This window comes from Ciconia boyciana, chromosome 5, assembly GCF_034638445.1.
Source record: "Ciconia boyciana chromosome 5, ASM3463844v1, whole genome shotgun sequence".
Classification (NCBI taxonomy): domain Eukaryota; kingdom Metazoa; phylum Chordata; class Aves; order Ciconiiformes; family Ciconiidae; genus Ciconia; species Ciconia boyciana.
The window spans coordinates 30,282,928-30,354,744 of record NC_132938.1 but is presented as its reverse complement, the minus strand read 5'-3'; the positions used below and the strand labels follow the sequence as shown (position 1 = coordinate 30,354,744).

At 40.8% G+C, this 71,817-nt stretch overlaps 3 protein-coding genes across 8 annotated transcripts; 2 read left to right on the top strand and 1 right to left on the bottom strand.

Annotated features, from left to right (window-relative positions):
- Positions 1-14,661: 14,661 nt before the first annotated feature.
- On the top strand, positions 14,662-55,678 carry SGCB (sarcoglycan beta). 5 transcript variants are annotated; one of them, XM_072862076.1, is made up of 6 exons: positions 14,662-14,744; positions 48,996-49,205; positions 50,121-50,306; positions 50,419-50,610; positions 51,804-51,935; positions 52,801-55,678. In XM_072862076.1, the coding sequence occupies exons 1-6, from the start codon at positions 14,694-14,696 to the stop codon at positions 53,002-53,004; spliced, it is 975 nt and encodes a 324-aa protein (XP_072718177.1). In that variant the 5' UTR covers positions 14,662-14,693; the 3' UTR covers positions 53,005-55,678. The 5 variants fall into 5 exon arrangements, with proteins under 5 accessions (XP_072718177.1, XP_072718176.1, XP_072718180.1 ...); XM_072862075.1 differs by lacking the exon at positions 14,662-14,744 and adding an exon at positions 20,217-20,362; XM_072862079.1 differs by lacking the exon at positions 14,662-14,744 and adding an exon at positions 46,454-46,625.
- On the bottom strand, positions 22,248-46,428 carry SPATA18 (spermatogenesis associated 18). 2 transcript variants are annotated; one of them, XM_072862073.1, is made up of 13 exons: positions 46,201-46,427; positions 43,803-43,908; positions 43,576-43,691; positions 41,932-42,050; positions 37,925-38,020; positions 33,231-33,365; positions 32,332-32,569; positions 31,156-31,314; positions 30,739-30,914; positions 28,711-28,834; positions 28,293-28,361; positions 27,423-27,468; positions 22,248-26,949 (listed from the first exon to the last, which is right to left on the bottom strand). In XM_072862073.1, exons 1-13 carry the CDS (start codon positions 46,285-46,287, stop codon positions 26,942-26,944), a joined length of 1,479 nt encoding a protein of 492 aa, XP_072718174.1. In that variant the 5' UTR covers positions 46,288-46,427; the 3' UTR covers positions 22,248-26,941. The 2 variants fall into 2 exon arrangements, with proteins under 2 accessions (XP_072718174.1, XP_072718175.1); XM_072862074.1 differs by lacking the exons at positions 22,248-26,949; positions 37,925-38,020 and having other exon boundaries at positions 27,406-27,468; positions 46,201-46,428.
- Positions 55,679-55,857: 179 nt separating the features above from the next.
- Positions 55,858-65,080, top strand: LRRC66 (leucine rich repeat containing 66). Its single transcript, XM_072862085.1, has 4 exons — positions 55,858-56,699; positions 59,373-59,542; positions 60,095-60,425; positions 61,848-65,080. The coding sequence occupies exons 1-4, from the start codon at positions 56,204-56,206 to the stop codon at positions 64,553-64,555; spliced, it is 3,705 nt and encodes a 1,234-aa protein (XP_072718186.1). The 5' UTR covers positions 55,858-56,203; the 3' UTR covers positions 64,556-65,080.
- The last annotated feature ends 6,737 nt before the right edge of the window (positions 65,081-71,817 follow it).

The following is a 71,817-nucleotide window of genomic DNA, read 5'->3' as shown; positions in this document are numbered from 1 at the left end:
TTTTCCAGCAAACCACTCACTATAGTCCTGTGAAAAAAAGGTATGAAATAATCTGTCTATGTTAGTATTACATTATTTATGCTTCATTCCAGCTATCTCCTTGTTTCCTGTGGACAACATGTTGATTTATTCATGCTGTCAGGCAACGTCTTCTGACTATGTTTCCAGTAAAAAAACTGAAAGGGAGATTTAGCCGCCTACTCCCCAGATGTGCAGTGGCTCCAGCTCTATGGCATCTGTGTAAACATCAGCAATAAACTTCTGACTTTGAGATTAAATATGGGGAGGTTTTCCTTTTACCCCATGTTCAGGTGCCTTGCATTGAAATATTTTAAAGGCATCTTTGGCATTTTTTGTTATGAAAGAATTTTGCACGCTATTCATCAAGGAAGTATGTCCCAGGAATCCAGCTACCACCGGGAGACATCAAACCATACAACATCCCCATTAGAGGTCAAAGCCATGATGTTCCCACCAAGGAATATGCCAAGGAAGAGCACAGCTCTGAGCCGCTCAGGTATTAAACAGGGCTGCAGATGCCTGGTTGTGCTGTGGAGGTGTCACTGGTATCTCATAAGTGAGGATGCTGTAAGAGGGGTTATCCTAAGATAGTTAAATATTGGCAAGTTAAGTATGTTAATTAACTAATGGTAATTATTTAAATGTAAGAGGAAAAAAAAAAACACCAAAAAACCCCAAAATAAAATATCATCAACTTGATGCTTATCACCCTAGTGATTAATTCCCTGAAATCAGTGATCTGTTTTAGTATTTTACAGGAGTCAAAGCGATGCTTCTGTTTAGCAATATACTCCAGAAATGGCCTAGAGGAAGGGCACCAGTGGAGCGTAGCTGCCTTCAGTGGGAAGTGCATCATCTGGAAAGCTTCTTTTCACATGAAACAGGTTCAGGTCATTACCCTAATGACATTTTTTTGGTCTACTCACTCAGCTTGTACAAAACATGCCGTCGTACTTGGGCCCACAACTTGCTGAGGGGTAGAGGAAGGGCTGTCAGAACAAAAGCGATCAGAGCTTGTATGGGGCAGCCAGCAGGGCTGGATGGGGGCAGAACAGCCTGGTTCACGCTGACCCCATAATTTTCTTAATTGTAGCTTACTGCAGTAGCAGATTTTGACCTGCAGTACTCCGCCAGGGAAGGGCCCTCTGTTACCTCCCATATCACTCACTTTTGTCCCGCTTTACAACTGCCAGAAAAGGGGGCTCTGGCTGGGGGCTACACTGGTTTTCCTGATACTTGAGTGCTTGACTTCTCAAACATGGCAATATTTTAATATATTTTAATATAAGAGCTGGAGCAGTTTCTCATTAAAACCCACTGAAATTGCCCCTCTTCAATGATGAGTTTAATCTTTGAATTATTAATACCCACCAGTGAAAGGCAGGAGATTGATGTTACTGCCCTGAATTGGTAATGTTGCTGGAAGAAGAAAGTGCTACATTAACAGACAACAGACAGACCAAGGGCTGTAGACTTAGCTTGTGTGGTTGGTTTTTCAGTTCAGTAACAGCTGATTTCAATCACTTCTAAACAAATTTCTGAAGTATTTTGTACAACCAGCTAATGTCTCTATAAATATCTTCTGTTTAACTATGGACAAATTATCTCCCAGCTTGAAAAGCTAACCAGGGTTTGTTGGGGGGGTTGTTTCCTTCATCTGCCTATGACAAATAATTATCAATAAGAGACAAAATGTTGCTTTGGAGCTCACCCAGCTGAATCCCACCATGTGTACTGTGTAGCTATACAATACAAAACCACATGGTCCTGTACAGTTTTGTAACTCTGGAAAACTCTAGCAGCTTTACAGTTAAACCGCCTGTCTTGCCAGGGGTTATTTTCTGAGTCAAACCTCAAAACCCAAGAGTGCCCCAAACCTCAAGTTAAAAAGAGGGGAGTCTTTTGACCCTACTTCACTTTAGAGTGGAGTCCAAGATCCCGTGCAATGCACAGTCTCCTTGGGCCAGATCACATCCTTGGCCGGCAGACTGTCCTGCAGAAGGAGCTGCTCCCCATCTGTATCCTGTCAAAGCCTGTTGGGAATTACACAGGATAATGCACTTCTGTGTTAATCTCAGCTCTGTGGAACAGCCCAGAGAGCCCCTGGGCTGAAGCACAGGCTCCTGGGAGCACTGGACATGCTTGTCCCTTAGCTGTCCTCTGCCTGTCCGAGTGCCCGTCCCGCATGGCACCCCAGCACCAGGCAAGCTGCATGCAGGAGTTTTCCCCTCAAAGCACATGGCAGGCAAGCCAAGGAAGACAGGGATCTAGGGCTTACCTGGCTGATGCTGGGCAAGGCTCAGAGCCCAGCTTGGTGGCAAACAGCCACGGCCAGGGGCCTGTCCCCTTTCACAGCCTGAAACCTGCTGTTTGTAGCGTCCCTCAGGAAGATTCCCACTGGGAAAGGGAAGATGATGTAACACAGGCAACATCCTCCTGCGACCGCTTTACATTTAGCCTTGTCCCTCTCTCTCCCCTCCTGTGGTGTCAGACAAAACAACATAGGTTGGACTTTCCGACTCAAACACGCATTTCCTGACACATTTTGCTGTAAGTGGGACCTTTAAAACTATTTTCATAAAAGCTGATTTGGCTTTAAGTGTTGTTGCGTGTTTTATTTGAGAGAAAGCCATGTCTTCGTCCTAAGAACTTCTGGTAAACAAAAACCTCCTTATAAGTCCTGATGGGAACTACTGTAAGGATGCTGGTGCATTGCACGTACCAGCCAAGATAAAGCGAGCCTATACAACCGCAGCTCTGAACAAATGACCCACATCACAGCTTTCATTTCCATTGGGAACTGTGGCTCTACCGTAGAACATGGCTCCTGACAAAGGAATTCATCATTTAAAAACCCCACTGTTGAGGCTAAAGTATGAGATAAAATGAAAGCATTTATATTTCTGTCTTTCCTAAATTCAAAATACATGGTGTTTTGAAAGTGCCATATCCAAATATAAAGGAATTGTCGAAATCTCAATTTATGCTATGGTTAAACCCAGCTTTGGAACATCTGCCTGTTAATGGCCGTATCATTATGAGCAGATGCTGCCTTCAAAAAATTAGACAACACAGGGGGAGGAGATATTTCTCTTTCTCTCTCTCCTGTGTGTTTATGTTTATACACACATACACAGCAATCAAGAGCAATTGCATTTGAAGAAAAATACGGAGCTATGCCACAGCACCCTGGCAAAATAAACATATAAGGCTACAGACATCCATTACACAAGGGCACTATGGCATAATTCATAACTTTATCACCATGCAATTCCCCTTACTGACAGTCCTAATAAGTTCCAAAGAGCTTGGCCTTTGCTATATCCTGCAGCTGAAAAAGCTTGGCAAGAAATAACTCAGCAGAAAACTTCAATTTTCCCCTACATATACCTTATTTTAAAAGAAAGAAAGAAAGAAAGAAAAAGAAAACTTTGACATAGTATCCAGGTCAAAGATTTTAGAAAGAAAGAAAAATAGCATAGCAGTAGTGAAACGTACATTTTGCTGTTGTCCGCTGGCAATCAGAGAGAGGTAGCAAAAATACAGTCTGTGTATGTATCACCTTCTGTTTTCCTTCTTTTAAAGAGGAGTAACTAAGACAATCATCCTAGTAAGACAACAAAGAACAAACATACCTGAATCTCCTTCTTTTCAAGCAGAAAATTGTTGTATACTTGAAAGCTGCTGTGCACCATCAGTAACTAGAATTTTGCTAATATTATCATTATCAAAGAGTTACCTGAGGAATGCAGTGACTGCCAAGCAGCCAGGAGCACATCTGGGGTATGTCTAAATAGAAAGTCCAAAAAACACATACCTTGATGCTCTGTGTCCAGAAGAAAACCTTCTTACTATTACTGTTCACTAACCAACCCTTTAATGAAAGGTGCAGTTAGACAGTTCACCTATTAGGTCATCACCAGGCTGTGATCTGCAGTGACACATAGCACCCAAGCAGTATTTACATCACCACAAATACTCAGAGGCACTGATAACAACTGCCAGCACCACCTGCAAGAAAACTGAGTTTGGATTTTGATATTCTTTCTCAGATTTGGTACGATGGGAAAGGAGACTGTTTACACCAGAAGGAGAAAACCTGCCCAGACAGGATCTCAAAATCACTTTCAAATGAGACAAAGAAATGATTGCTATTGCTGGCAAGAGGCAAACTCACTCACACTTCATTCGTGTGGCTGCACTCTCTTCTGCAGGACCAGGGTTTCCTGTGAGAAGTAAGTGGGTAAGGGAATGGCTAAATACAGTCCAGGAGGTTGCTGGTTTTATCAATTTGATCTTGTGAATTATATGCCTCCATCCTTTACTAATGAACCTGTTGTCTCCAAATGATGCAGATCTGCTTTTTTCAATGTAATCTGATTTAATATTATTACTGTATGTTCTGCTATGCCACCATTAGACAAGGCATTCGATTTCCAAAAAAGCCACTTCCTCAAGTGTACACAGAACTTGAATACTCATCATTAATACAAGTGCATAGGCAAAATTATTTATTTTTCATTCAAAGGCTATTTAAAGATTGACTCAATTATTTTCTGTATAAAAATACATAGTATGAGCCTTTTTCTTTCCTCTCACGGAAAGGAAGGGCACAAATCAGTGTGGTCCTCTGTGTAGCCAGGTGCACATGCAAGTGGAATATTCTCCTGTGCACACAATTTTATGGATATCCTACCCAGCCAACATTTTGCAAATTAAACCTTTGATATATTGAGTGCCACTCTTTCAACATTCCTGGAAAATGGCTTTTCTTTTGTTAAACAAGGCTTTTTGCACTCCATGAGCCTGCATGGTACAAAATTCAGTGTACAGCTGTAAAAATGTCTTCTGCTCTCTGTACTGCCCTGGTCTCTCAAGTGGTGGGAAGGCACCAGAAGCCAGGCTGCAAATCAGTCCCTGGTGAGACCCTTCAAATGTTGACCAAATTCATGCATAACTGGCAACTGCAATTCTAATAAGGTTGCATTTTATTCCAATCCAATGCAACAACCACCATCAAAACTCCTAAAAGTTTATGCAATAAAAGAGTAATATGATTGCCTCTGTCTGAGTCTTCTTTCCTGTCCAGAGTGAAAAGTAGTCTTGCTAAAAAGCCATTCAGAGGGTTCCAATTATTTCATCTTCTACACAGAGAGGTAAAAAAAACCTACCAAAGTCTGATGTTTTTCAGTCAGCTATTACTATGACTTTGTCTGTTTATAACAGCAACAAAAAGAAACAGAAATTCCTGTTTCCAAGAGTCACCATGACACCTATAAAACTGGACAGACTGAAAGATTAAAATGAAAGCCTAAAATACGATGCAGTACAAATGGTCCATCCAAAAAGACTTTAAAGGTGGTTTCAGAAAATGTCAACACATCCACATTTTAAAAAAATGATGAAAAGTCTAAGTATCTAAAAGCATTTGATTTATACTGCGTGGGTGTTCTTATGCCAAAACTGGATATTACTCATAAAAAAAGAATAAAAGACACTTCCATACTTTTAAAGCAAGATAATGTTTTATCTATAGTCATCCACCTTTCTAAAAGCAAGTCATACTGTAATGCATTGCACTGAGAGACACCAAACCTGGAAAACATATCAAATGGTTACAACATATTAAAAAAAAAGATTCTGTGATAATGCTCTGCAGAAAGCAGTGAAAAATAATTACTTCAGAGAAAATACCTGGCCCATACAGTTAATGACATTTGTCTGTGTGCTGGCTTTGTATAAAGTAAGAAGCACATACAAAAAAAGAACACCCTCCAAAATTTCTCAGTTAAACAGACCCTGAATCAAAACTGCCGTTCTCAACACTCTAAAAGAGTGTCCAGGGAAAAAAACATCCCAGTCTAATTTATACAGATGAAGTTGTTCTTCACCTTCCACTCAGTGCAAGTCACTAGAAAAACAAAAGAACCAAAATGAATGTTATCAGTTGTACATACACCCAAAACACCCTATGGCAATAGAATGTGACCACATAGGCAATGCTGCAACTCCATGTCTTGGTCCTGTTACCGCTCTCCGTGGGAGACGTCCTCCTGCATCCTGTGCCAGATGGACCTCAAATACCACCAAATCCCAACAGCCCAATGGATGTGTTCTGCACAACGGTAATGAACAGGCGCTGGTTTTGAAAGTCAGACAAGACAACTTTTCTCTAGGATCAGACATTTCCTTCCAAATCACTGGGAGACAGCAGAGGGGGGATCTCAAACCCCCTTCAGACAAGCACAATGTTTGAAGGAGTCTCAGCCCAAAAGCTGAAATCCTTCCTCTAGACAAATTGCAACAGGTAGTTGCAAATAATGTGGGGGTTTTAGGCAAAAGCAATCATCATCAACCCTAAATCACTAAGGCAATACAGCAAGTGCTAAACTGGGGCTTCAGCATGGAATAGCTGATCTTTATTGAAAGGCAAAAGGTTTAAGGAAACCAGGTGGGCCATACTATACAAGCCGTGGCCAGTGCTGGCTGTCTTCTAACAGGTAAGAGTTTCAGTCACGCAACAGTTTAACAGAGAAAATGGAAACACTGAAAGCTAACTTAGAAAACCTCACAATCCAAAGCTGCTTGAAGTCTCTCCAGCTTCACACAAACTTAACATCTTTGTCAGAAGGAGAGGGAGAGCTAAACAGCCCCATGCCTGCTGGATGGGCACAGGATTTTACCACTCCTCCAGCTTGGCCCAGTCCTGCAGATTTTCTTTCCCTTCCTCCTTGTTTTGAGCAGAATGCCTTCTCCTTTGCCGCACGTCACCATCTGGTCCAGCCCAAAGGTACATCCCTGCTTTATCAGTTCAGCACCTCTTTTCACATTTCACTTGAAAATGCACATGCTAGATAAGGAGAAATTTCTTCCAGATGTCAGGAACTGAACAGGAACACATCCTTGTACAGAGAGAGGTGATATTATGTGATGGGAACAGTGTGGGATAGTTAGAAAAAAGTCTTCTTTTAAAGGTCAGTGTTTAACTCTCCATCAAGACATTTTAAGTATTTAATGTCTCCGCAGTATTCCCTACCCTAACTATGCCATCCAGAATTTGTCTAAATAAAGGAAGTCTTGGCAATATTTCAGAAGTATGGTCTATGTATTGAAGAATGACAAACTGCAAAGATGATAAAGACAAATCTCCCTTTAATCCAGCGTGGTCCTAGAGTTTGTCCTGTCCAGCTCAAAGGGAGCACCTTCCCCCCAGCAGCTTCCTCTAAGGGACCTGGGTGCACCTCACCTCAAGAGACATCAACCCAGCGTTCCACCTGTGGGTAGAGGAGCAAAGAGGCATCCTCCGTGTTGTAGCTACAAACTCCACGTTACACATGTGGGGCATTTTCTAGATGCAAGGCACATTTGCTCGGCTCCTCGCCACTACAACTTTCCTCGTACAATGGGAACAAACAAATGTACCCCTTGTTCCAAAATCCAAGTGCAGTAAATGCACATGATTGAATGACTGCTGCTATGGTAGTGGTTTATGACTTACTACATTTAGCCTGGTTCTTTGTAGCTGCGTGAATATATATTAGTCTGCTTCGTATGAGAGTAAGTCTGGTTTTGATTAGGCTTGTAGAGAGTTTTCAGAAAGCCAGACTCAAGCAAATAAGCCCCTGTAGGTTCATTTGGAAAAGCCCATAAAATGTCTGCTGTTCATTTAAATTAGGCTCAGAAAGAAACACAAACCTGAAAGCTGCCAGTGTTTATATATTTGATTAAGAATTTTTTTCTTGGGGGGCAGAGGAGGATGGGAGAGGAGTTATTCTGGGAATGAGCCTAGTCAGAGAGCAGCCTTGGGCCCAGAGCCTCATTCCTGCACACAAAGCAAAGGAAAAACAGGCTTATGCAGGCACCCTGAGCTATAGTATAGCCAGAATAAATCCCTCCCTTGAACCAAAGCCCAGCAGTGGAGGAGCAGCACAGCTACTCTGCAGTCACTTCTGAAACCATTAGGTTGTGGCAGTGACTAAAGCAAGTTCTGGGAATACTTTCTTATACATGGCTTGCTTAATTGCAGTTTTTCTACACATCTCTGAGCCTCAGTTGAGGAAATCTGCCTGAGCTTGCAACCCAGACAGCAAGGCAAGATGGCTCGTGGCACCTGAGCTCCTCCAGGGCTCGCTCAGGTCTTCCCATGGGGCTAACATCCCCGGAGCATGATCCCTGTCCTACACACAGATGCCCCTACATGCAGTGGTGTTTCTGCCTGCTTGGAATGGATATACAAACCGGTCCCTTCAGCTTGTGCTATGCCTTTTTTTTCCTTAAGTACCCACTGGTTTATATATCCATGCTTTAGCTGTCAGGGCCTCTCCCATGAGCTGGGAGTGAGGTCATTGATCTGTCATCTTCAAGTCTCACTCCTTGCTGTCTGAAACACTACTTACAGTTGGTTTTACTTAGGAGGTATTGCCTGAACCCCCTGCCTCTGCTGTTTCTGAGACAGGCAGGCTGGCTGCTCCCTGCCCCTCTCCCTTTCATGCATGCACATGTGCATCCTCAGCTCTCCCACACCCCTGGCTCACGCGTTCTCCATATGAAGATAATAGGCTCAAAACTTCCCTTCTTTGCCTGCCTCTGCCTCATCTGGGTCCCACAGGCTCCAGCATGTCCCCTCCCCATGTGCGGATCCTCTAGAGCCTTCCTCGAGGTGCTTGCCTGCGTGCCTCCCCCCGCAGCCCCGTCTCTCAGGTTTTGGGGGCACATCTCTCACTGTCAGGCTGCCATAAATCCAGTGGCACCTCCCAAAGCTCCCAGCTGCATGGTTTTTCCCAGGGGATACACCTGCCCCCTGCACACATGCACACGCATGGGTCTTGTCTGCTGCTCCTTCTCGGTGTTTTCTCAATGTGCTTTTGGCCTCCCGAGCTGGGACGGAGGATGGACATAGCCTCTGAGGTCCCCAGGCCAAACCCCAGGGTGCAGAGCCTCCCCCAGGACCTCCGCCAGCTGCCTGTCCCCAGCTCTCCGGGAGTTAAGCACGCCCCGTCCCCGCACTGAGGGCACACGAGCATCCCGGGCTTGAGGCTGCCACTTCAGGGGGCAGAAAGGACAGATTTCCTCAGGATTTTGGCATCATGACTGCTAATTATTTAACAGGCTAAGAAATAAGGAGCTCTAAACAAAACTTGGAGGTCCTGCATGCCTGTGTCTTTGACCACTCCAGATCAGCATTTAACTCCCCAGTGGGGAAATTGGTACCTTGGGCGGCGGAGGGGAAGAATCTCTCTTTCTTTTTCTCTTTATTTCTGTCTGGCCATCCACCCAAATGCTTACAGAGATGTTGTAGCTGCTGCATCTAAGCAACCAGAACAAAGTCCCTTGATGCCCACTGCAGGGTCCTTGGGACAGTCTGGGAGTCTCTGAGTATTGAAATTTTCTATTAATTATTATTATTGTTGCTAGCAGGAAGGTGGGAAAGCACTGGCCTGCTCAGCAGGGCAAGCAACTGGCGCTGCCCTCATTTTCATCAGAACCTCTTCCTTCCTACCGAACCAGGGTCAGGCTGCGTTTGGCTGAACCCTCATGTGCTAATTGCAGGAAGCGGTTAATAGGCACAAAGAATTATCTGTATCTTATCTAGTGCTGGCATTTTATTAATTGTTCCAAAAGACTGAGGCTTTTCAGACTTTCGTTTTAATTAGAAGGAACAGTTGCCAAAAGCAATTTATCTCAGGCAACTTTCACCATTCGTTGAAGTCTTCATTTATCTGATATTGTTACAAGGCCGGGTTAAAAAAAAAAATGCAGATGATAAGAACAGCCCATCTATTCAGGTTCTGAGAAGTCTCCTAGATAGCAGCTGGGGGCAAAAGCCCTTGTGAGAGCCTCCTGTCCTTGGCTCAGCCGAGTCTCCCGAGCAGCTTTGTTCCCTGCATGCACTCTGTGCTTCAGGGAGATAAGAGGAGGCTACCTTTACGTGTGTTCAAAAATAGGGGAAAAGTGTACGATTACCTGCAGGAACGCTTAAAGACCCACTTGTGTTTCATGGGTGATTTAGGGAGGTTTTCTGTGTAGCAGCAATCTGCCTTTTGATCATATTCCCTCTAATCCTCCCTCCCTGCCTTTATTTCTCATAGGAATTCGTGCATGTGAACACTCATCCAGCTGCCCGGGTTGTTTTTATTTACACTAGATGACAGAGCTGTTCAAACTGCACAATACCCGGGCACAGATAGCGACTGATGCCATGCAATGGGAAGGCGGATGGGTCCACAGCCATCTCAGGGGACAAGGGGAGCACCTTGCACCGACCAGGGATACCGGGAAGGCTGCGTCTGCTGTGCAGACATGTCGCCTGTGCAATCCAGTCCTGCTGCACTGGCGGAGGTAAGAAACCATCCCTGCCCTGAAGATTTTAGTCCGCAAGAGGCAAGGAGCTGTACAGTAGATGAAATGTGGAGGAAGAACCATGAGGACAACAACCATATCCTGTGGGTGCACAGAGACTTAGGTACATTAACAGGACATTTCAGTGACAAAGGCAGCCCTGTACATGTTGTCTGCTTGGCTATTACTGGTTGTATAGTTCAGACACAAAGTGATGGCACCGAATCATTCTTAGCCTGGGGAAAGTCCCATCCAACCAAGAGAACAGACTTCAAAGCTCTGGGTGCCCTGGGACGGAGAGGGAAACAGCACAAATCTATGAGCATTGCAGAAAATACTTTCACAGACGTATTTTGTCTGTGACATACATGTATTGTGGAGATCGCTGTGATGTCCCTCAGCAAATTTAAGAGATGGACAAATATGACTGAGAGAAAAAACATTTCTCAAGAAACGAGAGCCATGTCATTGATCAATCAAAAGGTCAGGAGTTAGACGACTTATAAAGTATTTCAATTTTATTTTAAGCTCTTGCTGCAAACCATCGGGTACACAAATTACATTATTTTCATGAGGAATTCCTAGTATTTCATTCTGTTAATACTGACAGAGAACTTCTGTCTGTTGAATGGTACCCTATATTTCCACAAGTTTATAGGGACGTTCTTAGCATTTATTTCTTCTTTTGGCAAAGTGGATATAAATAGAGATAAATAAGATATTTTCCTTTGTAACATCAAGCTGCAGGCAGTTTCTTTTATTGCCACTAAAACTCTGTAAGGTTGATTGGTAAACTCTACTCAGGCAACTTAATGCAAGGCATCACCCTGCAGTAGTTTTTAGTGATAGAGGAGCACACCATGATGCATTATGGCACCCACAGACACCACTGTCACAGTATGCGTGCAAATGCATGTCCAAAGTTCAGAATTTCTAAAATAACTGTGCCACCCACATGAAAGGCATTTAGAGATATAAAATCAAGTGCCCACAAAAAAGTGTGTGGATGAATTGACGTTCTAGGGGGAAAAGACTCATCAATTTGAACCAACTGAGGATAATAAAGCTTATTAATTGATCACAGATATTAAGCCAACTCCCACAGAGATGCTACAATGGTGCAATGAATGATAAACGTATGACACAAGCTCTTGTCAGGCCTTCTCCTGAATACAGTGCACCATTTCTAGTCATCTGTGCTCAAGAAAGTTGGATTGGAACAGAAATATACCCAGGGCCACCCAAACAGGATAATCAAGGGAATGAAGAGCCTCTCTCTTCAGAGGTGGAAAGATTTGGGTTTTTAGCCTAGAGAAACAAAAACTAAGAGAAGACATGACCGCTTTCATCAGTAAGGCAAATACCAAAGGAGGGAACAAGGACTTCTGCAGATAAAGAATGATACTGGCAGAAGAACAAAGAGATATAGCCTGGAAGTTAATAAATTTGGCCTGGGAATCAGAAGAAAATTTCCAAGCATCAGAGAAGTGAAATTCTGGAACAATGCTGCAATAAGAGATAGAGCATGGTGCAAAACAGGCTTGTTTTTAAAACAGCAGTTAATAAGATTAAGAACACGATTACCCAAAGTGGTTGCTGTGACAGCAGGGCTCCTTCCAGCTCTACCCTGATGGTTCAGGAGATGTGACTGACCCTGTCTTTGATTAGAAAATCAACAGAAGGTGCAGCTAAAGGAAGGGAGTATGTTTCTGATTCAAAGACTTTGCAGAATTATTAGGAAAACACCTCTTTCAGTCATAGACAAAGGGAAAAGCAGAGCAACTTGCCAGGCAGCCATCACAACTGAACAATCTCTCAAAATATAACAGTTTTGCAAGCTGACATTTTCTTGAACTAGATAAGAACTAGAATTAATAAAAAAATTGACAAATGTTAAAAGTAGTTAATTTTCAACGTGATCCTCAGTTTGTTTGTTTGTTCGTTTGTTTTTAAAGTAAAAGTTCCTTGAGAAGATCAGTCAGAATATGACCAGGTAAATACCATTCACTTTAGAGAGCCACATTAATTTTGAAAAATTGACCCCAAAAAACCCTAAACCCAAATCAGTTTCTCCAATAATGGACTGGTAGTGATGTTCACCTCATCAGCCATATGTCAGGCTTTTTCACATCCTTATCAGGCAGCAACCTTTAACAGCTCAATCAGCAAGCTAATTCACCGTTTGACATCTGTTGATACTGCTCGGATCTGTAACATTTATACATTTAGTTGCAACCGTCTCTTTGGCAATCAGCCTTTAAAACGGCAGTTGAAGCCAAAACCTGCTTTTTCTGTGTATAAGGCAATAGTGCCATCTCGTGGGAAATACTCTGCTTCGTGCCTTCTGGTGGGCAAAGCAGCTAGGAGCCTTTCTTCACACAAACATCTCCTCAAGAAAAATAGATGTAATTTTTTTTTTTTTTTTAAGTTGGCTCCATCGGGTTAGCATGTAAACTTTCATCTAAAATGCCCACTAGCTTTTTCTGCACGCTGTGGAAAGGTTTTGTAAGGTTTTTGCTCTGCTCCAAGCTGCTCTCCTACAAACCCTGGCCTCAGCACCCTGTTTGGGTACAGCCCAGGAGAGCCCAGGTCCTGTGCCCTGCTAGAAGGGTCCCATGGGCAGCAGGGAGAGCACCCAGCCCAGCTCCGACTCTGCCCGCAGGCACAGTGATGCTGGGCTGCATCAGCCAGCGAGACCAGCCTCCCCGGGCAAGCACGTGCCATGAGTCCTCAGGTCCTCCGCACACGTGCTACACACGCAGAGTTGCCACTCACGTCTCATCCCTGCTTCTCCTATCAACATTTTCAGTCCTTTTTATCTGATTTTGTGCCTCTTTACCTTTTTAATTACTTTTTCCTGCAGTCTCTGCAGAGCCAAAACACAAACAGCACTTCACACACCAGAGAGCACTGGAAACCTTTTTACATTTAAGGTGTCGTCCGTCTTACAGAGGGAAAACAACAAGGATTCACCTGTTTCTTCCACAAGCGGTGGAAGAAGTGTGCCAGGAACAAGGCCCTTTCTTCCAGCGAGCTCCATATGCATGGCTCCTTGGTGAAGAAGGGAACTGATTAACCCAAATCGGCTTCCTTTTACACAAAGCAGGTGTTAAACAGAAACCAGCTGCCTGCTTCAGACTCCAGCCTTATCTGCAAGGCTTCTCCTCCTGCTGCCACCCTGGTCTGCCATGACTCCTCAAAGGCTTTAAGGGCTCTCCCGCCAAAACTACAGCAGGCTGTAACCCCATCTGGGCTCCAGTCAACCTACCTCTTTGTAAGCAAATAAGGGTAAATCCCAGCACGGTTTTTTTTCTAGATCCGTGATAAAGGTGGTGAGTTTTAGAGCCATGAGAGAGATATTAACCAGAAATGGGAATTAAATAGGATTCTGTATTCATGCCATGTTTCCTTTTGCAGCCTGCACTCAGTGCATGAAGACACGCTTAAGAATGAATCTCAGGCTGGTACTTCCATGATGCTGTCGGTTCAGCATTACCAATGAAGCCAAGCGTCAGGAAAAAAGGTAAAAGATTACCTTTATTTATAATTTGTACACTCTTGCCAGTGTTATAAAATTGGTATTTGTATTTTATAATACCAGTATTATAAACTGATAAGAAACTGTCATACCTATCTATCTGTTTCATCTTCTGTTGCGTTAAAAGTTACTGTCACGTTACAAATAGGAGTCTGAGGAGTGGCTGGGGGGGAACCCTCCCGTTGAGTCACGAGGTTCAGACAGGACCCCCTTGCTTTCTAAACTCCTTCTCAGACAGGAGCCTAGGTGCGGCTAAGTCCAGTCTTAGTCTCAGACTTGGTCAACGGTTTATTTTCTAAGGACGGTATATGTAGCCACCCATCAGAGTCAGCATTTGCCTGTCAGAGCCCTCTCAGGGCCTTTCACTGAAACAGCTTTGCAAAGTTGATTAAGGCGACAGCGTTAAAGTAATTTGGCAGCGTTGTAAGTCCGGTCGCGTTCAGTGTACTGAACTATCACGATTACGGATGCACAAATAACGCGATACACCTCCAGTCTAGTCGCATTCCATGAACTACCACGGCCACACTTAAAGAGTCTGCTCGTGTTCAAGGAGAACTATCACGGCTAGATTAATGAAGAGTGCAGTTTGCTAAAGCAACAGATACACGGGTTCTTTTGGATTACTGGGGATAAATTCACTGTCTGCAAAGCACATGCAAATACCAAGACTATGAGTAACACCGCTGGCTACAAACGCGTTAAAAGATATAAAGCAACTCCATAGAGGTTCCTAAGTTTCCCGGGGAGGCACTTGGTATAACCAAGTGTTTGAATCTTACCCAAAGGCGTCCTGATGCGGGGGAAGAGAGGCTCAGCCCATCGACTGATCCCAGAAGTCAGAGTGGTACGTGATGGTATCTTCCCTAACATTCTCTTTCTCTTAAGCTATTTTATACTATTTTTTTACCTTTCAGGTGGAGCTTGAGTGACTCTAGTCATACATACCTTTGTTATGATTGGTATAAAATTTTCTTGCTTCGCTTTTAAAGGTACAAACTAGAAAAATTCAGAGCGCAAGCTCAGTGAGGGGTGGTTGCACCTTGGAGGCGGGTAGCTTTTGGGATGGAGGTGTGTTTTGGTATTATAATGATGTTATAATGAGCAAAGTTCACCAAAAGGACAGCATTTTGTCAAAAACATGACAGGCTGTTGGCCCAGGGTAGCAAATATGCAGCTTATCGGTTCCGTGGTACCTTCAAGTTCCCATATTATCACAGAGCCTGGCCGCGGTATCTCCACACCGCTCCAGCCTCCGGGCAGTTCCCCTTAGAGCCAACACACCAAGTTCCCCTGGCATTACTGACATCTAAGGTTGCAGGCCTAGGGAGCTTCCGTGGAATGGATTCCTTGCATGTCAGCTGCACTCCACCTGGGATGCTTCTTCAATGCTGTGCCTTACCTAAAAGTGTGAATAACTAAGTCACCTCCAGCAATTATTCCACATAATCCACCCCCTGACTACAGTCACTCAAGCTTCACAATATTTGGAATGCATTGGGTGTATCACATATGTTCTCGTGGTGAGGATTATCGAGTACATATACATCTTGTGGGGATATTAGATGAGACAAACACTTCATTACAATCCAAAATTTAACATACAGTGCGATGGTTAGAATGAAGCAGAACACAGTAAGCATTAGCAGAACAACAACTGGATGCAGCATCTTATTGAGAGTTCTGGTTGCAGTCGGTGACCATCCAAGAAGTGTTTCCCACCAATGGTGTCCTCCATCCCGCTTCCCTCATTCTAAGACGTGATGTATCTCTTCCGTGTCATGGTGGACAGTGACTAATGTCTTATGTCCATTATTTGGGACACGTTCCAGCAGTTGACACAGGTTATCGTGTTGTAGTAGTTTCCCACCAATGTAAGATTCATTCCAATAGGGGCAGGTAATAAGTCTTGATAAAGTGTATAGTTAGTTTGCAGCAGTTGGTGAGTTGTGACAGGAGTTGAAGTCGCATCCCATAATTTTGGTAAAATTACAAATGCAAATATTTGAGTGATTACTTATATCTACAGTAATGTTATCTACAAATATAAAATCACAAAAGGTTCTCATGCAAACTCATCCTTTTCCAATATATACAAGTACAGTTTCAGGGGCTTCATGTGGTTGTATTTCAAAATGACAAACATTTTGTTCAGTGTCAAGACAAATGTCTTGGGCTTTGATGGTGTTACTCTCACAAATAAATCCTTGTTGTTTCCATACAATGCATGCATTAGCATCAATAGTTTGCCATTTGTTCCCATTTTGTTGGGCCCATACTCTATGTTCTAATGGATAGAGTATAGCTCCATTGTGATTCAACCCCAACGCAATGCTTGGGTTTATGGTGTATACCGAAGCATTGTGTATTGTTAAGACAAAAGCTGTGGCTTTGCTGTCAGTAGGGTTGTAGGTGAAATTAACTGGATACCACCAGGATTGGAATTCTTTCTCAAATTCAGTTGCATTATCCCAAATTACCTTTCAAATTTCAGTGGGCAGGGTGCCTTCCCCACCTTCCCATATAATTGCAGCTACTATAGATTGCGTCCACAGTTGAGCTTGGATACAACTAAGAGCTAAAGAAACATTGTTTTGGGTCGCACCAAGTGCATCCACAATCAACTGGTGGTCTTTCTCATTTACCTCTCCCCACTGAGGCAATATATCCGATAAGAGCCATTGGTTATCTCCCAGAGCTGAAAGAGAAGATTGTAAAGGGTGTTTCAAGGCATTTAAGTCACTGGTTACTGTGGCTAATTTATTAGCAAGTACTTCAGCATCTATGCTGTTTAAGACTCCCAGTCCCGTTCCTAAGACACCAGTCACATCTCTCTTTGAACGGATGAGAGTCCGTTTATGTAACCATGCTGACCATCCTGTGTAAGATGTACTCAGGAACAGTGAGCAGGTAGGTTTAATTGCAGATATATTAGTCTGCATTGCTAATTCCACCTGTTTGAGGGAGTATGATGGATTAAACAGCACTTGTTGCTGACCTGTATTTTTAATTATGTAAGGGCTTGTGTTGAAGATGAAAGGAGTTAGACTAATGGGAGGCCAAGTCAATACATTTTCAGACATTTGTGGGGGCAGAGGTTCCTTATCCTTTGCAGCCGGTGCAGATGTTGCTGTATCAATCACAAATTCAAATAGTAATTTGGTACCTCTGTAACCCGCAAAGACAGTACACAGTTACAGGTTTGGTAAAGGTAAGATTGTACAAGCAATCTGAATTTGGTTCAGTTATTTTGTAACACTCGGCCTTATAATTTTCCGCTCTGGAAGAGTTAGTATAAACTCTTTTAATTTCAGTCAGCCTATGGTAAGTAGACCCATTAGTTATTCAGCAGCTAATTTGTATTGTCTGTCCTGGAATGGCTTGAAGTTTAGCCATCCGAAGAGAGTCATTCCAACTCCATTCATCTCTTGAGTATACTTCATTTCCATGCATAACTAGAGTGGAGAGATTTAAGTTCCCTTTGTTTTGTAGTGTTCCAATGCTTGCACTATATCGTGACAATGCATGGTCCCAAGGGTCATTGTGAGATACCACGGTGAAAATGGGTCCATTCCTAACTCCATATTGCAGTGTGTCAAATGGAGTGGGTGAGGTTAGGTCAGGTGGTGTAGTTGGATCAGGTTCAATCATATCTATTTTGAACGGGAATGACAGCCCTGTACAGTGTTGCTTTGACAGCCCTGGCCCTGTACAGTGTTCTTGCCACACACAAGCCACAATAGTGGGTGCCACCAGAGTAAAGTTATACCAACAATCCCATTCATCAGTGACACAAGACTTTGTTGCTATTGGATTTCTGGAAATGCTGGATATTGTCATGCATGTGACCTTTTCATGGGTTGATCCATTGATCATTCTACACCCTACCTGGATTTCTTCTCCTGCTTTTCCCTTCAGGAGTGGAAGCCATCTGTTATCCCAGCTCCACTGGTGCCTTGAGAACACCTCGGCTCCATGCACAACTACAGTAGCTAAATTTTGCTTTGATGGCACGTATTCCCATAATTCCATTGTATTTAATGTGGGCTTGGGACCACGGCCATTCTGGATCTTTCTGGTTACACATCAAAGGGAGTTGTCTGCATTTTGCAGGCATCTACTTCAATCAGAGTCTTCTTCTTTCAGGATTCCTGTGAACACAAAAAGGAAACAAACGTGCTCGGTTGTATTTAACCGGCAGGGTTAAAAAGAGGGTGAGATCCACCGGGTGTTAATCCGGTGCGCTTTTCCTGAGCAATCTTTGGCTTCCCAGGTGTAGAGGTTCTTTTAATGATGCCTCTTTCTTCCAATTCCCTTACCACCCCATCAATCCCCACAAGCACTGCTGCTGGCAACGGATATTGCTGAACATTAATGATTTTAGAGGGGAATAAGGGTATAGATGTTTGTAACAGACTCAGTTTCACTATGCCTGATTCCTTTTTATTGCTTGCAAAACTCCACACAGTTCCATCTGGGAGGTTCCACATTTGCCCACGCAGTATGTCAAATCCTAGAATGTTAGTATATGCAGCACCAACTAATACCTCTACCCTGGTTAATCTTCGTTCCTCTGGCAACCAGAGTGAAATTTTTGTGGTAGCGCATTCCTTTTCCACACTGTCAATTCCTGTGAATTTAACCCTGTGTCGGCCAGGTCTTATGCCCAGGGTTTGTGCTGTTTCATGAGTAATTACTGACATTCGGGCCCCGGTGTCAATGAGAAAGTTTACCAATATTTTTCAGGGTCCAACGGGAATGGAAATGATAGGGTCAGAGTATCCATCAGAGAGCCATTGCATTGCTAATACCTGCCGAGCAGGGTGGCTCACTGCCCTCCCCGGGGGTGGAAGTTTTTTTGCTGAGATCCCACCTCGCCAATTAGGCCTGGTGCAGAAGGTGCACTTTCTTTATGGGTTGGGGGTTTTCCAGCTAGGCAATTATCCCCAGCTGGGTTATTCTTTATACCCAGAGACTGGACCAATGTACGGAGATCCTCCGTAGAGACGCTGCGCAAGATTTGTTGGGGTACACCCAGATCTAGGGCCTTACGCCACAACGCACCCCGTTCCTTATTAGGTTCGAACCTCCCATTGAATTTAGGGTTTGTACTACGCATTAATCTACGAATCTGCTTAACTGGAGCAGAAGGTTGCATTTTATCTAGCAGCTGATTAACCCTTTCCAGCAATTGTTTAAGATTATTATTCTCACTCACAAGTTTATTATTCTCACTCACACGTTTATTATTCTCATGCACAAGTTTGTTATTCTCACGCATCAGTTTGTTATTCTCACGTACAAGTTTATTACTCTCACTCACAAGTTTATCACTCTCACTCACAAGTCTATCATTCTCACTCACAAGGTTATCAACTCGGGTTCTCAGTGATTTTCCTGTCTCCCTCTCAAAGGCCAATGATGACTTCAACACCTCCTTTTCCGATATTAAAGTTGTATATTCTACATCAGAAACTAGTTTGGGAGCGGGGGTTTCCTTAGCTTCTTGCTGAGCACAAGATAAACAGGCTCCTAACACCGCACAAATTACACCTTTACCTTTTTTCACTCCAAGCTTTTGCACAGCCTGACACTGCTCAATACATTCTACCACTTTCTCTTCATCCTTCCAAAATTTTTGAGCCCACTCCTTCCCAGCCTGGGAAGAGGCACATTTGTATTTTTGCAGCAGTTTATCCATGGTAATCCTGCTGAATATGCCAATTTTCCTGTTGCATTAAAAGTTACTGTCGCATTACAAATAGGAGTCTGAGGAGTGGCTGGGGGCGGAACCCTCCCGTTGAGTCACGAGGTTCAGACAGGACCCCCTTGCTTTCTGAACTCCTTCTCAGAGAGGAGCCTAGGTGCGGCTAAGTCCAGTCTTAGTCTCAGACTTGGTCAACGGTTTATTTTCTAAGGACGGTATATGTAGCCACCCATCAGAGTCAGCATTTGCCTGTCAGAGCCCTCTCAGGGCCTTTCACTGAAACAGCTTTGCAAAGTTGATTAAGGCGACAGCGTTAAAGTAATTTGGCAGCGTTGTAAGTCCGGTCGCGTTCAGTGTACTGAACTATCACGATTACGGATGCACAAATAACGCGATACACCTCCAGTCTAGTCGCATTCCATGAACTACCACGGCCACACTTAAAGAGTCTGCTCGTGTTCAAGGAGAACTATCACGGCTAGATTAATGAAGAGTGCAGTTTGCTAAAGCAACAGATACACGGGTTCTTTTGGATTACTGGGGATAAATTCACTGTCTGCAAAGCACATGCAAATACCAAGACTATGAGTAACACCGCTGGCTACAAACGCGTTAAAAGATATAAAGCAACTCCATAGAGGTTCCTAAGTTTCCCGGGGAGGCACTTGGTATAACCAAGTGTTTGAATCTTACCCAAAGGCGTCCTGATGGGGGGGAAGAGAGGCTCAGCCCATCGACTGATCCCAGAAGTCAGAGTGGTACGTGATGGTATCTTCCCTAACATTCTCTTTCTCTTAAGCTATTTTATACTATTTTTTTACCTTTCAGGTGGAGCTTGAGTGACTCTAGTCATACATACCTTTGTTATGATTGGTATAAAATTTTCTTGCTTCACTTTTAAAGGTATAAACTAGAAAAATTCAGAGCGCAAGCTCAGTGAGGGGTGGTTGCACCTTGGAGGCGGGTAGCTTTTGGGATGGAGGTGTGTTTTGGTATTATAATGATGTTATAATGAGCAAAGTTCACCAAAAGGACAGCATTTTGTCAAAAACATGACAGGCTGTTGGCCCAGGGTAGCAAATATGCAGCTTATCGGTTCCGTGGTACCTTCAAGTTCCCATATTATCACAGAGCCTGGCCGCGGTATCTCCACACCGCTCCACCCTCCGGGCAGTTCCCCTTAGAGCCAACACACCAAGTTCCCCTGGCGTTACTGACATCTAAGGTTGCAGGCCTAGGGAGCTTCTGTGGAATGGATTCCTTGCATGTCAGCTGCACTCCACCTGGGAAGCTTCTTCAATGCTGTGCCTTACCTAAAAGTGTGAATAACTAAGTCACCTCCAGCAATTATTCCACATCTTCCTGTTTTGATTTCCCTGGACTGTAGTGTAGTGTAAGACAAACATGCATGTCCGAGCTTAAAATTCCTGTGATGGACAATCTATTACAACTCCTGATAAACTGTGCCAGGCCAGTTACAGCAGCATCAACGGAAAAGACCGCAAGCTTACAGAGAACAGATGTCACCTTGAGGTTTAACATCAGATGTTAATTTGCAATAACAGCAATTGAGATCTGGTTTAAGCTAAATTCAGAGCAGGTCAGGTGCTGTTAGTGTAAGATACAAAGAGCTTAGGCTTGGTATTTTATTAATTCTTTAACAAAATAACCAATTCACAATGCAGTTGTGAGGTAATAGTTTAAAACATGCTGTTTATTCAGACTAATTGAAATGGACACATTACTTAGATTGTAGGTAGTCATCCCTGAAATTCCAGTCTGGGTGAGAAAGACTTAATGGTACTAACTGGTATTAATCTACTGAAATTGGTTAAATTCAAAATTTCATATGCATTTCACTGATTTAATAGCTGAAGAATTTGAAGGCAGTACTTCATTTAAAGCACAAGCTCTTCACGTCGAGCAATACACCATACACTGATTGGAAATGAAAATACTCATTGTATTTACATATTAAAAGACTGGCACAGCTCCATCTGTGTCTGGTTTTAGTTGGGTAGATTCCTGCCCAAATTACACTGGCATGTAGAAATAACCAAGTTTCATTTTCTGAGCAAAGGTGTGATGTCCAGGGTAAAGTTGAAAGCCATGGCAACGTGCCTTGGGGAGGACTTTGCACTGAACCAGGTAATACTTCACGTGCCCTCACCTAAGCAACTCAGCTCAGCTGAATAGTAATCATTCACTTACTCGCAGCATGTAAAGTGCTTTTAAAGAATAAGACATTCATTTTCTGATTGATACATAAAACCACAAAGCATACATAATGGTTCAGGGAAAATTAAGTCTGTTACCACATGCACTCAATGCAGTATTACAATATGAACAAGTTACCCTGAAAGCAGTCATAAAAGTTTCGCCCTGGGAAACAGAGGAAAAAAATTGATGAAATAGCCCCTCAGCTTGTCTTAATCTTACATTTGTGTCAAAAGAGATTCTGATAAATCTTTGTTGTAAGCTAGTTAACATGAAAACTGCATATTGTAATATTTTTTAAAATTTAGTATAGTCATTTTATACAATAAACTTTGTGTGATTTTCCTAAACTGCAACATTTTGCCTTATTTTTTTCATTAACTAAGTACCTGAGAACCACACCTTACCAGAAGGTAGACAAAACTTGGAAAAATACTTGTCATTTTTTTATTAACTAAAACAATTGAGCTGTTAAAAGTGCAAACTGTATAAAAGATCATAGGGCAAAATAGTTTCTGTGAATAGAAGATGATGCTTCCAAATAATAGGTGTTTGTCTTGTCCATGCTGTTTTGAGGGTGCATGCATCATCAACACAGAGACAGGTTTTCACTGAAGGTCATGAATGCAGTTTATAAAGGTTAAGTGTTATATCTGCTTTATGTGATTTGATGTAAAAGGCTGAATGGCTCTGAAAAGGCTCTTTGCTACTGCAAAGAGAAGGAATTAGCCTGAAGTGATCTCTTTTTATAAAATTTTTATTTTAAAACAAGGAACTTTGAACACAGGCCAAAGCCCTTTAGGAAAAACCAATTTCACAGGAAGCAATACTAACAATGGTAAACACCATCCTTATACTGACATTTTACTTTCAAACAGGTAACATTACTTTGAGAACTGTGTTTTTGCAGGGCAGAAGTGTTGCCTTCTCAAAGCCATAAGAAAGTATAAACACACCACCCACTTTATTTGTGGTTTTTGTCTGTTAACAGTAAAATGACACCAAGTGCTCTATGTTTGTGCTCCATTTACCAAGTGAAAGGTAAAGCTTCCACATAAACAACATTGTATATCAGCAAGAGCCTGACAGATACATGTGTTTTAAACTATCAAAAACCTGTTTCCAACTTTTCAACCATAAAATGAAATGTACATTTCTTTAGTATACTTGATTAGTATGCTGCATGACTAAAAGAAATACAGTACTGAAACTTAAAACATTCAATCTGAACACATGCTAATATAGCCGCAAGCCATAACAAATGCATTTTCATTTCTTCAATACAAAGCTTGACTATTTAATGCTACAGTAAGAAAATCATTGTGTAGTTAACACCAATCCAAAATGGCTGACAAAGGTTATATAAAGCTGAAAGTATTTAATTCTGATGGCACTTTTACAGGATGACAAACTTTTGCAGTACATACATGCAATACAAAAGTAAAGTTAAAAGGCTCAAATCCTGGAGGATGTACAGGCATATGTTTTCCAGGGAGCATTTTGATAATTTTTGGCCTTCACATTTACTTTTTTCAGGCTGTAGAGTATTTTTGCTTTAACTTACCGCTCATCGCCCCAGCCTCCTACAAGTCTGAATCAGCACCGCAACTCACTGCCAACCAGATTAGATGGAAGGATTCCACCAACCTTCTGCTCCCAACCTTCTTTCTCCTATCAGGATGGTGGGAGAATCTATCTAAGATAATTTCTGAATTTAAATCTTCATTGTGCAGTAGCAAATTTAGCTGAGCCATTTACCATCAGTATCTGCTAGCTCTGCATGAGTCTCTATTTTATGTTATTGGGATGCAAACATTGAAGAAGGAAGACTGAAGATATTTTTATGACATTGTATTTTCCCAGAAATAGGTGATAAAACATCCACATGTTTAGACTGACTCTGGGACAGCCTTTGAATTGAGACAAACATAATCAGCCTTCAAAGAGCTGACATGCAGGAGAAATTCTCCAGCAATCTCAAAATCCCTCACAAACACGTGCTGTTCTACATTAACATCTTGGCCCAAAGGTGGTGCTTTTCTACATCCCATGCAGTCCCACTTCCATCAGTCCATCTGCAAAGAGTTTAAATTAGCTCAAAATCTGTAGCCTTCTTTTTCCTGGTATTAACACATTAATTGTGATCATACTGTTCTAAAACTATCTTGTAATAGAAGCCTTACTGCCTTTTTTTTTTTTTTGTCACCTATTAGAATCCACTCTTACTGTTTCTACTTTGCTGTATTTACAAGTGTGGCATTACCCAGCCTTGTGATTTAAAGAGAAAAAAAGAAAATTAAAAAAAAAAATCTTACTTAAGATTTTAAAACTCTTATTAAAATATCAAGTCATCAATTTGACATTCATGATCCGTTCTTTCATAGGGTCTTAAAAGCAATTACAGAAGTCCCTTTTTATAAGTTATTTTGCATTTGCTGGTTAATTCCATACAATCTTTATTGGTATGCATTCTCTGCGCTGTTGTCACGTGGATAAAAAGAAGCACAGGAGCTGTTAGTGTCTAACCTGACACCAAAAGCAATCTTCTATCTGACCTATAGATTTAATTGGCTATAAATAAGCTGCGCAGGCAACCAGTACAAAACAGTATATTCCTATAAAAGACTATGGGCTGCAAAGTACAACTGAGTAGAGTTAGGTTTGTTTAACTAAGTGTTATCATGCTGTGGACTGACTTCCTATTTTGCTGAAAATGGTTTGCTCTGCTCTGCAACATTACGCAAAAAACAAACAAAACAAACAAAAAACCTAAAAAAACCCTAGAGCTGCTTTCTCACTACCAAAACAAGTCATTGGCTGTCATGTCATTAATTTTCTCTTTTACTTTGAGACTAACTAGTTCTCTAGGTACCTGCTGGGGGAGCAAGATGAGATGGTCCACCAAGCACTGAGAATTTGTCTTTTATGGCATTTTTAGATCTTTGGGAATACTAGTTCATAGTGGCATCACAGGTGTGTGCAAGTCTGGAACTACCCTGCCTCTCATGCTTGTCAAGAAAAACATACTTTCTTGATGTAGTCTTAGTTTTCTCACAGTTGGCATGGAAACTTACTTCAAGTCAAAAGAATAACACAGAAATGTCTTGGTAATTAAATGCAGAAGACAAACATACAATACCTAATTTTTAAAAACCCTACTTCTCCTTAGCCCTTGGTAATTACAAGATTTCTCAAAATTCTTCATTTTTCTGCTCAAAATCATGCTCAGGATATCTAATTATCTTCTGTTGCCACACAAGTTGCAGGTGCTCAGTTTTTCCAGAACTGTCGTGGTTTTAATCATGAGATCAGTGCAGAAATATGCAGGTTTACTTCAAGCCCAGATCCATAGCTGTGAGCAACAATCAGGCTCTTAGAGGAAACATATTGCTTTGCACTTTCTCTTGTGACTTTCTTAGACAACAAGAAAGTACACCACATAATGTGCATGTGCCTTTGTGTCCCCTTAGTTCATTCAGAGTGGCTCTGTGAATGACACCCTATGTACAGGACCTCATTTTGCTCTCATTGGTTACTAATGGGCCTAATTCCAATGAAAATACATCTGTATAACTAGAGTCACAGCTGACCTGTGGCTCATGGGGACCAATGCTGAAGTCTGCCTGAAATCTGATCCTGTGCCAAAGAGCCTTGTGCCAAAGTTGTAAGCCACACAAGAAGTAGAGAGAAAGAGCATGGATGTGTAAATCTGCATAAGATCCCTGGAAAGGGATCACAAAATTTGCTCCTGTAACTTAATTTTAATTACTAAATAGTTTCAGAACTAATAAAAATATTTTTGCTCATGTTATTACATTAGTACTAATAAAATGTCATGTTCCAGGGGATAGGGTGATTAAAAGAGGAGGCAGAAAGGAGTTTTTTCCTTCTTCTGATTGTTTATATTCCAAAATTGTGGAGAATAATTTGGGAAAAGCACCACACACCTTTGAAGCATCAGATATTGACTGGAATGAGACAGTGGAGTTGGTGAATTACACATCAGCTCCATTATGACAAATCCTATGTTTCTATGCAAAAGCACAAGGCCCCAAGCAGTCACTTGTGTGGCTTGTATTTAAGGCTGGCCCTACAGATGAGGTTCTGAGAGACAGACAGTATCAGTTCTCTCGAAAACAAAAATGCTGATATTAAAATAAACATTCACAAGGGGAACAAACTATTTAAAGTGCCAGAATAAAATCTCTTCAGGTCTCTAATTTTTAAACTTAAAATGTAATAAACACCCACAGTAGGAGATAACTGGACAGGTTTTTTTCACTGTGTTCACAGGAATTACTAATGTATCAGTCTGGTACGAAAGCCCATTAAAAGTGATACCAAATACACCACCTCAAGCAAATATTTCAAGCCTACAAATAGTCAGTGGCACACTTTCAAAATACTTTAAGTTCCAAACTACAAATTTTTATGATATTCATTTCTAAGTAACAATGAATTTAACAAGGACTATTACTGCCTTGCTAAAGCACACACCTGTGCTTTCATAAGTAAATCTCAATAAAGTTCTGGAGATTGCTGGAGTATTGGTAGTTTATGACTGTTCTGTGCAAATTTTGCATTGTAGTTAGAAAATTCGGTTTACTGCAAGGACGTATTTCAGAGGATGCTGTGTGAGACTGGCACATCCTAAGATTATTGCCATTTTCTAAAATTGTAAATAAGCACCAGTTAATGAAATTGTTTTCAAGTAACAGCTAACCTCAACATTCTGCAACATTCACCATTTAGGTTATATTGAACATCCTATCAAGATAAACTGCATTATTTGTTATCTGTGGGAAACATTCTAGATGCAATAATTCTATCTCCATCTGCAGGATTACAGCATGGGTTCCTCGGTGCTCTACAAATTTTGCCAAATGAGTATGATCCCATATTGCATGCACTTTTTTTTTGTTTTTAAATCAGAAGGGTTGAATTAGTTTCTAAAATTATAAATAAGCCTTCTATAATTCTAAAAACCACACTAAACACAAGCTCCATTTGGAGTGACAATTGCCATTCACATTATTGCGAGATTTGAGGTATTCTTGCAGAGAAAAGGCACCAGTGAAGTTTTTGGATCCGGATGTACTGAATCACAGGAACATGTTCAGTTAACGCCCTATTGAAGAAAAAGACAGATTTCAGTACAACTTTTTTTTTCTAAATCTCTAAATTTGCTTGACTTCAAGATGGGCACACATTCATACTGTTTGAAATCCCTCACTTCACCATCACCACTTAGCTATCTCTTTGGATTTTGAAAGGCATGGAGCTATCAGGCATGCAGCTAACTGTCTCTCCTGTGTGGAAGAGAACAAGTTTTACTTACCATAGAATTGGCCACAATAAAGGCAACCAGCAGAGAGAACTCATGAAAGTGCTCTGAGTAGTGAAAAGCAAGCTCTCTTCCAAGTCAGAAATTTCAGCCTTTTTTCATACACAGAAAAGAAAGGGGCTACCCACTTTATAAATAAGACTTCGACAAGTATTTTAGAGTCCAGACCTTCAGCATGTTATTTTGTCTCTTTGCTCAGTCATTCAAGGGCTTAATGTGAAAACCATGAGTCATTATGAACTAATATGCCCACTTACTTGGGCTTCCGCTCCTCAGTGGTGAAGGACTGCGGCTTCGAGACAACTGCAAGACAAACAGAAAAGGAAACTCAGGTGTGCTAAAGAACTGTATTCAAGAAAGGCACCTGGGGATCCATCAACAGTCAGAAAATCTGCACACGTTACTCCATCTGGGCAGCTCCACTGCTACAAAGTCAAATTCAACAACTTTCTGGTTTCTCTTTCACACCCTGCACATACACAAAAAAGTGAGTCTTACCTGAAACCTCTCACATTTTCAATATTCACATTTTAAGTTGAGGGCACCTATGTCAATTTAATAAGAAGGGCTAACAATTAGAAAAATACACATCATTTTTACAGAAATAATTAGAAATACTGTGTAACTATACCATATGCAGAACTCTGCTAAGGTTTCACATATCTTCTTAGTACCATCTCAGTTCTTCCCCTCCTGCCCACCCTACACTGATTTTCTGCTCCTTTGAGGCATTAGAGGGTAAAATTTAGATTACTAATTCCAGGAGGCAGGCACCGTGTTCTGTATATGTACTGCAAGATGACTAAAACACATCAAGATGATGCAATTAGTTATTCAGAAGGGTACTGAAGCAAGGGCGAGTAGGGGGAAAGCAATCTGAGATCCACAGTTGATACTTCTGAGAATTCAACTATGATCTACTTCTCATACAGTATCTCCACTGATAATTATACCAGGCAATAACTACCTGTCAGTTCAGTTTCACCTCATTCCAGACCCAGCAAAGGCATTTATTCCCAATGTTAGAATGTACATGTGGCACATCAGCATTTTTTAAAACGTTGCCTACATTCTGAGTTTAAAATACTTGATGCTGTTTATACTATAAGCATTCAGCTGAGGCTTACATGATGAGATAGAAGAGGACTGGTGCTACGGCTGCGGCTTCTGCTTCTACTTCTGCTTCTGTGAGACCACTACAAGAGAAGAGTTTGACAAACCTCTTCTGAGAGAGGGCATTTAATAAAGACAGACTCGGCAAGCAGACTTGCCATGCTGGAGAAAAGGTTTGAGGACAGAGTAAACATAGTAAACATTCACCTTAGAAGAGGCTCTGCCAACAATCATACATCTGCATAATGAATACATTAAAGCAAAGAGACCTATTAATCCTAAATACAGGATGAGGCACTAAAACCTAACTGATATTTGATATACACAACTCCAGCCATATAGGGAACAATCAAGAACTTATCTTTTTAAATTTTAAAACAGTGCTTAAATCCAATTACTTCCCTTAACATGTTCCTTCACAGAAGTACGTACCAGAGCTCCTCTTTTTGTGACTGCCTCTCCCTTTACAATTACAACATCATTTTCCATCAGAGCAGGCCATACATGATAGGCCACCAGAGCAGCTGTGAAATCAGAATCAAAACTACGATGGTATCTGTTGAAACACGAAGTACAAGAAATGTCTGTATATAAGTGCCAAAAGATAAATACGATGCTTCAAGTCAATACTGATAAAAAGCAGAATACTAGTTACAGCTCATAAACATCTTTCTTGACAATATTTCCGTATCACAAAAATAAGTATTCTTTAAGTGAACCTGTAAAAGAAATGCATTTTTAAGACAGATTTAGCAGAATATGCTGTCTACTTATTTGGAGAGACACTTCAATAAAGCCGTCTCACACTTCAGAAGGCACTATTCTTGCATAAGCCCCACACAAGCCAAGCTCCTTGGGTCCACTGACAGATTAAATCTCCTGAGCAGCATTTTGGCAGGCATAGTCATCCCATCTTCCTGAAATAGCTTGCTAAAACAAGACCCCTATAAAGGATATTACAGAAATACTCTCTCTCAACTATGAAGTTACATCCTAGTATCTTATGAGACATAAGAGGCAATTTTATTAGTAAGATCCTCAGATACTGATAATGAAAGAGTGACTTTTTAGCTAAGAAAAATTATTTTGAAGGCGTGTATTAACATACTAGATATATATTACCTCCCTAAGTCTGCAATATTGGCTGAATAATACATGTCTGGCTTTGTGGATTCAAACTCAAAACAAATACCAAATAACTGAAATTAAAAAAATAGCAATGCATCTATACATTAGTAATGTATATACAATAGCAATTTATATAAAATGATGTTGTAAACAGAGGCATGAAGCTTTGCATGGAGGAAGGTATAGGGTATGATGAGGTTTGGCCAGCCCTTTTATACAATGGTATCACACATAACTAACAGACCTATTTTAATTTCTACAAATTTTGCTCCATATCTGTGTACTCCATATATATGCTATATATGTAAACATATATATGTCACATGTTTATCTATATAGATGGATAGATGTGTGTATATATGTCTCCTGCAGCAGCATGTATAAACACATTACACCTGTTTTTTGAAGGCCACACGCATCAAGTAGATGGAGAAAGCATCCCAAGACTATACCATAGCACTGCTGCCTTCTTAATTCAGCCAATAGCTTTGGGTATCAAATAGCTAACTGCCCAGTATTTGGACAGGATCATTAAGTAGTCATGTACAACTTCGCCCTCTCCTGTTGAATGGCTGCTTTTATCTTCTTGATTTCTCTCCTTGGCTTCTCAAGCTCTTCCTCATCTGGGTTCCATACTATTTCAAATTATTATTAGAAACCTCCTTATTGGTGTGGGTTTTCTTCCTTTTGAGAGCCATTTTTTTTAGCTATCAATCCCATTAGTTTTCTTGAAGGCATGGGAGTACCCTACAGTTCTCTGCCAGCTAACAAAGCAGCCATCCCTGACCCTATGGAAAAAAGAAAAACTATGATATGGTGTGCATTGTTTAAACAAAATTCCCATTTTTAAAAGGCATTTTTCTTTTTGCTCAGCTCTAAACAAGAAAAGATGGGAGTGTATTAAGATCCATATGTTGCACAGCAGCCACAGCATGGAGGTCACAGCACACACGTTGATGATCCTGGTATCAGGCACCAACTGCCAGATCTCAGTAAACATGACTTTTACAAAATGGGCCAGAAAGGAGGCACAAAGATGCACACATTTTATAAACACTGGAGGCAGATAGAGACTAAACAGGGAAAGGAAAGCTGATGATAATTTTCCTCTTAAAGGATAAATTAAATATGCTCTAGAGACTGAAGTTTATCCAGAAAATTGCTCTGCTGTTCATTAAAAAAAGCTGTTAACACTGGTCTACATTCTGGCATTTATATACCATCATGACATACCAAATTCACTACAAACCATTAATTAGGAAAGAAGTAGACTATACAACCTGATGGATTTTTTTAATAGTAAGAATCTGACTGAAAATAAAGAATTCTTACTTGGTCTCACTGAAAAGTTCTCCATCAGTACCAAAGGCAATATCAAGAGGAGGAACAAGTGTCTGCATTGAAAAAGCCACACGGCACAACTCTCGAATCAAAGTACTGATCACAATGAAATCAATCTCTGGTGGAAACGAAATCTTTGGGTTGATGTTCATGGAGCGAATTACTTCCTGAAAATAAACACAACTGAGTAATTCAAGCTCATTAACACTTTTATTCACAGGCAAGTATGGAAATCCCTCCTAAATACGCCTCTCAGCTTTCTACATTTAAAAAAATCAGTATAAGAAGTATAATCAGTATAAGAAACTTTTTCTTCTTCAGGTTACAGCACATTTCCAGTTTACACGCTCCAAATTTATTAGCTACCAAAATGATCAACACATCACTTCCCCATTGCCCTTGACTTACATTGACACTGCCTTGAACGTCATACAGATCCTCATGGCGAACTATATAATCCAGGACAGTGTCTTCAAGTGACTCAGGCCCTGAGTGACCTAAAGACAGAGTCTCTCTTACACGTATTTTGAACTGCCTGTAGGCCATCTTTGCTGCATGAAAAGACTCCTGCAAACATAAAGAACATCTAGTTAAATCCAGGAGACTGAGATTAATTTTTTGTCAATTATCTGAGAGGATGAACTTAACCCAGTATCATCATTGTAAAAAGGAATATAAAACACTGCTGTAAAAGTGAAAGTTAAAAATAGTACTCATCTGGGAGGACTTCTGTGATTAAATCAAGTGTGATTTATTTGCAGAAGGCAGGATTGAAAAGCTTTCCACCTAACCTTGTATTTTTATGTAGGATTCCATGACACATCCACAATCAATGGAAACACATTCAAATATATCAAGAGCAGAGTTCAGTAATAGCATTTTATGTGCCACAGCCTAACATGTCAGACAGGAGCATCTCTTGTCTGTTGGGAAGAAAGGTTGAATTGGAGAGTGTAAACTGAATGACAGTTGTGGGAAAAAAACTTCAGTAAGTTATGTGTGCTTGGGATCACACACATTAAGAGACACACTGCCTCTCTGACACAGGTATGTACTACATCAATTTTATAGAAAAGAAGATTAAGTGGAGAAAAATGAAAACAAATTTCTTCAGACTGAGTTCATGGTAAACACGAGGTATCTAGGTAATTTCAAGGGACCAAATAAAACTAGAAAAGCACATAGCTACAGGCAAGAGGGAAGCATGATATGGAAAGATTTTTTAGCTTTCTAAAACGTAGTATTCCCCAAAGAATTCATCTGAATGAGGTGGTGTTGTTTAGTGCAGGAATCATCTACCTTTCAGAGCCATTCAGTCTTCTTACGTGCCCCTTTTAGCACCTGTACTGTAGATCACTGGCCCTGTTCTAATGTTGGGACAGGACAGTCAGAAAAGTACAGTAAATTGAGAGTTCAATGTAAAAGCAAGAGGGAAAGAAAGAAAAATAGAAAGGGAAAAAAAGAGAAGTTTTCTTCTCAGTACTTCACAGAAATGCTAATTTACACACATTTTAATCCAATCCAGCCATATTATTTTATAAAACACTTCTGGCCTGTAAAACAAGAAATTTTTTTTTTGCTTACCACAGCTGCAATGTATATTATCCTCTGCACCATCTCCATGTCACTGATGTATGTCCTCAAAAGGGTCTCTGCATCCAAGCGTTCTTGAGCATAAATGTCACCAAAGCGAGCTACCAGGCAGGCGCGACGTGAAGCATTTGTACGTCTGGCTCGGCCAGGTGAGCAGCTCCTCAGGGGAAGCGGACTAGGTGACTTGCTCTCACTGTGCCTTGGGGAAGGAGAGCGGCTCCGTGCAAGCCTATGACAGACATGCAAAGAAGCATGAGATCACTTCACCATCCTCAGATGCTTTTGCCTAGTGCACAGAATTTTGTGTCAATTTAATCATTACCAGGGTAAGCTGAAATTCTGAGCCAACGTAATTAAAGAAGTAAAGCTGCAGCTGGTTAGTCTAATATGAAGGCATTTGTGTCAATACATTTTATGGGCTAAGGCCTGAACAATAAAATTAAAGTAATTCCTAAAGTGTGCACAGCTGTGCACTTTGTTCTGGGGAAACACACTTAAATAGTAATACTTTGGAGATTTGTTCCTCTTTCAGTACCACTGAAGAGCTATACAGTCAAACAAGTGAGAATATAACAAGTTCTGCCCTGTAATGATACAGTATTCAAAGAGGACTTACAAACAAAAAAACTAACCATCTCTTTCTACCCCAAATAGTTGCTCTCAATGTATTTTGTAAAGCTGCTCTCTTTGCTGTTTTGCCAGAAACTTAACTGCCTGAAATTAAAACATTTGGGCACTATGAGATATCAGTTAAAGAGTTTATGTTCCTTCATAACAAAGTACAAAAGCTTAGCTTTTGTTTATACTTCAATTTAAAATGAGGAGGGAATTCATGCTACCTAACATGAACATTTCTCTGATTCAGTGACTTCTCTGAATAACACCTTTACCTGCTCTGGAGAACAGACTTTTGGGCATCCAGGATAGAAATTTCATCCCGCAGTATTTGAATCTGCTGCTCATAGTCATTCAGACGATCTAACTTCCTCAGAGCATCCTTCTCTTGGGCACGGGAAGTCTTCAGACTTAACCACACAGAATAATGTCAGTCACAAGATGTCCTTCTACCAATGCAAACCATCTATCAATTAATCCTCATCATCAAACAAAAAGAACAGAAAAAGAGGAGAAATATTGAGCAAGCTCCTTATGCTGAAATACAGGGAAATCAAGATTTTTAAAAAGCATACTCCAAAGCATACTCTTAATTGCACTTTAAAATGTAAAAGTGTACTGTGGCAGGAGACTGGACACACTACGCTTCATGTTACAGGAGAGATCACTGGTTAATGTTTGGTGTCCTTGCACTGGCTCAGATGATGCGGTCTAAGAAAAAAACTGGTTTCTTTCTCATATTTAAGATGTTAACTAAACCAGCTCAGTTTTCTTTCCTACAGTTTAAATCTCTAGGTATTTTCTTATATCAGTCCTCAGGTTCTTGTCTTTGCTGGAATATATTAGTCAGCCAAAGGATGTCACCAATGATGTTATTCAAGTAATATCAAAAGTTAATGATTCTTCTCCTGCTCTCCCCAAGAGAAGCAGTGTTTCTTAAACATCAGCAGACAACCAGTTAAGCAAGTGTATCTTCTGTCCTTTACTCTTAATGTTAGAAAGTATCCCAACATCTCTGCTTTCCCTCCGAACACAGATATTACTGTTGTTTTCCTCTTTCCAAAAGGGGAAAAAAAAAAAAAAGATGCTTTCTATTCATTTTGGAGGCATCAGTCTGTCATTCCTTTTCTTTACTGAAGGACCCTGGTGAGATTTTTGAGGATCTGAACCAATGAAAGCTGTAACAGCTATCAGTTGACGAGCTTCCTGTTCGGCCTTTTTAAGGAACAAGCTGACTGAGAGGACCACAGGTAATAAAGCCAGCACATCTGCTAAGAGGAAAGACTGTCCGTCTAACCTGGGTAGGAAAAGCTCTAGACACTATTACAATCCCATGGACATCCTTAATCAGCTCCTCCAGCAAGGACTTCTAGCAGAGTAGTAGTAAAAGAGGGCTAAAGAATTCTAATACAAAGAACAACTGGGAAAATAAAGTAGATTTGGGAAGACAAGTTCTAGAGATAGAGATGGGGGAAAATCATTATGTACAAAAAAAACACCCCACCAACACCCCCAAAAAACTCCTATATAATATAAAACACACTAGTCAGGCTTTCCTTAAATTGCCATGATAGACAATGCAGATAGACAATGCAGTGTTAATAACTATCCAACAGAAAGCATAAATAAAAAGTAGTAATTTCACTTCTGTATTATTTTTTGTTATTTACCCCTCTTCCACATGGGAATTTTTCATAATCCACATGGGAATTTTTCAGAAAGTTTTAAAGCAATTTTTGATGGTCTTTATCTCACTGCTGTGGGATCCGCAAAGCTGCATCATGACCACAGATAACAATTACAAATACAAACAGATGCTTAATTATAGGTCTGCCTTTATGGGGGGGAGGGGGGGGGGAACACGACCAACAAAAAAACCCAGGAGAGCATATGACAGACTGAAACCAGCAGAAATACCTGCATCTTTCATTGTTCGTCATAAGTCACATGGTAAGTCATAAACATAAGAAAAGCCACCACTGAAAATGAATGTTTCTTTCTTTGTAAGAAAAACTAAATACCAAAAGGAAAAAAAAACAACTTTAAGACAGAAACATTTACGAATTACCAATACTGACTTTTGTAAGCCTTAACACTAATCCTTTACATGCTAATTAAATCTATACAGTTTTCAGAGTTTCCTGTTTTATTGTTCATTCACTCTACTGCTAAATATTAATCTAAAATGAAGAGAGTATTATCATCTTTCTGTTAAGGTTAAAGGGATGTAGATGCTACAAAAAAAAAAAAAGAAAAAACAAGGCAAAATATAGTTCTTAGAAAAATCAGAACAGTTTTTATAACCCACTTTTATTTTAAGGGTATAACTAGTGTTTTAAACTCCACCATCTAACCATTTAAAAATAAAATAGGCATCTTCAAACGGTTTCTCAGGAGAAAATACAACAGCCTTGAGAATTTGTGTCAAGTATCTGCTTAATGCTGTTTGCATAAAGAAGCCCACTGCTACTGTCCAGTTTCAAACAATTCATTAACGATAAAGTCCCTCACAGTTCCCCCTTAGTCCTTGGGCTAAGCCCGACTCATTCAGTCAGATTGCCTTGAAATTCAAGGCAAGAACAACTCCACCTATGTAATTTTTGGCTGGATGCCTGTTTAACCTATTTTTAAGAGCCACCAGCACCAGCGGCACTACAAGGTCCTGAGGTAACTGATTCAAGCTACCATATTGGCTGTTATTAATTACCACCATGTTTATCCAAACTTCTTCCTGCCTATCTATATAACAGGTCCTACATACAGCAGATCAAGAGAGAAAAGCCCTCTTGACCTCATTTACTTCAAAGTGAGTCATCTGGCTTTGTTAAGTTTGATTAGACCTTGGCATGAGTCTAAGCACCCTAGTAGTAAGCTTCCATTTATAATAGTACTAATAGGATTTTGTTCAGTCTGTATATAACAACAGTTTTTAGTACACTTTATTTTTTGTCTTCCCCTGAAGAACTTCCAATTACTTTTAGATGTTGACTGTTACTCATTTTAAAAAAATTGTATTTTCCTTCATAATTCTGCAGCAAATAGCTAAATCCTGTTACAATTAATATCTTGATATAACAAAAGCTTATACTGGCTATAGAATTTAAATATATTGAGTCTAGACCACATTTGCTATAAGAGCCCAGGAGACCAAGATGTCTTGTAAAACATGCTTTGATTTAAGTATGCGAGACAGACAGACTATAGGCAAGAGGAATGAGATAATCAGCTATTCCAAAAGTCTCAAAAAACAAGTTTATAAAGATACAAAGGACACTCCTGGCAAACTGTTCCTTGTGTAAAAAAAAAAAAATATCCTACCCTAAGTGTCACAGATCAGTCCTGACCTCACTTCCTCTACTTTTAGAAGGATTCTGGTTTTGACAGGCAGGTGAAGACTAGGCAAATCTGATTTCACCCAACTAAAAGGGTTCAAATTTTGCGAAGATGATTCACAGAACCTTGGCTTCAATCAAAAGTTGAACACCCAGGCAGAAGATGCAAATGTAGAGTGCCAGCTAAACTGAGAGTGAACATGAACCATAAGTATGTGGAGATTACAGAATACCTGAATTCACGGGAAGACAGGAATGTTTTATTCTTCTGTCATTAGTACAAATGGCAACATCAATTTCTGTCCAGTCTGTGTTAAGACCTATACGTGGGAATCATGAGATGCTTCATTCCCTACTAATAGTTTTAATTGGGAAGACAGCAGTCAGGTTATATCTAAGAATCAAGGAGTTATATGAGCTAGTTTCCACCCAACAAACCAAAAAAGCCCATTTTATGGGAATATGAGTTTATACCCTAGGTAGCCATCCAAAAACTTAAAATCCAAAGTAATCAACACTTGCTAGGAAAGTCCATGGATGAAATCTGACAGTTTACATTATTCTAAAAGCAATGATAAACATCCAGAGATGAACAAGTGATATTCAACTTGATATTGGAAGTAGAAACTCTAATGGCCTGAGGTTTTTTCATTTGGTTATCTTTATCAGGAGTAGCTCATCCTCTCAGTTGAGGAAAAAGTAAAAAATAGGAAAGAAACTCGTGAACAGTTATATCCTTTCCTACAGCGTAAGCAGCAAAGTCAAGTTTCCTCCATGGCTGCAAGCATTTATTTAACAAGTATGACTATATTTCTGTTGTTGAAATGTCAGTTATCACAAGGATTCATTCTGTTGGAATTAATTCCAACTACCTTTGTATTCTTTTCTGATAATATAACACACATACAAAAAAAGAGAGACATGGGCTACATTTCATAACAGTGAAGAATTATTACTGCTTCTAGAACTGCCTGTAGGTCAGGCCATAAAAGGAAATTAGTTTTAAGGACCACTGTATTGAAATGGAAAGGTAGGTCGCCCGGCTGCACCCTTACTGATCCAGGTTATCTTCCCAGATGTGACTAACACACTTAAACTCAAAAAACATTTTAAAACCAGAGATGTCAACGTTACCAACAGCCATTACTTTTGTGCAGACAGGCAAAAGGATTTGGCAAAAAAATGGTCTAAAAGAAAAAGTCGTATAAAGAATTTTATCTTAAGATAGACAAACTGAAGTGTCTTTTATTTAACACACACACTACTTCCAAGAGCATCATAGCAAATTGCAAACAACGGTTTCCAGCTGTATTCAGAATATGGTTCTCTCCTATTTGACTTCATATACGAGATTCAAGTGCTACCAAGCTGCTAGTTTCAAAGTAATCCTTCCTCTATCCTAAAGAAAAAAGCATAGAAGTTCAGTCATAAGAGTTCTTCTCACACGGATCTGCTCATGCTAATTCTCTCTCTGTAACACCAAGAAACAAAGCTACAGAATGTTAAAGAGCTAGACCTACTTTTTGCTATAGCATAGGACAGTGTAGAATAAACAGAACCCGCTCAGGTAAATGGCAGACTGTGTCTCTGCATGCTGACTTTCTGCCACAAATACCCCAAGATTCAATTTTTCTTACGCTGCTTTTAGCTGAGCAATTTCATCTTCTGCTGCCAAAAGAGTAGTGGCTGATTTGGTCTTTGTGTCTTCAAGAGCCAACTGGGTTTTTGCCAGACTGCAAGAAAAATTAATAACCTTCATGGTAAAGGCAGAGATTCTACCAGAGAATTTAATATGACAAACTGACTGTTTAAGCAGACCAAGTCCATACCAATTTATCATATGAAAACAATCACAGCAGGCTTTGTGCAGACTATCAGCACACAAATAGCTTATAAAAAGTCCTATCTGTCTATGCAATAACAGAATTATTTTGCTACGACCCATTATTTTCATTAAGACTCAATTCCAGTTTCTCCATCGATTTCAATAATTTACAGCATTCAGAATGACTTCACTGTCCATAGATGGGGTATCTTGGGACATGAATTCTCTTTCTCCCGTACCTGTTCCCTAGCTGCCAATAACTACACAATCATTACTCCATACTGCATCACCTTGAAAGGATCAGCTCTGAAACTTTCACGCATTACTTCATCTCTGCTTGAATTACCTCTTCCCAACCCTCCACCTTCCGGACTTCTACCTTTGCAAACCACAGCCAATATATCTTTGTCCTGACTGCACAGAAAAATGCAACCCACAAAACTGTACAAAAGCTTTACCACTGATTTTCCACTTCCTGCAGGAGCTAGCCCAAAATGACTTTTTCTTGTACTGCAAACTGCCACATACTCACTCCAATCTGCATCAGTGAATAACTTTCCTTGACCATCCAACACTTCTCTCCAGCTCATCAAATAATCTCTTTCTATCCACACAGGACCACACGATGAAATGCCTCACCACTAAACCAAGCTTTACGTATATCTGAACCACAGAAAAGTTGATGTTGGAAGGGACCTCTAGAGGTCATCTGGTCCAACCCCCCTGCTCAAGCAGAGCCACTTAGAGCCAGTTGCCCAGGACCATGTCCAGACAGCTTTTTAATATCTCCAAGGTCAGAGACTTCACAACCTCCCTGGGCAACCTGTGCCAGTGCTCTGTCACTCTCACAGTCAAAAAAGGGTTTCCTGATGTTCAGAGGGAACCTCCTGTGTTTCAGTTTGTGCCCACTGCCTCTGGTCCTGTCACTGGGCACCACTGGAAATAGCCTGGCTCTGTCTTCTTTACAGCCTGCCTTCAGGTTTATACATTAATAAGATCCACCAATCTTCAATAACTCTCCTCTATATTTAGAAATATCAACAGGAAACAACTCCTTTGCTTATTAAACCTTCCAGGCTGGAACTGTTTTGCAAGATTACCTAGTTCTGGCAAACCAGTTGAAATGCCAAGAACAAAAAAACCTCTCCTTCCAAACGTTGTGGGGTCCTTCTCCATCCCACCTTGTCACTTTTGATAGTTAATATATACTGCAAGATCAGATTTTTTTTGTCCTCTTATCTTCTTTTCAAGGGGATGCACTGATCCTTAACTCAGAGTTGACAGAGACTTTTTTGATAGTGAAAAATTAAAATGCCTGCATTCATCCAAGATGAGACACAACAGATACTAATATGCATTGGTGAATAAGGGAAGAACAACTGATGTCCTTTCCCTTGTCTTCTGTAAGGCCTTTGACATGGTCCCACACAACATCCTTGTCTCTAAATTGAAGAGATATGGATTTGATGGATGGACTAATTGATGAAGAAGGAATTGGCTGGACGGCCATGCCCAAAGAGTTGCAGTCAACAGCTCAATGTCCAACAGAGTGACAAGCAGTGTCCCTCAGGAGTCTGTATTGGGACTGGTACTGTTCAATATCTTTATTAATGACATTGACAGCAGGATTGAGTGCACTCTCAGCAAGTTTGTGGATGACACCAAGCTGAGTGGTGCAATTGATACTCTTGAGTGAACAGATACCATCTAGAGGGACCTTGACAGGCTTGAGAAGTGGGCCCAAGTTGAATCTCATGAGGTTCAACAAGGCCAAGTGCAAGGTCGTGCACCTGGGTCGGGGCAACCCCCGGTATCAGTACAGGCTGGGGGAAAAAATGGATTAAGAGCAGCCCTGTGGAGAAGGACTTGGAGATAGTGGTAGATGAAAAAGTAGAAATGAGCTGGCAATGTGCATTTGCAGCCCAAAAAGCCAGCCATATCCTGGGCTGCATAAAAAGAAGCATGGCCAGCAGGTCAAGGGAGGTGATTCTCCCCCTCTACTCCCCTTTCATGAGACCCCACCTGGAGTACTGCATCCAGCTCTGGGGTCCCCAGTACAAGAAAGACATGGACCTGCTAGAGCAGGTCCAGAGGAGGGCCACAAAAATGATCAGAGGGATGGAACACCTCTCCTATGAAGAAAAGCTGAGAGAGTTGGGATTGTTTAGCTTGGAGAAGAAGGGACTTCAGGGAGACCTTACTACAGCCTTTCAATACTTAAAGGGCACTTATAAGAAAGATAGAGAGAGACTTTACTTTTTACCCCTGTCCTAGTGATAGGACAAGGGTAATGGTTTTAAACTAAAAGAGAGAAGATTTAGATTGGATATAAGGAAGAAATTCTTATGATGAGGGTGATGAGACACTGGAACAGGTTGCCCTGAGAAGTTGTGGGTGCCTCATCCCTGGAAGCATTCAAGGTCAGGTTGGATGGGGCTTTGAGCAACCTAATCTAGTGGAAGATGTCCCTGCCAACAGCAGAGGGGTTGGACTAGATCTTTGACGGTCCCTTCCAACCCAAACTATTCTGTGATTCTACAATTCTATGAAAGCAGGAGATATCCACAACATTAGGAAACAGGAAGAAATACTCTATTGAACCTCTTTCCTCTAATCTAGCTAATACAGTTTGCAGTTCTGAGAACCTGATATTCTTGGAGTCGCTTAGTAAGAGTATTAAATTATATCACTTATTGTACTGACCCAAGGACTGTGAACATGCTAATAGAATGCATGAGAAAGTGTCTGTCACTTGCAGCTATCTCTGAAATGGCCCTGGAAGTGGCACTAACTGCACAAATTTGTTTCTGAAGCAAATTTGGGTCTAGAGCAGAAGTCTTATGAGGAGCAGCTGAGGGAACTGGGGTTGTTTAGTCTGGAGAAAAGGAGGCTGAGGGGAGACCTTATCGCTCTCTACAACTACCTGAAAGGAGGTTGTAGAGAGGTGGGGGTCGGTCTCTTCTCCCAGGTAACAAGTGATAGGACAAGAGGAAATGGCCTCACGTTGCGCCAGGGAAGGTTTAGACTGGATATTAAGAAATTTTACTTCACTGAAAGGGTTATCAAGCATTGGAACAGGCTGCCCAGGGAAGTGGTTGAGTCGCCATCCCTGGAAGTATTTAAAAGACATTTGGATGAGGTGCTTAGGGACATGGTTTAGTGGTGGTCTTGGTAGCGTTAGGTTTATGGTTGGACTTGATCTTAAAGGTCTTTTCCAACCTATACGATTCTGTGATTCTGTGTGATTCTGTAATTAAGTCATTGTGAGACTACAGTGCTCCACAAAATGTGTTTTATGCAACTGGACAAAAACTGTTCAGTCCTAGTCACTTATTTGAAAATCTGTCTCTCTTTCTTCCTCCATCTTACCACAGTGGGTTTTGATCTTCTTGGATGTTCACATACCAATTACATACCATAACTAATTATGACATGTTGTACATCCTTCAATAAGTGTTGCTACTCAATTTTTATCAAAGTTTGCTCAGCATGCAACAGTTCATTGACTATAATTCCACTGGGATGGTCATGCACTATACAAAACCCTTTTGTCTAGAGTACTGTCATGTTTTCCAACTCCTCTGCCAGAAGCAAAACCTACCAAGTCAATTTATGAATGCGGGTATGACTGTATCATTTGTACCCCACTGTGGACACACACAGACAATCCAGAGGCTAGGTGTACTTTGAAGCTCTGATTTTAAGCCAGAAATGAAACATTTTACAAATCTCCATCAGTATTTAGATGTCAAGAGAAATACATGATTTGTTGAAAAACCAAAAAAAAAAATCAAAAATAATCACAGTTAATTCCCCTACTCTTGTTGCACATGGTTGAGCTGTAGACGAGTTGAAGTCAGTTCTTCCTGCAGCTCTTGCAGTTGAAAAGTCTGATTGCTGGCTAGCTCTCTCAGCTGCCTATCTTTCTCAATTGAATCCTACAACAAAACACAAAATCATGCTGCTTGAATATTCTACCTTACAGAATCCTTCAGCAATGTAGTATAGCATTATTAGCAGATGTATTTCTAAACATTTCAGTAAAGACCATTTCTAAACTAACTGAAAACAAAAGCAATTGCATACCTTCTAGAGACATCAGCAATACCTTACAGGCACACAAAACAAGGACTCAATTATATTAGGAAAAATATTCACTTCATTTACACCTCATGATGGAGAATATGGAAGGTCTGCATATGCACATTTACTACCTGTATACACATCATCTGAACAAAGTGTTCTTGCAGATGTGTTGCATGGGTTTTTTTCTAGTCAGTCATCTTCTGACTGACTATATCACCAACTCAAGTAAAATTTTGGGGAATTCATGTACACAAAATAACAGAAAATGTTATTAGAACAGAGGAGACAACTATTGTCATTCCAGAAAGCACACTACTACACATGCAGCTCTGTCTTTAACAACCTATAGATTTGCCTGATACTACTGGAGTTAAATAAGTAACTGTGCAGCAGGCTTTTCTTTAAATTTTGAATGTCATGTGCAATGACAAATCCATAACTGGTGTACTGTTATTTAATAACATCATTATTTTACATTTTGGGGTTTTTTGGCAGAACCCTACTCCTGCAATACACTAGAATCTGACTCTTCAAGGATATCACTTTTCATTTGTCATTTTAATTGTGAAATATTTTGACAGAAGAGGTGTAAAAATGAGAAGTCAGAGAACATAGAGACATCACTGTCAAATCTCAAGATCTTCAGTATTTTCCCCTAGTCTGCATCAACCAACACTCTTATGTTCTTTCAAAGCACAAAGGCACAGCAGATCAGTCTTTCCTGCCAAACTGTTAGTACTACAACCCCTTCAGTAAATATCAAATACATGCTAACTCCAAACATCAAGTCATGCGTGTGGTGGTATCATGAGGGACATGAGCACTTTTTTTTTTTCTTTTTCCCCTTCTGGAGATATTATAATGCTCAGATACTAAACAAAGATTTTTCTTCAAAAAAAATAAAAGGAGCTCACAGATAAATGCATGGAGTTTATACACACCTTCAGCTTACACATGTATTTTCACATAGCGTTAGGTGCTTACTAATAGAGAGATGGCATAAATACTTCTATGATGTCTTTGCAAATGTAAATGTAGAATAATTCTTTACCCAGAAAAAGGAAAGCATTACAAGAACATAGCTTTTCTTACAAAGCAAATTCCTCCATATTGTCACTCGTTATGAAACAGCATAAGCCCTAGAAGGCCAAAAGTAACTTTAATTACCTCTTTGATTTCCCTTTCAAAGGGAAAGATGAGACAGAGAAATGTCAGATGAGACAGAGAAATAGCACAGTTGTCTCCATAAGCAACTAAGGACATATTTCATTAAGCAAAATCAGGGAGGGAAGCTATTATTAACAGAAAGTCATTAAAGCTCTCCTGCAGGTATAAATTCACACTGTTCTATTCCCTTAAAATAAATTTCTTACATACCTGAGTGAGAGAGAGGTTGGTTTCAAAGAGCCTTCCTGAAGTAGCACAGGAAAAACAAGTCCCTAGCCATGGCAGGAGACGAGTTTTTATTGTTTCCACACCTGCGTAATGCCCGCCTAAGAAAATACATACATTAAGAAATGGTGAGAATACTTACAGAAAGAGCCAGAGTTTGAAAAGATGACACACGTGAAATGTGTTAATAATAAGACAAGGCACTGATTTACCTTCTCGAGATGTTTCATTGAGGATTGTGAAGAGCTGCCCTTGAATCTCAGAGTTCAGTTCTATTATTTCACAGCATCGGTTCAGATTCTGATCACAGGAATTAATCTGTAAATTAATGTGTATTAATACATCTGCCTGGGCTTTCTTACTTAAAATTATTCCTGTTATGATCATGACTTTTTTTTTCTCCTATAATTACATCTTCACAACCTTTTCTTACTGCATCCACTAGAATACTCATCTTTAAAAGGTTCACATTGTTAATTGGCAAACGAACAAGACATCAGGACTTCTATCACCCAGTTAATTCACTACTTGAGAAAACTTACTCTTTTTCCCATTCATAAAGAAGATGCAACCACAAATATCTATAAAAGAAGAATCATAATAATTGTGGATCTGTGTCAAAATCTTTCAACACAGAGTTTTTAAAATAATAAGATAGGAGATTGCTGGATGAAAAAATGTATTAGTCCAAAACCTGATTTTCCATATTAGCTGAAATAATACATATAAGGCTTTGTCAACAGCCATATGAGGCCTCCATGCAATTTCATCTGATTTTTAAGAGTTACCAACTGAAACAAATACTACTAAAGAATGGGCAAAATCCAGCATTATGCCTAGGAAACAACAGAACAGCAAAACTACACCACTTCCAGCAAATGCAATTCTGAAAAGGAGTTGATGGGGTTAATCTGTCCAGGATGCTACTGCACCTGCCAGGACAACACATAGTTTGTACCTGCTTCCTTAATCTTTACCCGTAACCTGTGTATCATCTTCAATGTAGATCACCCCCTAGGTCTTCAGGCTTTAATGGCTCCTTATGGTTTTTACAAGGTTCCAAAACAGCTAAATCTCCCACCCATGCCCCTGTCAGCTTGCATTTTGATTGCTGCAACATGCTTTCCTCTGGCCTCAGGGAGCAGAGTCTCACCCCGCTAAACTCCACCAGAACACCACTTTTGCAGTGGTGCATTTTTCCAGCTCATTACACTGACATAACACCCACGGTGCTTCCATCTGCCAGCTCCTCCTCTTCCACAACAGCAGCCTGAAGCTGCTCATCTTCATTTCCCAAGACTTTGCAGAGTACCCTCACCTCACTTATTATGGAGAGTTCAGCTCCTGCTACTGCTCAGCCTCCCCGAGGTCTACCTCCACCATCCATTTGGAACATTTTAAAATGAGTGCCTCTGTTCTTCCTCCTCTGCTGTCCTGCACTCTATGGTAGCTTTACAAGCTACCTTCAAATTCCTCCTTAAAACCATCCTTTGCCATGAATCCTGCAGAGAGTTTGACTGGCCATTAAGATGCTCTAACTCCTACATATCATGAAGTAAAAAAAGGAGCTGGCTTCCCTTGAAAAGGCTGCATCTCTGCTCAGCACCTTTCCTCACCAATCATAGCACACTGTAGATGCTTACAGGCTCATGACCAAATCAGCTATCAGTGTCCTGAAGCTAATTAAACCTGGGGACACAGGAGTGACAACCCTGTCAAGACTGGTTCTGTTGAGAAGATTCCCAATTTTCAAATCTCAGTTCCCTTCATCGCACCTTTCCCTAAATTTTACACCTTCTCTCCTGCTTCCACTGTTTTGCCTCCTCAATCTCCTGTTACCTCGTCCTCCTCCATGCATCCCATTACATCCATCTCCAGCCTTCTCCTCACTCATACCTGAAACTCTCTGCCCATGCCTGCTTCCCTGCTTCCAAAGCCCTTCTGCAGCTGTGTTGTCTTGCAGCAGCCTCTCAGCTCTATCAGGTTTCCCACCCAGAAGAGCCAGGAAGCAAGATGACCTCCTCACTTTCAACATCCTTTTTCCTCACATTTTCCTGACTGTTCCCAGGCCACAGGCGATTCCTTCCTAGCATACCCTCAACCCGTGGTCCTTCCATCTGCTGGTCTTTTACTACAAAACTCTTTTCTGATCCAGACTCAGTCATTACAGCTCAAATATCACTTTTAACCTCCAGTCCTTGCTTTCAGTGAACCTTGTCATAGGCAAAAAAGAAAACAGCTGAAGCTGTTAGTGCTACAGGCACCGGGTGTTAAAATTGTGATAACTGGGTGCACACGTGGGTCAAGGTTTCAAACTAGCCTTTTGAACCCCAAGAGGCGGCCACTACCCACTCCCCACGGCCAGGATGGCCGGCTGCAGGTTTCGGTTGCAACGGGCTAAGGACACCCGCCCTCCCGGAGGCGGTGGGGGCCGCCACCGTTCCGCGTCCCGCCGTCACCGCGGAAACCGCCGCACGGCCCGGGCACCGCGGCAACGGCGTCGCTGCCGGCGGCCTCCCGCCCCCCTGAGGGCCCGCGGGGCGAGGCGGGCCGCCCTCCGTACAGCCCCCCAGCAGACACGGATCCCCCCCGCTGGCGGCCGCGGCCCACCTCGTAGTCCCGGTACCAGCTCTCCAGCTTCTCCTGCAGCACCCGGCCGCTCTCCGCGCCGACCAGCCTCCTCAAGCCGTCGGCCATGGCCGGCTGTCAGCTCGCTCCCGGGGTTGGGATGCGCTGGTTCCCCCGTCCCGTGCCCCCAGGAGACCTCCGCGGGCAGGCGGGGCGGGGCGGGGCGGGGGAGCTGGTACCACCGGCCCGGGCCCGCTGCTCTGGGCGGCGCTGCGTTCAGCCCCGCCTTTATAGTCGCGATTGTAACGTGGGCCGGGCCCGGCGCGGCGGCGGGTGCCACGGCGACGCAGGCAGGGCGCGCCTCGGTTGTGGTAACGCGGCGGCCCTCCCCCGGCTGCCCGCGGCCCCCCCCCGGCTGCCCGCGGCCCCACGGCCCTGCACGGGGGGGACACTCCCTCGGCCGCCAGGTAACGCGTTCCCGAACCGGCGGTAACAACCCGCCTCACACAGCGGAGCGGAGCGACACCGAGCTCGCTCCCTCCCCGCGCCGCAAGGGGGCGCCCGCAGGCTCCGCCGCAGCGGCAGCAGCAGTGGCGGCGGAGGAAGATGGCGGCGGCCGCCTCCGAGCAGGTCTGTCCGCGCCGAGACGCAGGCAACGGGGAGGCGTCGGGACCGTCCCCGCCGGGGCGAGGGGGGAGCGAGGCCCGCCCCGCCGTCCACGGGGCCGCGGCGAGCCGCCCGAGCAGCCGCTGCGGCCGAGGGGCGCTGCTTATGGAGGGGGCGCTCGGGCGGGGGCGCCATTTTCGCGGCGGGTGCCGAGGCCGGTTTGGTGCCAGAGCCCTCCGGCACGGCGGGCGTGCGGGGCCGCGGCGGGCCGCCCCGCTCCCCCTGGCTCCCTACCGCCTGCACCAGCCGGGGGTGGAGAAACGGCGCTTGGACGGTGTTTCCGACCCGTGCCCAGCGCTGTCCGAGAAGGACGGCCTTTGCCTGGCGGGGGCAGCCGCCTCAGCGGGGCAGAGGCATCCTGAGCCCGCTGTCGGGGCGGGACGCGTTACAGCTCGGAGTTGTGCCGTCCAGCCCGCAGACGCAGAATCTCTGAAAAAGAAAAATACTTTCTGTTTCTGAAATAAAGTGTTCTGGCATTTCTGCAAAGGAATGTAACTGTCTTGCGTAAATAGGCACTTGCCCGTAATTAGTGACGCAGAAAGCAGCTGGTCAGTGCGGTTGGTATTTATAGGACTGCGCTGTCACTCGTCTTGTTATGCTGGCACAAGTATGGTAATAAGACTGAAGCTCAGATTCGGGCTCAGCATCCGAGGTCTCACACAGGAGTGAAAGCTAAATTTGTCAGAAGGGGTGTCACTGTCACCCAGTTGGAGGGGTGGGACGGGGACTCTGTCAGCGCCATGCAAGCTAGAGGGAAAAGAACAGAGCGGTCCGAGGGCTCATCTTTCAGGAGCTCCTGCATCTCCACGGGACTTTTAATCAGAGTGAGTCTGTGTACAGTCATGGGTGGCAGTGGGTAGGAAGCCCCAGATTCCTGAGGGGTCCTGTACCAGCCTCGTCTCAGGTGTCATAGGAAGCACTGCCTAGTTTTGCATGGATGCTCCAGGACTTGTTTCAGCAATCACCATTTCAGCCGTGTTCTCCCAGTCCTGGTGCTGACTTCTGTTGTGCTGCCTTACCAGGTGGAAAAACTACATTGGAGTTTTATGTCACCATCACATCCTTTCAAGAACACACTACCCTCAGGACAAGATACTTACTGTCCCGTTGGACAAGATTTCCATTTCCTTTTCCTCAGAGCACACACCTCTCAGTTTCCCTGCCTAGCCAGTTCTGAGTTTCTGCAGGGTTAGAGTGGCTTCCAGAACATCATCGAGGAAGTCCTCCATAAAGCTGTTCAGGTCAAGCACCTTTCTCAACACCATTTCTTTGTTCTTCGGCAACAGAAGAAAACAAGACATTTTTACCTGCTACATCAGTATAGACACAAGTGCAGTAAGCTTAAGGTGCAGCTTCAGGATTCATTTCAGATGAACAAACTTAATTCCATCAAAAAGATCAAGCACCTACTTTGAAGAAGTGAACCCTTAAATAGCAACCTGTTCCATTCAAGGGAGGTGGAACAAAACTTTGGACAAAGTTACAAAAATACATCAAATGTTTATTTTCCCTATGAATATCTACAAGAGTTTTCTCTACATGTTGTTACATTGATGGGATATCCCTTGCAATCCAGTAACTTCAAATGATTAAATTAAACCTAGGCTGGCCAAGTTCCCCATGCCAGGTTTGAAGCCTTACAGTATTTTTCTTAATGCTGCATGCGAGCAATAGAAGTTGAATGTAAACCCTGTGCTATCTAACTTAAAAACTGTATCCACCACACTCCTTTTGGATATACTCATTGAGAGTCTATCCCACATTAGCATGGAGGGAACTAAAATCCTGTGTATTGGTAAATGACTGCAGGATTATGTCCTGTATCTTCCCCAAGGGGTAAAAAACTTGATGCAAGTTCCTTACAGCTGTTCTTTTTTTTACTGCAACAATGTCATTAATAACTCCTATCTGCCATGATAAAAATGAGATATAAAAACACATATTGTCTGAAAATAGCTGGATTTTAATTTTAGTCATTGCGTTAGCAGAGACTGCAGTGGTTGTAAATGTGTATTCTAAGTACAGAGTGGCAGACTGAAATATAATATTGAACATAATATCTGATATATTCCACTAGTCAATTCAAATTTATATTTTTTGCATACATGTATATGTGTCATTTCAGTGGAGTTACATGCCTTATAACAGCTAATCCATGCTTTGTATTATAGCAAAGTTCTAATGGCCCGGTGAAGAAGTCTATGCGAGAGAAGGCTGTGGAACGCAGGAATGTTAATAAGGAGCACAACAGTAACTTTAAAGCAGGATACATTCCAATTGATGAAGATCGTCTCCATAAGACAGGGTTACGTGGCAGGAAAGGCAACTTGGCAATTTGTGTGATTGTTCTTCTCTTTATTTTGGCTGTCATCAATCTGATTGTGAGTATAACACTTAGGCTGTAAGCAACATTAGGATGTATTTCATTTTGAAGGTTTAGTAGAGAAATAAAACTTATTCCAGTATGGCTAAGAAGGACTTAAAATATACTGAAGGAGATTCCTCATTTTTCTCCTTTCTTTTTTGTTCTTTCATAGTCTGAGCAAGATTAGATGGAAGAATCTTTTAAGTTCAGTCATGATCATTTCAGTTATCATGGTCCCAGCAAGGAACCTACCATTTATGCAACACAGAATTAGGAACCTTGAAAGTGTCTCTCCATTCCCAAAACTCAGTAACAGCAAATGTGTGCAGTGTTATTAGTGCAGTACAAATGCATTCAGGATAACCTGTTACGCCAGGAACATTTTACATGTAACAACAGAGCTGCACATGAGCATTCAGAATTAATCAGCCACTGCACTTTAAACCTTCATTGTTGTAATTACCACCTTTTTATTGCTTGATCAGTGAGAAGTAATGAATTATTTTTCATAACTGGACATCCACCTGTGAAGGTGCTTTCTTGTAGTTCAAGGGTAAGTATATCCTGAGCTGAACTACTTTGTTCAGGAAATTTGTTTAGCTAATGATACCATGGTTGCCCTTAAACAGGAAAAAGATTTAATTATGGACGTGATTGAATTTCAAATATATATATATTTTTTAATATATACAAATTATTTTAGTTACCATTTCAGATTAGTCTAAAAATCATGTAAAATACTTTTCATAATTACATGTGTTCTGATGTTTCGAGTAGGAATTAAACAGACTAAAATAAATTCACACCTAAAGCTCCCTTAAACACTAGCATTAATAATTATTTCAAATAAAACTTCTAGTTAATACAATACTTGTTGTAGGAAGATCCAGACGATCAAAGTAATCTTTGAAAATGTGTGTTTCTCTTTCAGATTACACTAGTTATCTGGGCAGTGATTCGAATTGGTCCCAATGGTTGTGACAGTATGGAGTTCCATGAGAGTGGCTTGTTGCGGTTTAAGCAAGTTTCTGACATGGGCGTTATACATCCATTATATAAAAGCACTGTAGGAGGCAGACGTAATGAAGATTTGGTGATCACTGGAAATAATCAGCCTGTAAGTTATATCATGAATGGAAAGTTTATGAGCAGCACTGTGGAATTACACTCACATTATTAATAAACATTATATTTGAAACATCGTTAACTTCATGACTTTGTTTCTGAAGATTGTATTTCAGCAAGGAACAACCAAGCTTAGCGTGGAAAAAGATAAGACTTCTATTACCAGCGATATTGGCATGGAATTTGTTGACCCACGGACACAAAATACCTTGTTCAGCACAGACTATGAAACTCATGAGTTTCATCTGCCAAATGGAGTTAAAATCTTGAATGTACAAAAGGCCTCTACAGAGAGGGTATGTCTCTTAACTACCACTTACTTTTTGTAAAAGCTCATTACAGAATTGCCTTAGTTGTAGAATAAGGAAAAAAGTGTACTAATCTGATCTTTCAAGCATATTTAGAAATTTGACTAAATGTAGCTAAAAATGCAGCTCTGAAAATTTAAATCGCCCTAAAAATTAGAACAGAAATGAAAACTGACAACATTAAATGACTGTAATATCAGGAATACCATGCCAACTAGGCCTGTGCATCTTTTTATTCAGCATTTATCCATTTGTGCATGGATAACTGTTTCAGAAATGAAATTTCTATGAAAAGCTTATCTGTTTCTAGTAAGATCTTACAAAAATAATTACCAGATCTTCATGTATCATTTTCCATCTATTGGAGATAAATGTTTGTATTCAATCAGAATTTCAGAAGTCTGAGTAAAAGTGTAGAGAACAATCACAGCATTAGAGGAGTTGTGTCAGTTCATGGCTTCTAGGTTAAACAAGTTCTTAGTTTGGTTTCTACATTAAATATGCTTTATTTTTCAGAAAACTATAAAACGTGAACGTCAGTGTGTGTGCATTTAAGATGTTGATCTTGATGTCAGACTAAAATTTCTGTCTTGCATATCATCACTCATAATAAAGGCCCTACAGATAAAGAGTACAGTGCATAGTTCTTTTGTATAACATTACTAGAGTAGTATCAGTGGTTTTGCAGAGGGTTCAGTGTGCCTTAGGAAGCATTGAGCAATCCTGTTAAGGACGAAGATAATTTAGTTTGCCTTTCTTCGTGTTTCTCCTGCAAGGCTCACAATTAAATATTATGTTCCAGGAAAAAAAACCCCAAACCTATAAATACATACGAGGAACAGATTAAATGAGGAGTAAGTTTACATAATCAGTCCTAACAGGAGACCTATTTGGTACGAGTGTTAACTGTGTATCCATAAAATTGTCATATGAATTGTTATTTTTATTGCAAAAATAAACTATTTTACATACCTGCCAAAATTACATAATCCTGTTTTGTAAATGTGAATATGGAAAATAACAAATGGGCAGAAGCTTCACAGGCATAATGGCAAAAAGTACATTGAAGTTTTTTATTAAATTGTGTAAAAATATTTTTAAGGTAATTAAAGTTACTCAGGCAAACCCAAGCGACACATTTTCATTGATCTGTAATACACTTTTTTTGTTTATGTTCTTAGATTACCAGCAATGCGACCAGTGATCTAAACATAAAGGTCGATGGCCGTGCTATTGTCCGTGGAAACGAAGGTGTTTTCATCACAGGCAAGACCATTGAGTTTCGAATGGGGGGTAACATGGAACTTAAAGCAGTAAGTACTTCAAATCAGCATTTTTTGAACAGATTAGTTTCAAATTCAGGCTGATAATAAACTGATGTAGCTTTATATGGTTTCAAATTTTATATAAAGTAGTCATGCATAAAGGTTCAGTTGCAGTCAGTGTATTTAGTAGGATTTTAAAAGGTGGTTTATTACTTTGCTGTTAATTAGTGGTTCAATATTTTTCAGGTGACGATGATTTACTACTGTTAAGACGCTAAAAACCCACAATGCAATTAAAGCTAAGCTATTGGCCTCTGCACTGAAATTAATACCAAAGGGAGTTCATCATCTCTTCTGGAGGCCTTACTAGGGTCAGCAACCTTTGACAGAGGGGCAGAGCATACAGTTAGGAGCACTACCTTCTGTGCTGCCACAGTAGGACTCGCTGGCATTCATTTAACGTTTTTGGAGATTGTTAAGATTGCAGGGCATATAGAATGATGGAAAAGGTTAAAGGAGGATACAAAATTGAGATACATGCACTTTCATTTCATGTGTGAATGAATTTCATGTATGAATTCAAACACTGATTCCCATTTCACGTCCATATTTTTAGATTTACTGCATTTGCTAATAGGTCTGTAAAGTGAAAAGCTACGCTACCACTGTCTTTCTCAATATCAATCTACTACTGGAATAGCAAAGTCCATTGCTGACTGTAATTGAGAAATTCATGGGCATTATTCACAAATTTAATCAAAAAGTGAAACCTTGTCATATGTACTTTTTTTATTCTGTTGATTTCTACAGCCATCCTAAAGATGTCATTTATTCGTTAAACCAGCTTGTCCTTTTCAAAAACAACCTGCCTTGTTTAAATTAGAACTTGTACTTTTTTTCTCCCTCTTAATAGGAAAACAGTATTATCCTGAATGGAACTGTGATGGTCAGCCCATCGCGACTGCCAAGTTCTTCTTATGGGGAACAGTTTAATAACGGCAACTGGCTGCGTTTCAAGCTCTGTATGTGCGCGGATGGGACACTGTTCAAGGTTCAGGTGACAGGCTATAACATGGGTTGTCAGACTTCTGTCAATCCGTGTGGAGCCACGCACTAAAACACAAACCACTAGCAGGAGAGTTCTCTTTTGTGTTTACATATATTTGTATGAAGTAATTGCATGCATTCAAGGATTTCTGGTTTTACAGCAGTTTATACTAACATTTATTACACAATATTTTTAAGCAAAGGCTGTTATGTTCAGCAGTATTATGTCATCATCCTGTTAGCTGTAATAGTGGTACTGATTTAGTAAGCTTTCAGACTACATGCATACTGAAGTACCTTCCTGAATTGGGATCAGTAGAATATATTTAAAGAACGTGATCTTAGCAACCATCTTGACTGCCTTCAGTTGCCTTTAAAGGAGGTTTTTGTCCCACATCCCAAGACCATGAGGGCTGCTGAGAACACAACTGCGATCTGAAGTACTTCAACAGGACTGTCGATTTGTTGTTGGAAGTGGATTTGCCTAGGATGGCTGAAGCGGCAAATTTTTGTCTTCTCTTCATTTCTTGCCAAAGGTTGATATAATGATTTCCCCTAAAATTATGTGGTTTACCATATGTGTACTAAGAGAGGGGTAATGGCAGATTCACTTTAAAATACTGCATTATTTCTGCCATATATTCTCATGTAGTTAAAGAAAAAGTTATGCTAGCACAAATAATATTTGCAAATTAATATCAAGTGTGGGAATGTAACTCCAGTTTTGAAATAGTCTTGCGATTATTGAAGTGTTGCTTGAGCTCCCATTCTGTTTGTGCGGTTTAGAGATTCAACAGTTGCTTAATTTATGTGAAGTATTTATAAAATGCATTTATATTAGAAGTACATTTTTAAAGATGTACTTGTAACTTGCTCACTACCCAAAAAAAGTATTTTCCTGGGTGCTTTAATGTGAACAGTGTATGAATTCATTACTCAACAGGTAATAATCTGAAGCATGACTGTACAGAGCAGTGTCTGAGATCAGATCTCTTTTTCCCCATAAATGTCAGTACTGATGCATTATTGAGAACCCCAGCATTCAATTCTGAAGTTAAACTGCAGGCCTATAATTCTAAATGTGATGGTATCGAATCCTATGACAGCAGAGTAAATACATGTGTATGTGAATTTGTCAACAGTGAAACTGTGACTATGGTGAACTGGGACCTTATAGAAACTATTATAGCCTTGTAACTGCTTTTGCAGACGTAAGGTGTTCTGTACTAAAAATAGACCAGCTCATTATAAGTTTCCCACTCCTCCCTCCCCACGTATTTTTTTCAGTTTAAAATAGTTTCATTTTGCAGTAGCACCAAGTAACCTTAATAATGGAGGCCACAAAGGTGACTTTGCAAGTAGTTTTTTGACACGTTTTTCTAGATAAGCACACACTTCTCTTCCTAAAAGTTATGCAAATGTTACATGTTAACTTCAGAACTGGTCATTTGTTAATGGGAAGATAAAGTATCTACCCTTGTTTTATAGCTCGCACTAGTACACAGAATTCCATAAAATACAAATCAGCTCCTGCAGCAACAAGAACTTCGTATCTAAGGTCCCAATTGCTGTATTTACTAGAAGTCAGTAAGTCCTTGTGCAGGATGTGTATGGGTGGAAGTGATTTCTAGAGGGGATCCTTAGGTCAGGCATTACGCCACATGGGAAGTCAGAGGGGTCACGTTTCCCTCAATGGTTTAAGGCAAAGCTGGATTTTGATGCTCAGTAGTTGTTGGGGTTTGGCGGGGTGGACAGCAGTGGAGCTGTTCTAACAAAAACGGAATAAACAGAATAAAATGTAGCAAAAGCCATTGAATTGCTCACATTAAAGATTATGGGAAACTACTAACTTTTTGCATACTGCCTTCATAAACTTCATAGTTTTACTACAGTTAATATTTATTAACCAGTTCAACACACATTTTGCTGAAAACATACAAACATCTTTGCTGCTAAGTAGTGCCCCAATTAGTATCTATCACAATTAAGAGGAAATAAACTATAAACATTTTTAGAATTTTCACTTGTGATAATGGAAGTTTGTCACTTTATTTTTATATAAATAAATACACACATACGTATAAAAATATAAGCAGCAGCATCCCTGGAGCTGAAATAGATCTTGAAAAATGACAGATACTGCCTCGGTCAAGTAGATTCCACACGAAGAGCATATTAGAGCTCTTTGGTTAATAGTGACACGCCTATATGCTAGTACTGGATTCTTGTAATTATCAAGAGTTGTTTTTAAAATCCTGCGTGCAACATAGCTGAAAGATTTGTCACAAAGGTAGTCTGAAATCATGGTCTGGAGAATTGGTTTTGAAGTGTGGATTTTTTGAAAATGTAGCAAAACCAATCATACAAATACCAAATGAAAGAAATTATCCATTTGTTAGCCACTATTTATGTGTTGTTAATATATTTTGTTGCCTTCACTACACAGTTTGAGAAATGTTGGCACCACACATGCCCTGTGTTGTACGTTTATTTGTTGTTTATCTTCTAACTGCCTAAGGTACATTTTTCTATACGTATTTAAAACATTGTGTGGCACATTATTTATTTCAGTCCCACAGATGGACTTAAGATTCTGTGTGTTTAAAGTACATTCTACATGCCTCTGTGTAAAAGACCATACTGGGTACGCTGAGACAACTTACATGTGAAGAGTTCTCAGCATATGTAAAAGTGGTGGTTGTTTCAATAGGTGAAAGACAACTGAATTTCTCATCTTTGTTTTGAAATGAAACAATAAATTCTAACACGCAGCTGTGGTTCAGAAGTGTTATTTGTAAGAATATATTTTTTCATTAAAAATACATTGTTGTGTTATTGACAGGGACACTAGTATTTTATTAACTGTAAGTATGAAAATCATTCCACATCTATTCGTCATGGATTATATCTGGTGGACTTTGCTCAGTGGTAATTGTGTATGATACCTGAAGTAGAGTTCAAAAGTCTCCACTGTTGTTAGTTCACAAGTTCCTGAGAGGCTGTGTTTCTCGACCGAAGGGCTGGAAAAGAAAGAAAAGGTTCGGATTGTTTTTTTGGGAGAGGTGAAGGGAGGGGGAAGGTTACCAGTTTATGAATGTTCTTTTTGAAACATACCTAAGAGTCCAAAACTGTATCTTTAAGGCAAAAGGTGGGTAATGCTTTGGGTATTTGTTTGGTGTTGATTTTTTTAATGTCAAAGTATTTCCGCTTTCTATTTAACTCTTGTTGTGCCAAACTTACCATAATTTTACATTTTACATATAGATACTATGGATAACCTTCACTTGAGTGTCATAGCTGTGGTCCTTTACTTTAATCTTCCTGCATCAGTGGGAACCAAGTCACAGCGGATTCTTCTTGATACACATCACCATTTAGACTGCCGGTGGGATGGGGAGTTCTCAGTGAACTGTTCTTTTACCGGAATATCTACCATTCCAGAAGATGTATCGCAAACAGCAATAACAGCTGATTTTAGTTACAATAATATTAAAACTTTCACGTGCGCTGACGGAAGAAATGACGAATGGATGCTAAAACACCTGAATCTCAGCAACAACCTGATTTCTGAACTCTCCTTAACTACTTTTAGAAAGTTACCTGTTTTAGAAACTCTAAACCTCAATGGTAATGCCATCCACACCCTCACGCTGGACATACCTATGCCTGCACATGGGTCTAAAAAGTATGGAAAAGGCTGTCGTCTCCTGCCTGCTTTGAAAGTATTGTCAGTTGAAAGAAATAATCTTAATGCAGTTCCAAGAGGTAAGCTTTCAAAATCTTTAAGGACCTCTCTCCCAAGGGGTAAGTTGGTTTTGGATACGATTCGGTACATAGTGCTGAATTCAGAATGTGACTATCTCATTTAGTTATGCTTAAGGTGAGGGAAAGTTCCACCTGCATGCAAATACAGAGACTGAAGCAAAATTAGTTTGGGGTTTTTTGTAGTCTTTGCGATAGTAATGCCTTAATGTCAGTCAAAGATAACCAAATTTATCCTCTGAGAGCCCAAGCAGTATTTTTCCTTGTTGTACAGAAAGGAAAGTAAGGATCTTTGTAAAAACACCAGCCTCCACAAGCTGGTCATGAACCTTTACATCAAGAAAATCATGGGTAATGAATTTCATATTACTCTTCAGAAGAAAGTCAATACTCTTTTAAATAAAACTTGCTCCAATTTCAGTATTTCACAAAGACAGGAAAATACATTTTGTTCAGTCAAAACAATGTTGCTCTATGCCATCTGACACCCAACCAAAGTGACACCTTCTAGTAACAGGAGAGGGCTGTAAGTTTTCTATAGACTTTCAGGAGGGGTTCGCTAGTCACTGGACTATGCTAGGCATCGTAGCCTTTATGACAGCCTCTATCCTCATAAACAGTTGGGTCACATTGTCCAGTGTTTAAATGAAGCAGAAGCTGCAGTACAAGCAACACTATCCTACATATTGTTTGCTGAATTTAATTGATCTCTGATAACATAATCAGATTCATTAGCTCTCAATTTTGAAAATACTGGGGCGGCAGCAAACCAAAAACCCACTTATTTCACAAAGTCAGACAAAGGGAGTAATTTTGCACCTACACAGGGTCCTTGAAGTTCTATTTTTCTCCTTTCTTGACACTAAGTAATTCTCTGGCATGCAGGAAACTGTTTTGCTTAATTATTTTGTAGTGTCTATAAGGTTCCCGTATAGACAATATAGAAAAGCTTACACTATCAAATACATTGATGCAGATTTGATTTGTTTTGACAGATCAATACAACTCTACATTATAGGATGCCTCAGTGGGTCAGACAGATCAACCCTTTTCTATAAGAGATTCAATTCTTGGATGTTAAAAGTGAAATTGCTATGCATCGTACCACCATACTTCAAGTTATACTTAAATCCCATATTCATAGAATCATAGAATGCTTTGGGTTGGAAGGGACCTTTACAGGTCATCTAGTCCAACCCCCCTGCAAGAGCAGGGACATCTTCAACTAGATCAGGCTGCTCAGAGCCCCGTCCAACCTGGCCTTGAATGTTTCCAGGGATGGGGCCTCCACCACCTCTCTGGGCAACCTGTTCCACTGCCTCACCACCCTCATTGTAAAACATTTCTTTCTTAAATGCAGTCTAAATTTCATTCATTCAAACACATTTAATTCATTTAAATACATTTTATTAAATACATTTAATTCATTCATTCAAATTCATTTAAATACATGTTCAGAACTTTTTCCTCCTCCAAAATACTTCACTAACATTCTAGTTGTTAAGCTCTGGTAAGAAAACACAAACTGAAGTTCTAAAGCAGAGGGGTTTGGCCACAGAGAAACCCTTCTCACAACCGCCACCCCAGCTGCCAGGCTGCTGCCCACTGCTGCCATACCAGTGTGTAGTTTTGGCACGATTTAGCTTCAGGGAAGCATCCAAACTACAATTCTTCATGCAGGTGCAAGGAAGAATTTATGAACTGCCAGAACTCTGAATGCCTTTCCTATCAGCTACCTCTAGTTTTACAGCAGGAATGAATCATTCTCTCTGCTTTTCACAATAAACCCAACGATCAATTACTCAGCAAACAGAACAGCAAACTGGAATAAGAGATTTCCAGTAAACCAGATGACACCAAGGGCAAAATTTTTAAGGAGAACTAGTAGCTTCTCAACAATGCTTTATGATCAAAAATCACTTTAGAGTGACATTCAGGTGTTACAAACTGGCGACGCTGAGTGTTCAAGTGCCTGCTTTCCCACTGGAACTTGGAGGCTGGAGCTTTGGGGGCTGCCTGCGTAGCACCTAAGAAAAAGGAGGTATCTCCGGCATTCAAAAGCATCTACTTATGCAAGACAGATGCTGTGGTAACTAGGATATGCTGAAGAATATACTGTCATGCTTGATAATTCACAGGCAACAACGTTTTGTTTTCAGTCAGGTTTACATCCTATGAATATGGTTCAAATAATTCCACATATGAAAAACCCCCGTGAACTTGCAGATGGCAATGAATAGGAGATATTGTATCACCTTTTGCATCTCCATCTTCTATTTACAATTAACATATTTGGATTTTATAAACTGAGTATATTCCACCCTTTCCACACTCCTCCTTTCTTACCTCCAGTTCTCCAGAGAAGCATGCTCAAAGTACAGAGATCACAGTGGGAATAATTTTGATGGCACCAAGGAATGCTCCTGCTTTTATGGAGGTGTGAATTTTTAAAACATGCATTGACTGTGGATGTATTAATGTGCCTGCTCTTGATGCTATGCAACTTTTAGAATGGGACAACCACTGAATAGGAAAGGCACAGTAACTCAAAGCCTGCAGCCACTCATTGCAATAGACAGGAACGGAAGGAATTTTGTCGCAAAGAATTTTAAAAAGCCACTTGACGCAACTGGGAAAACAAGAACATGAAATGTAAAATAGTTTTGTTCTTCCTAGGACTAGGCCTGCTGCAATCTTTACAAACTATCCGTTTGTCATCCAATGGCATACGACAGATTGACCTGAATGATTTTCAAAACTGTTCACAGCTGAGGGACATCGACTTGCAAAACAACAAGATAACTAAAATTCACCTAGATGCCTTCAGGGATCTCAACAAATTACAGGTTTTAAAGCAATATTACAACTGTTTCAATGTTTTGTGTTAATCACCATTAAAGATATAATTTATCAACTATTCAGGATGATTATATTGGTCTTTGATTATTATATTAATATACAATTATAAAAACTAAAGCAAATGGTGAAAATAATCACTATTTTATAAAATATATGTTTTTCATATATAGGAAACCACACAGATTTGTAAATATACAAAACATAACCATAAATTCACCATTTAGCTATTCCACAAACCAATCCTTAACTGGCTTAAACACACACACGGCCTTTTCTATCCCCATCCCCTCCACGGCGAGAGCCCTGCAGCTTCTCATTCACACAGAGGTAGTCTACAACGGGAGAATTCTAAATATACCACAATTTAAACTTTTCATTTAAATTAAAAAGCTTAGAACACTACTCTTGAAATCCTAACCAGGTACATTGTTCCCGTAACTGCAAAAGTGCTTGTATACTAAATAAATGTTATTGTTGATATTGCAATTAGGATTCCATTGTAAAGCTTATCAAATTAATTCTGAATTATTTCCAAATAGGTCGTGGATCTCCGTGAAAATGCTCTGACAATCCCTTTACCACAGATATTAATCAGTTTGAACTTCTTTCAACTTGAAGTGGGTTTGTCAAATAATGCTTGGATATTTAACTGCAGACTAAATGCTTTCAAACATTTATTTCATTTTGGTTTTGACTCCATGAGGAAAAAATGGAGTATTTCATACAATAAATCTGCCAGCAACTCACAAAAACCTCTGCTGTATCTTTCAAGCTTCCATTTGAACTGCAGCGACGGTGTTTTGCTCAAGAGGGCTGTAGTCCCAACAGGGAAGACATCAGTGCTAAACTGTGACTTGGACAACACAAGGGGTACGTAAAAGAGGGACTCTATCCATATGCTGCTAAAATCCAAATGCATGCAGAATGATCAAAGAAATCTGGTTTAAAAAGTGGATTTCTAATGACACTGTTAAAAAATAACTGAACAACAATTTAACATGCAAATTATTTCATTAGAAAGTAGTATACCGGTTAGAATATTTGAAAAGCATGTTTCCCAAAAAAAAGTCTTCATCTCCTTCCTTACGTTAAACTCATAAGTGATGCCAAATTATACACAAATTTCAATAAGTAGTATGTTGCAAATTTATCGGTTAATTTTGGAATGGAAACAAAGGACCAAATAGTGGTGTGGTACTTCCGGGGCATGTAGAAAACCGAGACGGATACAATAGCATTTCAGTTATAGCAAAATGAAATGAAAGTTTATTTGTAAGGGAAAGGATTTATATTTCTTCTAAAAAAAGTACAGTTACTGTAGCACACAGTTCACTCAGGAAATTAATTAGGCATTTACAATTAATACAGAGCACTTGAAGTACAAGTGACAAAATCTACAGAGCTAAGACTTCCCATGCAGAAGGAGAACTAAGACCAAACTTAGAGTAGAATGTGTATTTGTCATGTGCCATAAGGCCAAATGGTTTAATGGACTAATAGCACTTTCAGGTGGTAAGGCTTTCCCTTTGGAACACTTTAACCCCAAATGAAAATTCGTAGGCTCTATCAGAAATGCCACCTGCTTTGTCTATTAAGGAAAGTCACGGAAACTCCGATCACGGAATTAAAATCAACACACTGGATTGCACCAAAACTCAACTGGGAACACAAGCAGATCCAAAGGCAAACGTGTACATACAACCTTGAAGCATATTCCAAAAGCCAACAATCAGCCATAGCCTACACTAGCTAAAGTTTGGAACAATTGCTCCGTAGGTACAAATAACCTTGGTTTTCAAACCTTTTTGCTCAGTCAAAGCAGTAACTACAGGAAAATCACAGTGGTTGAAACACTGACAGTTAACTAGTGAAGTTTTATCTCACAGCTGCAAACAGTGACCATGGCCACGCTGGAGAACGGCTGGCTATAAATATGAATCTTCCACGAGGGAGATCAGCAGGTGTTCCTAGTATGACCCAGAACATACTTAGATAATTTCAGTGACCTCCTCTCTCACCCACACCATTTTTCTTGTAAAGTCCACTATTAAGACCCCATATGTACTGCGTTTTAAATGGGGGGGGGGGGGGGGGAGAATATATGATGGTTTAACAGATACTTGGTACTATGTAAAACGACTATGGATGGATAAAAAGAAAATCGATTTTATAACAAATAGTTAAAATTATCAAAGATAGGTCAGAGTATGTTCTTATAGCAATAACTTAACCCTGCAAACCAAGTACCCTATACTTTTAGGAAAGATTTAGTTTGTATTTCTTTTATTTCAGGTAATGGAGTCTCTTGGTGGACACCTAAAGGCAGAATTTCAAAAGATAATAGTCTTCCTCATATGACACTGGATAAAATGAATAATTTAGTGATATACAATGCTGAGAAAGCTGCTGAAGGGCTATATTTGTGTGTTTTTAATACAACAAAGAAGAAATATCTCATCTACAATATACAGGTGAAAGAAAGGGCTTCAACCTTTATGGTTAGAAAAACCTGGGACACTAACGCTGTTTTTAGACAAGGAAGAACAGAGCAAGACCTTGCATTGGCTGTCTGCCTCTCGGTGCTCATTACGTTTGTTTGTGCTTTCTGTCTGGGTGCTTTTGCTAGACCCTACCTTGTGAGCCTGTGGAGACTCATGTGCAGGAACAAAAATTCAGGTTCAGAACATACTTATTTTAATCAAGCTTTTTCAGATGAAACCTTGAGCAGAGAGTGCTCTGCAAGCAAACCAACAAATATGCAGCGTAATTTGTTCATTTGTGATGAGAATTCTTCAAGAAACACATGCCTTTTTCCTACAGAAACTTCTACTTTGCATGAAAATGTCAGTGGTAGCAGTGTATATGCACCAAATACTGAAGAAGAGTACCAGAAACAAAGCAATAGTGAAATCAACATGAAGGAAAAAACAGTGTTTTCAGACATCAAAACTAGTATCAGCAATGATGAAAATATAAATGTTGATGATAATGGACTATTTTCTGTAAGGATAGATTACAAGAACGGCAATGAAGTAACACCAAGAAAATTAACGAGTAATAACATTTCATTATGGAAAGATTCAAAACATGCAAATAATGAAGACTCAGAGAAGAGCAGGTTCCCTCCCATATCCAGGAGATTGAATGCTGACTCTTACTCAAATCACACTGACTCTTCAGATTCGGATTTATCCTTCACGGGAGAAACTGGCTTTCCATTTTCCACAATGCAAACACATACAGTTGCACAAGATTCTAGGAACAGCAAGGTAAGCGACAACTCTGGTCTGCTGCAGTCTGAAATCACAAAGGCTACACCAGATTCTCCTGAAATAAAAGGTATTGTTTCACATAATGAACCCATGAGCACTACGAAATTTATGCATGGAAGGCAAAGCTGTGATGAACAACTTGGTCTAAACGGCAACATAAATATAACCAGTGATGTGGGAGATTTTGGTTTACCCACTAGCTGCAAGAGAGATACAAATATTGAGAATTTAAGTGTCTACCAAACATTAGAAAACTCTCCTCTTACAGAGTACAACTGTAAAACGGAACGTACAAATGAAAAAGATGCTTCAGCAGATATATTTGGCGATAGTTCTTCAGATGAAGGGACTCCGTTCACAATGAGTGACTGTAGTTCTTTAGCAGACTTCGAACTGGAACAACCTGATGTTAGTGACAACCTGCCAGTCTGTCAGTCATCACTAGAGGAAGCCGATACGAACAGTGGAACTGAGAAGTTCTCAACACTGCCAGAGTCTGCAAACATTGCTGCTGAACTTCAGCATATTGGGAAAAATGAAGATGAGAACAATGCCTATTTTGAAACCGCTATTAATTATGGATCAGATGCCATCATGCCTGAAACAGCATCACCTTACGCTGATAAATGTAGTGACCATGTAAGCATGTCGGATTCAGACACAATTAGTTCTTCAAGTCAAGAAGTTCCTGATACCTTTGATTATTTTACTAATGCAGAGTCAACAGCACAAAACTCTATTTCTGATTCTCTCCATAATCAAAGTACAGATTTTGGTAATACGTTACTTTCATTAAAACATTCTCCCACGCATGACACAGAGACAGAGAACATTCCTGAAGAGGCTGAGTTGCAGCTGTATCAGTTTCCCATTGAACCACAGCATACCCTCAGCTTTAGTCCCACTGAGCAAAAAGAAAATGCACCAGCGGGAAGTACAGGCGAGCACATAGATAGCAACTCCTCTGAAAAGAATCACGGTGAAGGGGACATTACATTAAGAAGAAACATAAGTCCATCTGAGGACGATTTTGGTTTTGCTCCCATTGATATCGGTTTGAATGAAATTGTTAAAAAACCATCACTACTGCATTCCAGCAATGAATCATCTCTTCAATCTCTGCCTGAACACACGGCTGAAAAACATTTTACGGTTATTACAGAGAAAGAAGACTTGCTACCACAGGGAAAGCAGGTGAGCACAACTAAGGGTTGTGCAGATAAAATGCAAAGAGGTTTTAATGAGAAAGACTGTGATGGATATACAGAATTACAGGATACCAGCAACTGTAGTCTGCCTGAAGAAACGCAGTCTTGCAATCTTACGGCAGATTTGCTGCCTCTTCACTATTCTGGGAAAACACAATCAGTCTTCAACACAGAAGATCATTTCCAACTGGATCAGAATGATGAGGATGCATATTCCTTCTCAGTCCCACAAGGTTTCTTCAATGAAAGCGCACGATACAGTTCATGTTCATTCCCACAGAAGACTACAGGAAATATAATCTCCGAAAGCACCGATTCCAGCAAGACGGAGGATGACACTACTTTGACAGGACTGGAGAACAATTCTACAACAGCTGTCAGCCTCCAAAATTCAAGTGAAAAATTCAGTCAAAAAAGTCAGACCAATTTAGGACATGGACAGTTTTTTGTTAAGAAGAAAAGAGCATTTGATGGATTTACTAATGTTTTGCAAAGCAGGAGAACAAACTTCAATAGTTGAGACACAAAAGTGTAATATGAAGCTCCCACAGTGTTTGTAGGTGCAAAATGATGTAGGTGCAAAATGCAACCATTTTGATGTAGGTGCTGTAGGTGCAAAAATGATGTGTCTTAAAATGAACTGCGTAGCTTTTAATAACTGTTAAATACCATGGGTTCGTTTTGGGTTTGGGTTTTTTTTTGCCCCTCAGTACAACTATTTATCTGCCTTTACCTTCAGAAATCCAAGTTACGGAACTAGACTTAACAATTAGATGTATAAAGCCTGGATCCACCCAATTTAAAAACACCATAATTCCAAAGGGTAATTCAGGCCAGAAACCATGGACTTTTGTTTAGAAGAGTACTTAAAAAAAAAAAAAAAAAAGATTTTATGAAAAACAACTCTAGGATACTCAAATGAGTAAACAACTGAGTAGTTATAACTGATAATAAAGCTTTTGCTGAGTTATAATAATAATATATATTTACTTTCTCATTATTGTTGGTATTAAGATATTAGTTTCCCTTAGAATTTGCCTCTGATATGCACTTTGTTTCTCTTCATCTAAAATAAATGTAACACTGAAATTATCATTACATTATTACTATTACTGTGTTTTCCTGTGTGTCTCACCCTATACAGTGAAACAGTACATATTACTGTCTTCTGCTTTTTGAACGAAATTTGTGGATTAAGTGTCTGAATTCCCCTAGTTTTGCAAAGATAGGTAAAGTTTAAGCAGTATTCAATTACATTCAAAAAATTACTTTTTAACTTGGCAAGACAGAGAGAGTAATGAAACCTTTCTTTCTCGAAGAAACAGAATAGAATTCAAACCTCGCAGAAAAGTCAGTTATGGAGATCTAGCTACTGATGGGACATCACCTGTAGTTTGCTGATGTGATAACATACATGGGCGGGGTAATTTAAAAAAAAGACAACCTACTGTTACTAAGCCATAATTTCCTATAAAAAGGATCCACTTCAGAATTTTACTGAGAGGGGCAAATCAAGAGCAGCTCAAAACTGCTGTAATAGAATATCAATAGCTTAATCTAGAGTAACTTTTTCTAAGCCAAAAGATAACAAACGTGAGATAAAATTTTCTCTGAATGTGGCCCAAGGCCCTTTTAACATACGCAGTATCATCAATGTAGTCCTTGAAGTGGAATGTCATCACGAAGGGAAACAGGCCCAGGTTCCCAGAAAATGCAGGAGGCTGGCCAGCAACTCTGGGAAAACTCTGTTATGAAGACACAATTAATTCACTAAAAACTCCAAACAGAAGGAACACATTTCAGTTCCATCAGATGAGGAGCAAGTCCAATGGCACAGTACATCTTTGAAACTATCTTTAAAGAGAAAGCTAGGAAAGAACAAAGAGATGCTGACAAAAGCTAATAATTTTTGTTAGTTTGATGTACTTGGAACTAAAAAACAAGTACTGCAAAAAACTTAAGAGGCAAGTAAAAGCAACTGAAGGAGACCAGTACTGATATTATTTGATCTTTTGAAAAATATTTTCTTTAGCACCTTGAGTGCCTTTTAAATAATTATTTTACACATCTAGCATCACAATTATCAGTTATATATTTACTGAGCCAAGTCACATATGCTTAGATCTCCTGTTGGTTTGTTTTTGGTTTTCTTCTGGCTGATTTTCTCAAAATCTCTAACATAACTCAGAATAGATTATATGGCAGTTTCAGGTAGGTGTTGCATGGATTTGATTTAGGTCACCCCAGTGCACTCGATAACATCTGTAATTTAATTACAAGCAATGAATCTGCTGTCATTCACACAGATCTTGTTGCTTTCCAATTAGTTCTTGGAAGATTTCTGTTCTTTTTGCTCCAGTACTTAGTGATATCTAAACTGATAACTAAGAGGGTTTTTAAAGAGGAGGTACAGGCTTCATTCCTTTGGTAGGAGTCCACTCAGGAACCAAGGATTAAATCATCTTCTGAAGAAAGAGATGATTTGTCATCAAATTATTCATGAGTGTAAGGGTCTGATTTTGTTTCCTGTTTTTCAAACACAGGAAAAAGTTTTACACATTTAACTGTCCAGAATTGTTCATACATAGAATCATAGAATAGTTTGGGTTGGAAGGGACCTTTAAAGGTCATCTAGTCCAACCCCCTTGCAATGAGCAGGGACATCTTCAACTAGATCAGGTTGCTCAGAGCCCTGTCCAACCTGAACTTGAGTGTTTCCAGAGATGAGGCATCTACCACCTCTCTGGGCAACCTGTTCGTGTTTCACCACCCTCATTGTAAAAAATTTCTTCCTTATATCTAGTCTAAATTTACCCTCTTTTAGATTAAAACCATTACCCCTTGTCCTATCGCAACAAGCCCTGCTAAAAAGTTTGTCCCCATCTTTCTTATAAGCCCCCTTTAAGTACTAGAAGGCTGCTATAAGGTCTCCCTGAAGCCTTCTCTTCTCCAAGCTAAACAATCCCAACTCCCTCAGCTTTTCTTCATAAGAGAGGTGTTCCATCCCTCTGATTATTTTTGTGGCCCTCCTCTGGACCCACTCCAACAGGTCCATGTCTTTCCTGTGCTGAGGGCTCCAGAGCTGGACGCAGTACTCCAGGTGGGGTCTCACCAGAGCGGAGTAGAGGGGCAGAATCACCTCCCTCGACCTGCTGGCCACGCTTCTTTTGATGCAGCCCAGGATACGGTTGGCTTTCTGGGCTGCAAGCACACATTGCCAGCTCATGTCCAGCTTTTCGTCCACCAGTACCCCCAAGTCCTTCTTGGCAAGGCTGCTCTCAATCCCTTCATCCCCCAGCCTGTATTGATACTGGGGGTTGCCCCGACCCAGGTGCAGGACCCTGCACTTGGCCTTGTTGAACCTCATGAGGTTCACACAGGCCCACTTCTCCAGCTTGTCCAGGACCCTCTGGATGGCATCCCATCCCTCAGGTGTGTCAACCACACCACTCAGCTTGGTGTTGTCTGCAAACTTGCTGAGGGTGCGCTTGATCCCACTGCCTATGCCGTTGAAGATATTAAACAGTACTGGTCCCAATACGGACCCCTGAGGGACACCACTTGTCACCGATCTCCATCTGGACATTGAGCCGTTGACCACTACCCTCTGGATGCAACCATCCAACCAATTTCTCATCCACCAAACGGTCCACCCATCAAATCCATATCTCTCCAATTTAGAGAGAAGGATGTTGTGGGGGACCGTGTCAAAGGCCTTACAGAAGTCCAGATAGGTTACATCCATAGCTCTTCCCTCTTCCCTTATCCACTGATATAGTCACTCCATCATAGAAGGCCACTAGGTTGGTCAGGCAGGACTTGCCCTTGGTGAAGCCATGCTGGCTGTCTCGAATCACCTCCCTGTCCTCCATGTGCCTTAGCATAGCTTCTAGGAGGATCTGTTCCATGATCTTCCCAGCCACAGAGGTGAAGCTCACGGGTCAGTAGTTCCCCAGGTCCTCTTTTCTACCCTTTTTAAAAATGGGTGCAGTGTTTCCCTTTTTCCAGTCACCAGGGACTTCACGTGACTGCCATGGCTTTTCAAATATCATGGAGAGTGGCTTGGCAGCTACATCAGCCAGTTCCCTCAGGACGCTGGGATGCATCTCATCAGGTCCCATACCTGTATGTTCAGGTTCCTCAGGTGGTTGTGAACCTGATCTTCTCTTACAGTGGGAGGGACTTTGCTCCCCCAGTCCCCATATTGTGGTCCATCCATTCAAGAGATGTGGGAAGAGCTTGCCAGTGAAGACTGAGGCAAAGAAGTTGTTGAGCCTTCTCCTCATCCGTTGTTACCAGTTTGCCAGTTTTGCTCATCGGCGGGGTACACTTTCTTTGACCTTCCTTTTCTGGCTGACATACCTGTAGAAGCCCTTCTTATTATTCCTTGTGTCCCTTGCCAAGTTCTTTTCCAGATGTGCCTTGGCCTTCCTGACCCCATCCCTACACAACTGGACAGCATCCCTATGCTATTCCCAGGACACCTGTCCCTGCTTCCACTGCCTATGCATTTCCTTCTTGCCCTTTAGTTTGACCAGCACGTCTCAACTCATCCATGCCAGTCTCTTGCCATCCTTTCCCGATTTCTTACACCTGGGGACCAAGAGCTCTTGCGCTCTATGGAAAGCATCCTTAAAAGATCTGTTCTGCTCCGCTGTCCCTGAGGACCGTTTCCCAGGAGGTCCTATTGACTAACTCCTTGAAGAGCTGGAATTTTGCTTTCCTAAAATTCAGGGTCCTGAATTTACTCTTTGTCTGACCCATATTCCTCAGGACTGCGAACTCTATCAGTGCATGATCACTGCAGCCCAGGCTGCCTCCAAGCTTGATGTCACAGATTAGCTCACTTGCATTGGTGACCATCAGGTCCATTATCACATCCCCTCTGGTAGGGCTGTCTATTACCTGTCTTAAGAAGTTAGCCCCAATGCATTCCAGGAGTCTCCTGGATTGCCTATAGCTCACTGTACTACTTTTCCAGCAGATGTCGGGGTGGTTGAAGTCCCCCAGCAGCACGATGCCTCCTGTAGTTGGAGTAAGAAGGCTTCATCAATAGGCTCCCCTTCATCAGGCAGCCTGTAGTAGACAGCGACAACAAGGTTCCCTTTGTTGCCTTGGTAAAAAAAACAACTGTGGTTTTACAGGCTGTCTAGAAGTACAGAACTGGGTAATTTGAGCGCAATTCCTCATAGGAACAGCTACATAGCCACTAGGAACAGAACAGCATTTCCTCACCACTAGTGCTTTTCTTAGCACCCATAACCACCTTTCAGCCTCATTATACATGGAAGTTACCTGTGGCCAAAGCAACTTTAAAAATGGAATATATTAAAAAAGTGAAGACTTGCTCTTTATGGCATGTATGAGTTTTCAAACACTGTGCTGACAGACCTCTCCAAGGTCTGTCTCTTTTTGGCTGTACCAGCTGCTAACAAGTTAAGAAATCTACTACATAAGCAAGCCAATTTCATGGATCGGGGGGGGGGGGGGGGCAGATATTTGAGTGGCTCTATTGATGTCTTATACACAGCAATGTTGTCATTTGCTTCTGCTACAGTTCAGCAGCCTTTCAAAATATATATTGGAAAATTATTTTCTCAGCTTTTGTCTGGCTGTGGGAATGCTGCAGTGGCAATGCAAACACTACTTGTGAGAAGCTGCAACTTTTCTAAGCCTCTCCTTCTGCCATAAAGTTACAGAAAAAGGTTATCTGCTGTTCCCACCAGAGAAAACAAATTTGCTCCTTCATCAAGGGATTTTTAACATGTGACAAAGTATTTCATTCTACTGTCAGAATATTGTTGATGTTCTGTCTCAAACTTACCTGCAGACTTCTGCCTAATCTTGCACCATTCCTTTACTACTGATCACTCCAGACACTCTTATTATCACTTTTTCATTCAAACCCAAACACTCAGCTGCTTCTCCTTCATATTAGTTCCTCACTTCATTAGCAATTGCTCTTGAAGTTAATACAAAATCTTTTATATTTTCTGTGGCTTCCAAGCAGTACTCTTCATACTCTGGCTCCTCTCCATCCATCCTATTTCTCCATGCCCTTCTGTATACAATAGCTACACAGTCCTCCATTCACCAACTCCCTCTGAGATTTTATCCACTCACTTTTCTTTACATTTCAGCTGGTATCAATCCACTGTATCTTGTTCGCACTGAAAACTTCACTAGTTTAGCTGAGAGGCACAACTGCAACTGCTCTAGGGATGCTGAAACTTCTTTAGCTTCATCAGTAACTTCAGGTAGCAAAACTCATGTTCAAGTAAGACTTACGTTACTATCACAGTTACTATCACAGTTGATAGTGAGTAAACAGACTAAGTCACAGAATAGGCTCAATAAAAATGATGGCTGAGCATATGCTGTATGAATTCATAAATGAAGCACGAGAAGGCAGCCAAGAGGATGTTGGTAAGAGTCTGGGCACACCCAGAGCACACCCACATACCACAATGGCATGCTGAGCTCCAGGGCTGACAGGACATAGTATCCCTCGTACAGTGACTCAGTATAGGAAAAAATACTGAGTCTTAAGAGTAGATCAAGAACTTCAGAGACAGTAATCAGAATGAGACAAAGCTCTCATTTTCAAACACATATTTATGATACCTTGATAATTATCAAATTGTTTGCTGTAGGTACAAAGCGTATCAATCTTCCCAGAGTTATGCTGATAACTGGGCTGGAAAATAACCCTTGAATATAAAGACAAGACATTCACATTTAACCTACATATAATTAACATCAGAAACTATGTGGATAGTTAATATTAAAGTTTTCATGGTACAGAAGACTGTGACTCACCCCCTCTGATAAATACAAACAGCAGGCTACATACTGAGAACTGGTGAAGGCAATCCCAGCCTTCATCACCAACATGAACGTAATGAAGAACTGCTTCTCTAGAATGGGCTCTACATTACAATATTCTAATTGTAATGTAAATACATTCAACTTGAAATAATATTTTAAGTCAAGAGCCTTAGGACTGGTAGCTCAAAGAGTGCAAAATATTAAAAAAAAATTTTCTTCTGAAATCTCTTACATGTGTTCTTTATTGTCTTTGCCAGCTTTTAAGTCTGTTTCCTACTCAAAAACAGATTTGTAACTCTGCAAGCAATACAAAGTAGTAAGATCAATTCATGGCTCCTTTAAAAACTAAATTTGTGAATGTATTATGGACATTTAGGCTGTAATTGTCATGTCTTATTGCTAGCAGCTTTTCTACTGCCCTGCTTAGATACTACCAGTTTTGCTTTAAAAAGATCAATGCGACAGCTCATTACAAGTCAAATAATTGAAAAACTCTTCTAAAAAGAAAAACACAAGTGTTCAAGGCCATGAACAGACCCTCAGATCAAAATATCACCACATTTAAATACTGCTAGACTGGTCTTCTCTTCCAGCATTACGTCTAAGTAACTTAAGAGAATTTTCTTCAGCATATGCTTTTAGAAATCACAGAATCACAGAAGGGTTGAGGTTGGAAGGGAGCTCTGGAGGTCATCTAGTCTAACCCCCTGCTCAAGCAGGGCCACCTAGAGCCAGTTGCCCAGGCCATGTCCAGATGGCTTTCAAGTATCTCCAAGGATGGAGACACCACAACCTCTCTGGGCAACCTCTGCCAGTGCTCAGTCACCCTCACAGTCAAAAAAATGTTTCCCAATGCTCAGAGGGAACCTCCTGTGTTTCAGTTTGTGCCCACTGCCCCTGGTCCTGTCACTGAGCACTGCTGAAAAGAGTCTGGCTCTATCTTCTTTACACGCT

Bases quoted from the DNA above. Each gene is read 5' to 3' on its own strand.
- LRRC66 (XM_072862085.1), top strand. From the start codon at position 56,204: ATGGATAACCTTCACTTGAGTGTCATAGCTGTGGTCCTTTACTTTAAT. The intron at 56,700-59,372 runs GTAAGCTTTCAA...TGTTCTTCCTAG, and splicing joins TCTTAATGCAGTTCCAAGAG to GACTAGGCCTGCTGCAATCT. The intron at 59,543-60,094 runs GTTTTAAAGCAA...ATTTCCAAATAG, and splicing joins GGGATCTCAACAAATTACAG to GTCGTGGATCTCCGTGAAAA.
- SGCB (XM_072862076.1), top strand. From the start codon at position 14,694: ATGCGGGGGAAGAGAGGCTCAGCCCATCGACTGATCCCAGAAGTCAGA. The intron at 14,745-48,995 runs GTACGTGATGGT...TTTGTATTATAG, and splicing joins TGATCCCAGAAGTCAGAGTG to CAAAGTTCTAATGGCCCGGT. The intron at 49,206-50,120 runs GTGAGTATAACA...TTTCTCTTTCAG, and splicing joins TGGCTGTCATCAATCTGATT to ATTACACTAGTTATCTGGGC.
- SPATA18 (XM_072862073.1), bottom strand. From the start codon at position 46,287: ATGGCCGACGGCTTGAGGAGGCTGGTCGGCGCGGAGAGCGGCCGGGTG. The intron at 43,909-46,200 runs GTGGGCCGCGGC...ATTAATTTACAG, and splicing joins GCTGGTACCGGGACTACGAG to ATTAATTCCTGTGATCAGAA. The intron at 33,366-37,924 runs GTAAGAAAAATT...TGTGTGGTTAAG, and splicing joins ATTGCTCAGCTAAAAGCAGC to TCTGAAGACTTCCCGTGCCC.